Raw genomic sequence first — 72,089 nt, forward strand, 5'->3', positions numbered from 1 at the left:
ATTTGTTTGTTTCAAAGCTGCATTTCAGTTATAGTTACAGACCTACTATAGAACAGAAAGAAGGCAGATTTACAATTCCTGTTCTGAAATGATTGCAGTTAGGAAGAATTGTGTACTTTGTGTGTTCTTTCCTTCCTTTTTCCACATTGTTCATTAGACAATGTAGTATGTTAGTTATAAATCATATTTAGTTGGGTAATTGTTCATCAACCATTTGGTAACTACATATAAAATATTTTCTGTCATACAAACCAACAGCACTGTTATTTAGATCCAGCCTGTCAAGTTTCTTGCACGTCCATATTTGCATTTCAGACTCTCCCACCACTCAAGGAGTGGCAAGTCCACCCAAATTTTCTACAGCCTCGACTGTCAAAATATGCTGAACTCTTCTCTCTATTATAGTATTCTTGTCTAAACTTTTTGCATCAGATACTGTGAAAGGACATAAGAATAATAAAATGCTTATGGTGGCTTGTTGTCATTCTCCTTAGACAAGACTTAAAGGGGGAGATCAGGTCCAATAAGAAAGTAAAGGCAGACCTTCAGACTGATGGAAAATGTTGAGATCATAGAATCGTAGAATGGTTTGGTTTTGAAGGGCCCTTAAAGCTCATCTAGTTCTCACCCCCTGCCACAGGCAGGGACACCTTCCGCTAGAGCAGGTTGCTCCAAGCCCTGTCCAACCTGGCCTTGAACACTACCAGGGATGGGGCAGCCACAGCTTCTCTGGACACCCTGTGCCAGTGCCTCCCCACCTTCACAGGGAAGAATTTCTTCCTAATGTCTAATGTAAATCTCCCCCATGTCAGTTTAAAGCCATTCCCCCTTGTTCTGTCCCTGCAGGCCCTTGTTAGAAGCCCCTCTCCAGATTTGTCACCTTTCTAGGGACTGAAAGCTGCTCTAAGGTCTCCCTGGAGCCTTCTCTTCTCCAGGCTGAACAAGCCCACCTCTCTGGCACAGATCAAGCAGTTTGTGATCCGAATGCATAGCAGGCACAGTCTGTATTTTGTTTATTCCTTGGTTAGAATACTGTAGGCTCTGAGAACATAATGATAGTTTTCTATTTGCACAGGGGCTCTGGGGATGCAAGAAGTTGTGTTTTGTCCTAGCCATGCTTGTAGTCCCTGCAGGAACATCCTCTAGCATAGGAAGGTGGGGGTCTCTGTCTCCCACCCACACACCAACTGTCAGAGCTGGCAAGCTGAAGAAGAATCACTGTTGCAATTTTGCCTTTGCAGTTTTTGTCTTGATCTTGTATTTGGTATTTTTCCTTAATCCCCTCCACAGAAGTTGAATGATTATCAGTAAATTTCCACTATTAAAAAAACAAACAAAAATCTTCACGCTTAAGGAGTAAAGATTAAAGGCGTGTGTCAGCGACACTAGATAATGGTCCGTGGTGAAACACACAAAAATAGAAAAGTATTGTTTGGCACGGGCTGTGGGAACATAACCTTGAAAATAGGGAAGTTAACACTGCTGTTAGCAAAAGGGAGTCTCATACCAGTTGCAAGACACATGAGGTAATTGTCAGTGGTGGCTCCTTCCCAAAAGTCCCCTAAAAGTCCTTTTTGTGTAGCTGGCTATTCCTTACGATGTAGGCTGGCTCCCTGTGTCAGAATGAGTGTGCCCTTTTGCTAACATAAAAGCCCAAGCCTCATGCAATGCGGGGAGGCAGGTCCTCATACCACCCAGGTAAATGTTGCCTCTGCAGGGGCGCCTGCCAAAGTTGAGCCTGCCACCTCGCACTGCGATGATGTCTCTCAGAGCTGGTTTCGTGATCATCATTGCATGGTTTTTGGGGTTGGTAAGGTAAACACTCACCAAAAATATCTGTCACCGTTTCCTTTACCCTTTGCCGATTCTTACTCCCTATCTTTTCCTATAGTAATAAACTAGGTTTTTTTTAACCGTTGTGTCTTGCCTCGCTCTCAACCTGGAATCCTCAAACTCTGGAACAAGGCAGGACCTAAAGCTATTCAGAAAACAAATTAAAAATATGTTTTAAAAAAGAAACAGAAGAGTGAACCCCCCCACCCCCCCATTTTGGTGTTTATGATATTGATCACAGTAATTTGGGAGAACATCGTGTTAAGTGGTTGCATTTCCTAACACTAGAAAAGTGCAATGCTTTGTGGAAGGGAAAAGGTGTACTGCCCCAGGGTAGTGGTCGCAATGTTTTGTTTATTGTGGTTTTTAAACCAGCACTGTGTTTATGACGCATAAAGTCCTCTCTTTCGTGAGCTTCTAGTTTCAGAATCAAATGCATCTCACATGTTAAATCTCTAACATAGAACTTGGTGTGCTCTGTATCAGAAATAAAAGTCATCTTCAGAAACATTAAAAATCTTCATTTCAGTGAGCTATGTCTAAAAATGTGAATTAATTTTAGTCAAAGCTTTCGCATTTATGACTAACACCAGTTTGAGCAGTCATTTTAATCTGCTGTTCTTCTCATGCGCAGAGTGATTGTGGTGAAGTGATTTAGAAGGGAATTGCTAGAAGGAATTCAACTTTGCTAACATAGACAGATGGACAAGGGTTTAACATTAATAATTGGAGGTGCATGCAGATTTATGTGGAAGGGGGGAAATGCTTCATTTTTATTAGAAATGAAGTCAGCAAAAACCAAGCACAGGAGTTTATATGTAATAGTCTAGATACAGAAAATCAGCACGGAATTGTGCAACAGAATAGCTCCAACAGGAGCTTAAAATTAAGTCAATCCCCTGCTTAGATATGTGATTGTTGCTTGTGCAATTAGCCTTGCAGTAGTACTAAGATGAGCTGAGAAGGATTTACTGACTGAGGCCAAGTCTTATCAGAGAAGCCTTTTCGGGTGTAGATTAATGTGGAAATGACTTTTGCACGCCTCAGTAAGCTAGTGCATTAGGAGTAAAGACTGCTAAAATGCATTACAAAGGCCCTTTTGCCCTGTTCTCCAGGGAACAGTTTGCCCTTTCTGTGGCAGATGTTGCAGATTGCCCCTTCTGATTGCACTGGGAGTTAACAAATTGAGGATTTAACAAAAATCTACCTTTAAAAAAACCCTCACATTTTAAATTTTATTAGAGGAATGACAATGGAGCCTTGGAACAGTCAGTAAACACTGACTGATAATGTGATCTCAGAAATACTACCTGGAAGAGGAATGCAAGAAAGTTATACAGAAGGGAGTTTTATCTAAATGGGAGATTCATGCTTTTAACAGCCAGAAAGTTATCCTGGAGAATGACTGATAAAACAAGGACAGGCTAACAAATGGGAAAAGAGACACATCATTAAGAAGGGATGTCTGGACACAGTCCAGTGCTGTGATAAATAGTAGAGCATAATACATTTGGGGCTTATTTTGGTGTAATATTTCAGAAAGCACAGGTTGTGTTAATATTCCTATCTGATTTTTGGAAAACTGAAAAGATTGTGAGCAAGTTTTTGAAATCTCAAAGCAAATAAGTTTAAATACTTCTGAAGAAAATTACTTCAAAGAGAAAAGAAAGGTAATTTCTGTACCTTTGTGTTGAATAACCTGCACACTCACCATGGTGCTTCTGAAAAATACTTAATGTGTCAGGTTCAGAAAAGAGATTTGAATTGCAGGTTCTTCTGAGTTGGGCAGCACAGCCTAAGCTATTGCCTGTTTCTGGCATGCTGCTTGCTTGTTCACTTTGAAATACTGACATGTACATTAAACAACTGCCCAGTCCATGTGTGTCATAGGAAGTTTAAATTTGTACATCAGCGTACTTTTGTGACTGTAGCTGTTTCAGCCACATACTTGTGTAGGTTTAAGTGAAGAGTGAATGAGCTCATGGAAGAGAAATCTGAGAAGAAATCCTTGACACATTGATATCCAGATTAGGAGGACTCTGAAATGAAAGTGGCTGCTAGAGCTGGGGGAAAATGTATCATGTATCTTTGCCTTGTTCCTATACTGCATCCATGTACAGGCTAGGGCCCATACATATGGCACTCCTCACCATCTGTCTCTAGTCATCTCTGTGTGGACCCTGATAGAGGTACAGTAGTGGACTTGACAGACTTCTGGTGTGATCCCTCTGGGCATGTTATGTCCATGTATTGAAAGTGCAAAATTGAAACTTTGGCTATGATATTCCCAGCAAGAAGACAGATGAGTGTGGAAGAAGGTGCTGCTGCTTTGTTGTGACACCTGGAGCTACTGTGAACATCAGAGCTGTAACTAAGGGAAGAGAGTGTGGAGGTCCCTGTACACAGTGTGATGCAGGTATAACTAACTGAGTGGAGCTTATCTGAACCGTAATCTACAGGAGGATTCTGTTGAGTTTGAAATATGAAGGTGGGATAAAGGATGATGGAATCAGCAAAGACGCGTGAGGAAGGGGAAAATAAGACTTTTGTATCCTGAAATATTCACAGGGCGATGCATAGGACAGTCCCATGTATGCATGTATTGGGATATAACATTATCAGGAAAAGGTTTGGCTGTTCTACCACTGCAGCCTATTCTGTCTCCAGTTCTGATGAAACCATCTGAGGACATAAAAAAAAAAAAAAGTCATGTCAAGGATGATCTTCACTTGTGGAAGGAAAAATGAAAAAATATGGGAATTACAAGGTCATTAATTATATAGTAAAAATTCTTGCCTGACAACTTCGTAGTTCAAAATCACTAGAAGTGAGCTGCCATGCAGTTGTGTGCTCAGCCAAGGGAAAGAGCTGTTTTGAGTCATATTGCAATGACCTTACCTCATCTCTGTCCTCATGCTAAAAATCTTACTGCAGTAGATCACTAAGAGTACTGAAATGGCTTGCAAGTTGAAGAACAAGGAGAGTTTTTCAGGAAAGTAAAGAATATGCACAGGTAATACCTCAATGCAAGATCAGAATAAGTAACATATGAATCAACTCCTATTCATACTTCCACATGAAAGAAGGTGGATAAACTGACTTGCTGACTTTCATATGGGAGAAAAGAAATTTTGCTGCACAGCACTGTAACAGCAAAATACAATTCATAAATACAACAGTCACAGATATTACTGTGGGTATCCATTGTAATATTTTATTTGATATCATTATCATGATGGTGCCTACAGGGATGCTGGAGAGGAACTCATCAGGAACAGTAGCAATAGGACAAGGGTAATGGTTTAAACTTAAACAGGCAAAGTTCAGGTTAGGTATAAGGAAGAAGTTCTTTACTGTGAGGATGGTGAGGCACTGGAACAGGTTGCCCAAAGAAGACATAAATGCTTCATCTTTGGCAGTGTTCAAGGCTAGGTTAGACAGAGCCTTGGGTGATATGGTCTAATGTGAGGCATCCCTGCCCATGGCAGGGGGATTGGAACTAGATGATCTTAAGGTCCTTTCCAATCCAAATCATTCTGTGGTCATTTAATACTATTGCCTTTTTCATACCCTGCTAACAGAGGGTGAGAATTGGAATGAGACTGTCCTATTTTGTCCAGAGCTGTCAGGACAGATCAGTAAAGACATTCGGAAAACAGAGCAGAGCGAAGGATCTTTATGTGTTGTGTTCTCCAGGACACATCCAGCCTCTTGATCATCTCCTCTGGACTATGTTGCCTTTTCCCATAGACTGTACAGAAAATACATGATCTAGGGAGCTAGTATCTACAGCAGTCAGATAGAGTTATGTGAATCATTGTCTCCTCTCTCTGTGCAGTTATTTAGAAGAGAGGTCAGAAGGAACCTGTAAAAATCGGTCTCATTGAATATTCATAGACCACAGAGATAAGGGTCATTCATCTAAACCTGCAGTTTCGCAAGCATTTTAAGCTCAAGACAACACTGTCAACAGAAGAAACTGCACAAGGAGGTCCTTTTCACAATGGCAAAACTACTTGGTTCAGGCATTTCTGTCAGATGAAGGAAGGAAAAAGCCAAGGAGGAAAAAAACTGCATATCTGAAGTTGTAGTTACCTTCCCCAGCAGGGTTCATGACTCATTCGCACTTGCTAAATCACATCCTGTATCTCTGTTTCCTGACTTAATCCTGTAATTCTGGGTCCTGGGTGGAAGCTGCAGAAGTGTAGTAAATTCCTCGTTCAAGGTTGGAAAACTTTCCGCTTCCCAGAAGCAGAGACTCTAACCCTACCTCTTCCAGTGAAGAATATGGAATTCACTCTAGATTTCTGATATCTAATCCATTTAATCCACTCATTTGTCTGTAAGTTTGGTGCATGTATTTCTTCCATGCTTAAAAGCAAATTAAAGGTATCCAGCTAGCTAAATTTGGTTACTGAACAGCAGTGACTTTTTTCTTCTGATCAATGGGAATAGAGAAAATAATTAGCCAGGCAAAGGAATCATTCTCTGCTTAGCAAAACTGTTATCATAGGCAACTAAAAATGTTTATTATAAACACTGGTTTTCAAGTACTTACGGTTTTTATTTTTTATTAAAATATTTTATACCAAAGTACCTATAAATAAAATATTCTTTTTTTTTTTTTAAATAAAGAAAAACAGTATAACCATGTGACTTTAATTCTTACTCTAACACACGATCTAGTGGGTAGGTCATTTAAACTGAAACACAAGTTCAGGTTAGATATAAGGAAGAAGTTCTTTACTGTGAAGGTAGGGGAGGCACTGGAACAGGTTGCTCAAAGAAGTAAGTGCCCCATCCCTGGCAATGTTCAAGGCCAGGTGGGACAGAGCCTTGGGTGACATGGCCTAGTGAGAGACATCTCAGCCCATGGCAGGGAATTGGAAATGGGTGATCTTAAGGTCCTTTCCAACCCTAACTACTCTATGATTGGAAGACAAATTGATTGGCAGTAGATTTGTCATTTGCACTTTAAGAACCAATAGCCATGGGCCTTTAGCCTTTTTATGGTTTTGATAAAGCATGATAAAAACATGATATAAACCATGATAAAACAGTGGCAGCTCACTGAGTGAAATGTGTATCTTCTGGGCCACTTAAAAATTATTTAACTTAATTTCCATAGTTCTTTACATTTACTTATATTTTTTTATTATGTAAGGCTTGTAAAGCAGTTGCTGGTTGGCTGAGGAGTGCATAATGGTAGTAAGCTATTCCTGCTTTTCAGCTGTTTTGAAGAGCTGAGAAAGGCTTCTGGAAGTAAGGAGGAAAACCTAGCTTCCATTAGGATGGCTTTGACAAACAATAAAATTATGAAGGGATCAGGAACCTTTTTAAGGAACACAAACTGTCTGTGGGGGGAAGACCAAGAGAAAAAAAAAAAGTTAATGCTGGGAAACACGAAGGTGAATAGAAGCGCTTATAAGGGAAGAGATTTGTATATTTTTGCCCATATGCTTAAATTTGAGAATGCCTATAGACTCAAGGAGTTCAGTAAGATTATTCAAAGGTTTAAGATATCTCATTAAATTGCAGTTTTGATATAATTTTTGTGCTGTTACTGGAATGTACTTACATATAATTTATGGTATTATGAATAAAGCTTAATGGGAGACAATTTATAAAGAGGAGCTAATGGACTTTTTTCCCACAGAATTAGAAATCCTACTGTGTATCCGTTAACGCCCCCTCCAAACTGAATACCCTCTCATTACCATTAGATTATAAGTGTTCATAATGCACCTGTCTAACTAATATTTTCCAGCTTAATTCTAAAGAGAGTCCTCCTCCTTCAAATTTATCATCAGTCGGTTAATCATTAGTAGCTTGTACTAGAATCCTAATTTCATAGAGAATGACACCATCTATCTCAAGTAGGCTAAATCCCTTTATGCTTGAGCTTGTTTGCATGGTACATCTTTCAGGCAGTTCTCAAAGGGAGGACTGATACAGTAAACTGAGCTGGTTTGCTCATGAAATGTAATGAATTTCTTAAGCTTTCCTTACCTAGCTTAATCAGAATCTTTTAATCTTCAGTGTGGACACTGCTACTTGCTGAAATTAAGTATTATACAATATTAATTATTTACTGCAATTAATAAATGTGTATTTCATGCTTGGGTGCAGCTGTGATCAGAAGACTCATTTCAGTTGCTATATTCAAAACTAGTTCATATCCAAGATTAGTTGAATTCCATCAGAGATATTTTTTTCTAACTCAAATACAGATCTACATGCACACAACTTCAACTATAGCAGCTTATAGTTTAACTTTGCATGGATTTTGTGTGCTTGTTGATGGAAAATTGCATCTAGGCTACAAGTGGGGAAAGATCCATGGAAAACAGTTTCTATTCATATCGAAATGCTAGTACCATAAACATCAAACCATTTGTTTCTGATGTTCATATTCATTTTGGGCATTAAACCTTATCTTTCATTGTTCAAGGTTGTCTTCATTTTCCTTCTGTTCTTGTACCCTGCTTAAGTGATAATTCACCATCTGTAAAACAAGCGCTGAGATGTGGGACCCAGGGCAAATGTTGTATAAAATTGCCATCAAAACCATTTCCTAAGGCATATTACTAGTGATTTAGGGGTCATTTGTTTGCTAGATTTTGAGAATAAATGGTTGCTTCTTCATGAAACTCTTCCTACACACGCATTTCCAAAATGCCAGAACCACACCTGTCATAAAACACCCATGTATATGATGCAGCATTTCTGTCAAAAAATTTAACAACACTGGAAAATTCCCAGTGAGCAACTCCACAATAAAGCTGTTGCAAAAATGCTGTTACTGAGTGACTCTACTACACACATCTGGAAAAAAAATGTTTAAGCACAATAAATATTCTGCCTATTGCTCTATTTTCATATGTCTTATGATTCTAACTGTTTCAAGAAAAGTAATTGGGTACACAATGCTGTGGAAATACTGCAGCAGTATTTTAAGCACTCCCTCTGTTCTCTATGTAACTGTTGGTTAATTTGGGTGCTTAGGGTTAAAGAGGTTCACTATTTAATCAGATGAATCAACATTCAAATAAATTCTAGTTTTTAGTCAATGTAATGAATGCATAGATTAAATGTAAAATTAATTCAGCATCTGGATGGGATGAATTTAAATTTAATTTAGTATTTGATCAGATTTTAGTTTTCCATTGAATCATGTCCTGTGCATCCATGTTGAGGAGATTTTAATGATTAATAAGGCAGACAACCTTATAAATCAAGCTGATTTAAAAATGAAAATGATGAAAACATCAGTCACATTCATTTTTATTTTGTTTAAAAATGTGTGATTGCACTGTTTTGATCATATTCTGCTTACAGGCATTTTACTTTGTTAGTTTGTCAAGAAAAGCAGGTCATCTGCACTTCTTAAACATTTCTAATGCGCATCCTGATTCTCCACAGTGTTGAGGTCTTCACCATCTACCCAGGTACATGAAAACTGATGAAAACTACAGAAACAAGATTTTAATAGCATTATATTGTAGATTATATTGTAAAAGAGAACAAAAATTGCCAGTCATATGCTAGGTAAGCATTTTTTCCCATTGTACTCAGTCTCTTCTTGTATTTCACTGCCATTAAAAATAAACTCATATTTCAGTGGAGCAGAATCAAGCTTATTACAATTTTAATTGCTGAAAATGACATGTAGCACTCATCCTAGTCATTTTTAGTCAGTGAAGCCCATGCATACTGTGAATATGCAGTCCCTGGGCAGGCACAGTCGTAGAATCATATCATAGAATCATAGAATTGTTTGGGTTGGAAGGGACCTTAAAGCTCATCCAGTTCCAAATCCCATGGGCAGGGACACCTTCCACTGGAGCAGATTTCTCCAAGCCCCGGCCAACCTGGCCTTGAACACTGCCAGGGATGTGGCAGCCACAGCTTCTCTGAGCACCCTGTGCCAGGGCCTCAGCACCCTCACAAGGAAGAATTTCTTCCTAATGTCTCATTTCAGTCTCCCCTCTGTCAGGTTAAAGCCATTCCTCCTTGTCCTGTCCCTACAGGCCCTTGTCAAAAGCCCCTCACCAGGTCTGTCATCACCCCTTTAGTCACTGGAAGGTGCTCTAAGGTCTCCCTGGAGCCTTCTGTTCTGCAGTCTGGATAAACCCAGCTCTCAGCCTGTCTTCATAGGAGCATACTGCATCTGGTGCACTACCCCAAAAATTTCTGTTATACAAAACTACTTGATCACTACATTTTTGGGGTTTGCACTGCAAAAATATTTTTCTAAAGTACTTGAAAATGTCATGGGACTGATGGCTAGTCAGTACATTTTCATTTCTACCATGCTTTTATCCCTGTTTCCTTCTTGAAAACTACATATTCTCATGCAGGTAGCCAAAAAATACAACAAACCAATGACCTTAAAGCTTATTAAGGGGTTATTGCAGGATACGAACTCAAATCTGATAGAAACATGGGAATATGGAGAAGGACATATTCCCTATTTAGTCTTCTACCTACAGAATGTGTCTAACTTTTCCAAATCTTATTTTATAATTCACTGTTAAGGTCTTTTTACCAATTAGATAATAAGGTCTTCAGGACATTTTCCTGACCTCTCGGCCTCAAAGGCATCCTATGGAGGTAAATTCCATTGCCTAAAGTCACGCTCTGTGAAGAAGACTATTTCCTTTCATCCTGACTTGCCATTTTTCATTTCACTGAGTGACTTCTTGTGCCTTTGTTGAAAGAAGCGCTAGAGTTCCTCTCTTATCTCTTCACCAATTATGATTCTATATGCTTTTGTTATGAACGTTCTTACTCCTTACCTTCCTGGGACAAGTAATCCCAATCCTTTAAGACATTCTTTCAAATAGGAATTTTCCAAGGCTGATAATTATTGTTATTGCCAGACACTGACGCTTTTTCACAGATTCTTTTCATTCTTTTTTTTTTTTTTTAAGGGGGGTAGAATGAAGAGTACTGCACTGTATCTCAGCTTAAGGCAAACTTGTATAGTAAGTTTTCTATAAAGTTCTGGTGTGCTCACTTGGCCAAAACATTTTTTCCTAAGCTAGAGGGGAATAGGTTAGGAAACAGCTGGATGCAATTTTTCTACAGTTTATTTGAAGACATGAGCTGAAGCAGTGAAGATGTACGAGGGGATTTCTTTAACAGACTTTATATAAAATATTTTAACTAGTACAACACAGCCTTATCTGGATTTTGTATCACCAAAGGTACAATGGCTTATGGCAAAAGTTAGTCAACACTGGTTTATCCTGCCCTGGACCTGCTTCTTTCAACTTTTCATTTTCCAGAAACATGTTGCTTAACAAGTTGTGCTAGAAGAGATTTGCAAGGGTTGATGTCTTTGCTGGTAAAGGAACTGCTGAAAGAGGGAAAGCAAGTGGGTGCTTTCTTAAAGAAATTATTAGCTAGAATGTCAGATGCATGCAGTGTAAGTCCATTATCTGAACTATGCGGTTTGTACAGCTGCAGATAACTGTACCTGCTCTACAAATCTTGATTTCCCAACTTCTGCTTACTTTGCAGTGGATACCTAGCAGAAGTATCCATACTGGACACAGTTTAGGCTTTGCTGGTCAATTGCTATTGTTTTTTTTTTTTATGACTGTGACCTGTACATTATATAACTAGTGTATTTCTGCCAAAGCTTCATTGTGCAACACTGCTGGCATTGGCCATGTAAGGCCCTTGGAGCATCTCCCTCAGTGACCTGGACCTGATGCCCGATCTCTGTCCTGGGAGCCCCTTGCAGCAGCCATTTGTCCATGCGGGGCCAGAGGCCCCTCTTGCACTAGACTGATGGCTGGATCTGGCCTCTGCCCAACCCCAGACTGGTGCTCTGGGGCTGCCCCTGGCCTACCCTGCTTCCCAGGTCCTGCCATTCCACCCCTAGGACCTCCCAGGCCATGCAGTGTTTGGGTGCTGTCACACAAGCATCATCAGCACCAGAAAATTGCCACTAAGTTCGAACACTTGGATTTGATTACATAAAGAAGTTTTATTTAAAAACCAGAAGCGACTGCTGGGCTAACGTTACATTGTATGCAAGAGCTCACAACCTCGGGCAGCTGAAATTCTGACACTTTGAAAGACACCCTGGGAAATAAATGCTGATCTTGGGAAGTGAGTAAGTGAGTGGGAGAACTGCGAGCTGTGGCTGGCATCTGAGAAGTAAATCTTTCTCAAGTGGGAACATCACAGGAAAATCCCAGTGTTCCCCCCTTGATGATGACTAGTGGTGATTTTGACCCACAGGATGCATCTTGCAGGGTCTTAAAACAGTGTGAATTACAGGGGTAGTCTTGTCTTTCGTTGTGGCCAGTTTTCCTAATACTTCAGAGATACTTGTGGTACAAGTGATTTCAGTCAAAGATTTCTAATACCAGCTGAACGGGATCCCATCTTAGAGGTTCTTTTCTCAGTTGGATTGACAGGGTAGAATGGGGGAAAACTATATGACTTATATGAATCTTCTTTACAAGGTTTCTTCTGAGTAAAAAAAAAAGGGAAGTAATTTCATTCCTCTATATCACCAGAGGAAGGCATAAGCAATTTAATTATAAAATGAGAACGGCTCAGGAAACCTGTAGCTTTGAGTGGTAGTTTGCTGATAGATTTTAAAATTTATTTTTCATTTCTGTTGCTGCTAATTCTATGGAAACAGAATCAATCCTTTAACAAGCTAGCTTCTCTCTGTGGTTTGTGCAGTGATGGGACCCCCCTGCCTTGATAGGAGGGGAAAGCAGGAGCAGCTGTCTGTACTTCAGGGCTGCAAGGCAGTGACTATAACCTCGGTTGTAAATCAGAAAAATCCTGAGGGACTTTCAATTTGTGATGGCCTAGGACTTCAAAACTGCCCAGAAGCTCCCACAGGGCCTGCAGTCAAGCCATTTCTCTCACTTCTGGCATGCTCAAGAGATGCATATTATCTTGACATAGCCTGAACACCAAAACAGCTGTCCTTGGACCATGCATGCTTTTGCAGCTCTCAGGATTTTGCAGTAGCATTTTCACTTGAATTAATAATTCTTTGCCAGATCCTTTCAACTGAAATCTGGGAAGAATAGCCAACACACTGTAGAGAAAAACTACAGTTTTGTGTATCGTGGAAGTGAATCACTGACTGCATCACAAGCGGATTACCTCTAGAGAAAGGAAGAAATGCAGAAAGTAGCATCTTCTAGAGCCAGATTCTCACTTTTACTATAAATTATATCAGATCAGCTGGTGGCGATCACATGTTGGGAGCTCCAAGCAGTTTCTTATCTAAGCTTTACATCTAAACTATTTTCTTCATCTGGGGTGACATTTGGTCTCCTTGACAAGAGCTTGCTCAATGCCAGGGTCATCAGGGCACTATTAGGCTTTAATGGTCCTGACCAGCCTCAGCTGTGGCTCCCACCACACCCCTGCTCATGTGCCATGTGGCTCCATTTAAGCTGTGCCTGGGGATGTTGTTTGTTTCCTGGGTTATGTTAGAGTTGTTTTTCCTCTTATTCTCTTCTATGGTTGAGTTGCTGCTTAGTTTTCCGAGTTGACTTTGGACCTCGCTTTGCTGTATGATTCTTCAGTGTTTGGACCTGTTCTCACTCGTTCTGCTCAGGTACTGTGGCTTTGTAAGGGAACTGCCTTTCCCATCACATTGGGGCAGTGGTGGTTCACCTTGGCTTCTGGTTCATGTTCCTTGTCGAGTAGCCCATCTTATTGTTCCATTATTCTTAGGATAAAGCAGATTTAATATTAAATTAAGAAAAAAAAACAACCTCTTTGCCATGTTGTAATATAATCATGGCATGTGATAAAATAGGATTAAAAAAAGATTTTTGACCTTTTGTGGTTTTGACAGTCTGATATTCTCAGACAATTTGTTATGAAGGAAACAACATATGGGAGGAAAGAAATAAATGTGGTAAAATCTTTTATTGCAGCTAAATAAATCTACTAAAATGTTTATGATTGTTTGTGCATAGATTTTGGAGACAGCAAAATCTTACTGAGTAGCCTTTAAAGTCTCCTTTCTAAGCATGCTTGGAAATTTGCTGGTTTGGGACCAGCTGTATCGGATTGTAGACTAAGTGACTACTTGGTATTTTTGCAGTTTTCTAAAAATGTTCATAAACAGCATCCATCATATTACTCTTCAACATAAATGAAGAGTTCTTAAAGGTATTGGGGAAGACTGTAAAGCTTCCCATATAGAAGGGAGCCAGAAGTAGAAGAGGTTGTTTTTTGAAAGAGTAGGGTTTTTTTTTGTGAGAATAATCAGAAGGAATGATGAGATATTTGTTTGGAGAGGTAGCAGCTGGGAAAGTTCTCTATGCAACTGGCTAGTGTGAAATCACTTAAGTGGGTTTTTAATGATAAAAAAAATCCCACTATTCAACATGGTAGTCTTGTGCCTGTTTCTCTGAAGATCTTGAAGTCTAAACATGAGCTTTATCAGTCATTTTGGAGTTACCTCCTTCTTACATAAATCTTGGCTCATTGAGAAGGACATGAGTTTTGCTTCTGACTATCATAATATTTCTTCTGTGGGGTACTACCTTACAAAAATACTTTGTGCATTTATCATGCTTTTGGAGTTGTCTGCAATCTGGAAACAAAGGATATACTTCTTTAATCTAATTTATATACATTGTCTGTAGAAGTGGAGTGTGTTCTTACTGGCTTTTACTTATGTGGATAATCACAGAAACTAGACTGTTCTGGTACATGTCTTCTGATAAATAAGTGGAATGGAAAGCCCTTAAGGATGGGAGAGAAATTTAGTCTTTGAAAATGCCAAGCCTGTAACTCTCATTGAATAGGGTAAGAAGCTGATTTCTCTTTGTAATAAAAACTTTCTTATAGAAGAGAAATTACAGTAGTTAGCCATGTAGTACTATCTAATGGGCTCAGACACAGGAGGTGTGGATCCTATTTCTGTTTCCTTTCTGGTATGACTAAGTCCAAATCTCTCCCAATTCTGTTCTTAGATTTTTTTAAAGAGTAAATAATGACGCTAATCTCTACAGCATTGTTTTGAATCCAGTATCAGCAGCATATGCTTGGCAATTTTTTTTTTTATTCTTGGATCATCTGCAGTAAAAGTTGGTTGATCAAAACAAAAGTCTTACAGTTGTCAGTAAGGATGATAAGCCTCAGCTTGGGAGCTTCTGAAGAGAATGGAGCAGTAGTTTCTCTACTCATGGCTATTGGGCACAGCAATTCAAAAGCTATTGAATTTCCAGTTTAGCTTACTTGAGGAATATCTCTTTATAGGCAGTTAATTCTGAAATATGTGTCTATATGATTATTTGATTCGTTGGATTTGCTTACTGAAATGTGTCCATCTCCTTAAGTAGCTGGACTAGGCTGTCATGTTCATGAAACTCTATAGAGTTCTCCAGCCCTTTCCTGAAAGGAATTTTTCCCAGGTCAATGATCTCTCTATTCATATCTTGTCCATAGAAATATCTTGGCCTAATGAAAGAAGAAACATTTCCCCAGTGTGAAGCAGATGAGAATTATTTGGAATGTACGGGAAGACTCCTTTACAAGAAAGAGCACTAGGGGACTTGAGAATAGAGTTGCCAAGCATATGGTGCTTGTTTCTGTAGTTAGTGCTTTGCAAGTAGATAATCTCAGCAAAAGCAGATATCCAAGTATGTGGAACCATCCAGAAATATGAAATCTTTAAAGAGAAGAAAAATCCTCAGTCTTCAGCCTATTTCTGGGAGGGATTTTCATGCAAGAGCAGTTACCCTTGCGATTCATTTCGGCTAATAATGGCTGGGATTCCTTCCACAAGGTGGAGATGTGTAGCATGGTATGTTAATTCAGCATTTCTTCCTGTGCTTTAATCCAGTACTTATTGCATCTAAATCCAAATATATTGAACTACTTCTATCTTTAATTTTTGCTGTCATTGAAATTTTGAGGCTTTTGCAAACATTAGAACTTTTTTTTTTCTTCTTCCCCCCCTGAAACTTGTGAAGATGTTTTAGTTACCTATATTGTGCAACTCTTCATTGGTAATTATCACAGTATCACAGTATCACAGTATGTTAGAGATTGGAAGGGACCTCGAAAGATCATCTAGTCCAATCCCCCTGCCGGAGCAGGAACACCTAGATAATGTTACACAGGAATGCGTCCAGGCGGGTTTTGAATGTCTCCAGGGAAGGAGACTCCACAACCTCCCTGGGCAGCCTGTTCCAGTGTTCCGTCACCCTCACTGAGAAGAAGTTTCTTCTCAAGTTTAAGTGGAACCTCTTGTGTTCCAGTTTGTACCCATTACCCCTTGTCCTATCATTGTTTGCCACTGAGTAGAGCCTGGCTCCGTCCTCGTGACACTCCCCCTTTATATATTTATAGACACTGATAAGGTCACCCCTCAGTCTCCTCTTCTCCAAACTATAGAGACCCAGCTCCCTCAGTCTTTCCTCATAAGGGAGATGTTCCACTCCCTTAATCATCTTTGTTGCCCTGCGCTGGACTCTCTCCGGCAGCTCCCTGTCCTTCTTGAACTGAGGGGCCCAGAACTGGACACAATACTCCAGATGCGATCTCACCAGGGCAGAGTAGAGGGGAAGGAGGACCTCTCTCGACCTACTAACCACCGCCCTTCTAATACACCCCAGGATGCCATTGGCCTTCTTAGCCACAAGGGCACAGTGTTGGCTCATGGTCATCCTGTCGTCCACTAGGACCCCCAGGTCCCTCTCCCCTACACTGCTCTCTAACAGGTCGTTCCCCAACCTATACTGGAACCTGGGGTTGTTCCTGCCCAGATGCAGGACTCTACACTTTCCCTTGTTATATTTCATCAAGTTACTCCCTGCCCAACTCTCCAGCCTATCCAGGTCTCGCTGGATGGCAGCACAGCCTTCTGGCGTATCAGCCACTCCTCCCAGCTTAGTGTCATCAGCAAACTTGCTGATAGTACACTCAATTCCCTCATCTAAATCATTGATGAATATATTAAATAATACCGGTCCCAGTACTGACCCTTGAGGCACTCCACTAGTTACAGGCCTCCAACTAGACTCAGCCCCATAGACTACAACTCTCTGGCTTCTCTCCTTCAGCCAGTTCGCAGTCCACCTCACTACCTGATCATCCAGTCCACACTTCCTCATTTTAGCTGTGAGGATGCTGTGGGAGACTGTGTCAAATGCTTTGCTGAAGTCAAGGTAGACCACATCCACCGCTCTGCCATCATCCATCCACCGTGTTATTTCCTCATAAAAGGCTAAGAGATTGGTCAAACATGATTTCCCCCTGGTGAAGCCATGTTGACTGCCCCTCATAACCTTCTTATCCTTGATATGCCTTAAGATGGTACCAAGGATAAGGTGTTCCATCACTTTCCCAGGGATGGAGGTGAGGCTGACCGGTCTGTAGTTACCCGGGTCCTCCTTCTTGCCCTTTTTGAAGACTGGAGTGACATTTGCTTTCCTCCAGTCCTCAGGCACCTCTCCCGTTTCCCAAGACTTGGTAAAGATGATGGAGAGTGGTCTAGCAATGACTTCCGCCAGTTCCCTCAGCACCCGCGGGTGCATCCCATCTGGACCCATGGATTTATGGATGTCCAGATTGCTCAACTGGTCTCTAACCCATTCCTCATCGACTAAGGCAAACCGCTCCGTCGACCTGACTTCATCTAAGGTCTCAGGGGTACAGGGCTCTTCAGGACTGCCCGCAGCAGAGTAGACAGAGACAAAGAAGGCATTCAGTAACTCTGCCATCTCTTTATCTTCTGTCACCAGGGCACCCATCCCGTTCATCAGTGGGCCTACATTGCCTCTGGTGTTAGTTTTGTCTGCCATGTATTTAAAAAAGCTCTTTTTTGCTGTCCTTGACCCTTCTTGCCAGGTTTAATTCTAAGGAGGCCTTAGTCCTCCTAGCTGCCTTCCTACATCCTCTAGCAGCAGCCTTATATTCCTCCCAAGTGGCCAGCCCCTCCTTCCATGACCAGTAAACTCTCCTCTTCCACTTGAGCATACCCAGCAATTCCCTATTTAGCCACGCAGGTCTCTTGGCCCTCTTCCTTGACTTCCTACGTGTCGGGATGCTCCGATCTTGAGCACGGAAAAAGCAGTCCTTGAATGTCAACCAACTATCTTGGGCCCCTTTACCTTCAAGCAGCCCTGCCCATGGGATTTCCCCTAGCAATTGCTTGAAAAGGCCAAATTACTGATAACAGTGACACAAGGCTCACCTGAAATTGAGGCACTCCCAGTTACATTTCAGAGCAGTGTGCTAGAGCTTCTTGATTCTTTAGCCTGGTGAAAGACACATTTCTTTATGACAGATTGACTAGTTGCCCTAGCAAAATTTCATTGTGAGTCATGAAAGCTTGCCAAACCCACAACTAATATGAATAATTGACTTTAATAGAAAGTTAGACAATCCTAATATTAGCCATTTTATTATTCCTGTCTACACCAAATTCAGTAATACATCTGCATCTTCAGTTAAAAATTTTGCATATTAATGTTATGTCTGTATTTTTCATCATAGAATTGTAATACATTTTCCTGAGAAACTTCTCATTGGTTCATCCGTATGTGTGCACATACACATTCATACTGGTCTTGGAAATATGCTCGTAATTTTTTTAACTGAAGCAATTGTGAATGTGTCCACATCAAATTCCTGTGGTTGTCAACAAATATAGCAGTGTATTTGAAGTATCCATCAGTAATGCTTCTGGCTATAAACTATTAAATAGAAAGGTAATAAATGTTGTATGGGAGAACATGTCATTAAATGTCTGACTAGAATCTGCAATGTGCTTTTGCATGAATCCAAGTGCAGAAGATCTGATTAGAAGGTCTTGAACATAGAAAGAAAAAGTCCATTAAAGTCAAAAAATTCTATTCTAACTTTGGCAAACATCATAAAACAATGATTACAAGACAACGGACAGCTCTATAAATAAAAAATAATAAAAAGTAGTCAGTAAAAAGTGATTATGGAATACTTGATCATGGAACTTGGGTTTTCTTCATTATACTCTTTTTTTTGCCCAACTCTTTTTTTTGCCCAACTCTTTTTTTTTGCCCAACTCTTTTTTTTGCCCAACTCTTTTTTTTTTGCCCAACTCTTTTTTTTTTGCCCAACTCTTTTTTTTTTTTTCCCAACTCTTTTTTTTTTTTGCCCAACTCTTTTTTTTTTGCCCAACTCTTTTTTTTTTTTGCCCAACTCTTTTTTTTTTTTGCCCAACTCTTTTTTTTTTGCCCAACTCTTTTTTTTTTTTTTCCCAGCATGGTTTGGAGTTTTAACTCATATTAATAGACCTATAACTTAACCCGAGTCCTGCAGTGAGGCTGGTTTTTCTGGTTTTTCTTATACATATTGAAGAATGGACCAGGTAATACATGCAATCTGTATGTAATATATGCAATATAGAAGCAATACTCTTAACTATATATTATAGTATAAACATTATAGTGTAGTAAGGTGTGGTTTTAACTATATCAATACTGTATTTTATCTGTACCAGCAAAGTAGAGCATGTAATTTTCCATTTTATGTTTACATAAGTTCAACAGAATACTCTAATTAGGCAAGTATCACCACCAAATATCATAGAATATCTAGTACGGTTCTTCTAGATTTAATTTGTTCCTTTCCTACCGCATTTTGTGAGTTTTTGTTTGCCCTGTTTCATTCTTAGTAATCTGAACGCTAAATTGCACTGCTAATTTTAAAGTCTTAACCCCATTTCATGAGTCTGCCAAGTATGTCTATCGTTTTCCTGTTGACAGCTTATTTTAGGTAGCACTTGAGTAATTTATCTCTGTGAGTAATTGCTAATCAAATTTTTCATAGGTTTCATAGGCTGATGAAATTGCAAAAGAAAGTTTCAATTTTTTTTCTTTCTTTGTTTTCTTATTACCTACAAGTAGCAGCAAATACAGATGACAGGTGCTTCAATTCACTGATACAAGAAAAGTTTGAATAATTATTTCAAAGATTCATGTATATATTGGCAGGCACTTGTACATCAATTCTTACAGAGTTCGGCTTAGTGATACGTTCCTTTGGATCTTTTATGAAACAGAAGTAGATAGGAGTCAATTCAGAAACTTAATATAATCTGAGCCTATGTTTTGAGGCTTCGTTCTCATAAATCCACAAGTGGAACTTCAAACCTGAAATCTTTTTGCTAGGAAATTTCAACACTGCAGTTTACTATTTACAGCTATAACCCCAAATGGATGTTACTCCACATTACAGCTACTTCATACAGCAAGTTTATGGAAAGAAGCAGACTGCTAGTTTTTGTGAGTTTTAGTTTACCTTCTGCCCCATAATCAAGAATAATTTAAATATAATCAGGCTATATTCATAAACAAATGGTGGTGTATAATCTGAGTGTAATGATTAAAGTGGATACTGGGACAAGGGCTTCATAACCTAGTAATAAGAGAATCAGTGCTGTGCAGCGCAAGTTGCCTGTTTTGTTTTGGAGGATCAACTACACAAGCTCTGTCCACTAGAAATAATGCTCTGTTTTGGATGCAGGTGAAAAATTCATGTACTAATTTGTATGAAGCAGAGACCTCGGTCCCACCACTAAATATTTTGGTTTCCATCTTGGCCTACCTTACATTTTTCACATACACTTCTATTATGAAATCCTACAATGAATGGAAATGTTACCAATTAGGATACAAAGTGTTTGGCATTCTCCTCATGTGAGGAATGTAAAGGTATTTTAAGTCCAACATCTATTTCAGGTGTCTGTCTTTAATAAAGCCAAAAAACAGAGGGGTTTATGAACTTTTTAGAACTTCTGTGATTAAAAAAAGTATTTTATTCCACAAACTCTTTTGTTACAAAAAGTAGAAGGACAATTTTATTTTCATACAGCTTGCAGTGTTTCAGAACCTTTATCTGTGCCACATAAAAGTTAAACTCTTTCTGCAGAACTTCAGCAAAGGAGGCAGTATTTGTAGGGAGTGAATGAACCTCAGGTTCAGTTTCTTCTACGTCTGATTTAGACTAGGTTTTTAGTTACGCAGAAGAGGAGAATTTGATAACTATTTTTTCCACATTTTAAGCTTGAATCTGACATTATGGCTATAGGGAATCTATTAAGTCAAGATACATCTGCAACAATTCAAATAGGGCTTCATAAATAAGGTAAAGATAATTTAGTGTTTGGCAAACTCTGATATCAAATGGTATTTTGTGTGGGAACTTCAGTAGTATGTTGCTTATGTCTGTGATACCCTCTTTCCAAGACTTCTCATCAGTAGCGAACCACTTCTTACCATCTTGAGCTGAAAAGCTCACAGATTTTATGAATAGTTGAATGTAGATTGAACTCATTCAGGAGCTCATAAAAGTTAGATACAAGATGAAGTGATTGGCACTGTTTAACTGTGTCATAGAAAATATTTAATAGTCAAGACATAAATGAAAATGTCACTGAGATACCTTGTATCAGTCCCTGTGAAATCTGTGTAGAAGCTCTCCTGCCATTCCCCATTGGCAGCTGCATTTGAGAATTGGTCATTAGGTTATTTGTAATCTGGGTGTTTTATTTATGTTGTATCCTTCTGTATTTTTATTTGGATTATTAGGTGGTACTACATCAAATGTAGACGTTGGTGTATGTATATTTTTATGTATATATGTGTATGTATGTATATACATATATAAGAGCTTTAAAATAACTTTCTGTAAAATAATTCTGATTTCATTCTCTAATCCTCGGAGAAAGTATTATCTTTTGAGAATTAATCGGCCTGTAGTGATTATTGGATTACCTCTGTTGTGAACATTGGTCTGATGTTAACGCTCAGTTTGGTGTTTGGAGTTTCAGCAGTTTCACACTATTTCTTTAAAACCTCATAACATCAGATATCCTCAGGTACGTTTTTATGGCTGTTGGCAGTATTCCCCATTTGGTGTCTTAATATTTATCCACATCGTAAATTTTATACCTACCTTCAATTGAAAATACTTTATGAACTTGCAGAATGAGGGCATATCAGCATTTGTATCTTCTGTGTTGCTGTTGGCAGTTTTATTATTACCTCATTGCCATGTTATTCTGTACTTAAATTTCTTATTGTTCAAACCCCAAAAGAGACAGAATATTTTTCCTTGATATTTTTAGTTTTCTTTAGTAATTTGTACACTGCATTGCTCATAGCTTACATGAAGGAGTACATTTTTACCGCTAGCTAAGTGTGTGCTAATTTCTCAGTTCCAGTTTCTGTTCTCTGAGTTAGGGCAAAAGTCTAGGCAAAAATGCTGTTATTTTGGCTATGGAATCACGACTTCGTAGTTATATAAGAAGCTTCTTTATAAGAACTTACTACAAAGTTAAAAGCCCCTATCCAATGCAGGCAATAAGGTAAAAAATAAAAACCAAAGTAAGAAAACCGAGATAAATTGTTTCATTACTAATTTAATACCAGCAGAGCAAAATATTCTTTTGAATCCTTAAGTAGTGACATGCAATTACAGATATATGGATTGTATTGCATATAATTTATCCAGTGAATTTTGGCATTTTGTGTTGAATAAAATATTAACGAGTCAAGTTTGTTGTTTATAAATTAGCTGAATCAATGGGTGAAATATTTATATAAAATTATTCTACCACCAGGCTTGCCTCATAAACAGTTGAATAAATTATATATGAATGTATGTTTTACATCTTTCTAATGCTACTCACTGAAATTCTGCCTGTATTACTAACCAATAATGCAACACTAGCATAAATTCACATATTGGTATTTAAATTTGCTAAAGTGCTTTGAATTTCCATAAGCATGCTAAGTTAAGGCAGGGAGTGCTCTCCATTCTTTGTAATACACATTGATGATATAAAGATTTAGTAATACTTATCTACATCAGGATAGAAATTTCCCAAATGTGTAAAAAGCAGCAGTAGATCCTCTGAGTTAAGTGGATATGGAAACAGTAATTTTGCTCTTTGTTTTTTAACCAGAAATTCTAGTCTCTGTTGAAATTGCTATTAAAACTGACACATTCATGTGGGAATTTATAATTGTTTAACTTTTCTCTTTCAATTGAAATTATCTGCATTAGGTTCTCGTGATTTCTAAATTCTAGAAGTTATCTTTGTTGATCAGCGGTTTGATGGGTACCCAAGCATGCAGAGCCAACAAAAGCAGAATGGTACAGTGGAAAAGATTGTGGGGTAAATGGTCATTATAATGGTAAAATGATATAGTGACAGTGGAGGCACCAGTGAAAATCATTCATTGGTCATATAGGTAGATATGGTATCTACTCTGGCTTCTGGAGTTGCATTGCCTTTTTGCAAGTTGCTGGTAGAAGTTATTATTGTCTTGGTCTGCTTTTATGCCCATTTTTTGTTGCTACCAAGTGTTTAAAATACTTGCTGAAATACCTTATTTTCCCACTGCTTCTCTCAGTCCTCCCCCCCAGAAAAACCCGCACCCCTAAACAACCCCAAAAACCTAACAACCCACCCCGAAACTAACAAAAGCCAACTTGTGCGAAGGTGAAGATGCTGCTTCAGGTTTTGCTCTTACTACATATTAGTCTGGCAGAATGAATTGCAGCTTTCTATTTATAGCAAAATGGCGTATTTCCATACTATTGCTACACATGAGTTTGCTCGCTTGTGTGACTATAGAAGATAATTTAGACAATTCTTAGATCAAAATGTTGGCAACTTACTCATTGAGAAAGGATTGTCCTAAAAACAAAGGTCCAGATTTTTACAGATCCAAGTATGCTGACTCATCTAAATGCCTTTTAAGCCATGGATGATTAATACTAAACCTGTTGTACCCACATGTACTTGCCAAATGTCAGCCAATCCCAAGCATCCGTATCACAAACTATCTATGCCCACTGCCCACACTCAGTGGATGATAAAGACATTCACAGCTTTGTTTGGATTTGTACTTCTTAAGATCTTGCGTGTGATTAAGATGGATAGACTCCACAGAACCATAATTTGGAAAGCACTACAGAAGTTCTCCAGGATGCTGTTGATATGTACAGGACATTATTTTGCAGTTCCTCTGAAAGATCTGGAAAGATGTTCAGGCAGAAAAAATAGTGATATCTGTTAAAAGGAATTCAGCAAACTAATGTTTTCGGTTTACTTCTGTAATGCTAAGCGTAACAGTCCTCAGGAGTCTTGTCTGTCCATATAAAAAGGCTTTCATTTACCACGTCCTTTATGGTGGAGTCCTTGAGTTAAAGGCTAGCCTACTGCCCAATATCTGGGTGGATCTTTTCAGTTTTGCTGACAAACTGACAGACCAGTTATTTGCAGAGCCCCTGGAGGGACAAAAATACGCATATAGTTTAACTTTTATTTCTCTATCAGAAAAAGACTGCTTTGCTGGAAGCAGACACATCTTTTTCTCTTAAAAACTACATTTTTAAGTCATGAAACACCAGCCCAGTAATTTTTAGAGAGTTTCAGTAAAGCTCTGAATTTTATCAAGGGGTGCCTGATTCTGTGAGTAAGTGGCTGTTTTTTTCCGATCCAGTGAATGGTGTTGTATAGGTCAGTAGACTTTTACTTCTGTAAATCTGGTGTTTAGGCACGGCATCTGAAAAGTGCGTGGTTCTCAGTATATCTTAGTATGAAGCCATTAAAAATAAACTTATAGAGACAAAGAAGAAACTAAGCATGGAAAATGTTTATACAGAACAAAAAGTGCAGTAGGTGCTTGTGGCATTCAGTGGATAGAAAATGTCAATGTTGCTGTCCATACATCTCGTTATCTGAAGCCCATTAACTTAACACAAAAGGTCCCACGCACTCTGCATCCAGTTCTGAATCAGCTGCTTGCGGACTAGCAGTCATTTAATTTGTTCACTTACAGAAAAGGAAAGTTCGGTAAAAATGAAACCTTTTTGTGTTCCTGTTTTTACTTAAGCACACTGCATCTGACAGTTAAACAGTCTTTGTTTTAATGCTAGTTTAGGTGGTTGTAATCTCTGAACAAAACATCACCTGTTGCTTATTAATATAGAGTAGCAATTAGATCCTTTATGTAAATATGCTTTCTGTAAGCTGCCCAACGCCTTCCAAAAATTTGTGTGCATAACACTTTCAGATTTTCAGCCTCAGCTAAGCAACAAAACCCAGCGTTTATTTCTTTACAGCCCTCTCTTACAACTCCTAGCTATAGCAGAGTTCAAAATTTTTCCCTGTCTGACTGACAGGGTCTGGTTTAGTGGTAGGAGTCCCTGCTGGTAGCAGGGTGTTGGAACTATATGATCTTTAAGGTCCCTTCGAGCCCAAACCAGTCTGTGATTATTTTATTCTGTGGTTTAGGGTGCAGTTTTGTTTGGATTTATGCAGAACTGCACTGTCATTGGGAAGCTCCTTTAGCTTTGTGTGCTTTAGCTTTTGACACTTTTTGTGTGTGACACTCATTAGGAGACACAAAGAGTGCTTCCTAGGATTTCCAGGTATGTGTAGTTCCTTATATATTGTCTGTAGTCAACATTACCTTCTTTGTGGAGTTAAGCACTTCAAAAGACACTTCTTGGAAGGGAGCAAATTAAACCTATGACTCTTACTCATTCTTAAACAGAGTATAAAACAGTTGCTGTATTCTCTGAGTACAGGTGCTATGACCTGTATGACTCCTGTTTTATACCTGAAATAATGCAGGATTTTTGATTTCATTTATTGTTTTCTCAGTTCCGTGGTAGGCACTGGGGTCTGTTTATAGTGAAAATGTTATTAGTACGCTCTTTCAGGTAGGAGAGCAGACAACAGAATTCAACAGCTTGAGCCTGGTTTTGGAATAACAATGTGAACTGGGATCTACCTACTTTTAAAATATAGTGTATCATATGATTGTCATTTCTAGTGACTTGAAGAGAAATTTTGAAGGCTTTAGTGTCAGTGAAAAGACTATGACTTAGCGGTGAACCAAATATATCCACAAAACACTGGCAAATTATGGATTGGCAAATTATGTTGGTGTCCTGTAACCCAGCAATGTAGTGCTGTTGCTGCTGCTATCAAGCTCTGAACTTTGCCCTGAGTTTGCAAGGCCTCAGGACTGATGCCTTTCAGATTTGCTTTGCTTGAACTTCTGGTCAGATATCATCTGAATGGATGCAATGTTAAACCAGCCTCCTGTTGCTCTCTGAAGAATATCTAGATAGAGCTGGTGGATGAAGGTGTAGAGGGGAGACTTCATGATATCGAGCAGCAATTTACAGTATGCTATATGTCGATGGTATATATCACTTTCATAATAAGTAATTTTGATCCAATGTTAGATAAAATGTGTAGTTATTGTTTTCATGTGGAAAAATAAGTTTCCCTGACATGGGGAAAGCTATTACCTGCAATCTTGCATTGCAGCTGTCATGCAGGAGAATTTGAGGATTTGTATAATTGCTTTGTTTATATGTGCACAAAGTGCAATTAAAAGATATTTGCATTAGAAAACTGCTTGCATTCTCGGAGTCCTTCCCCCCCTCAATTTTGTGTACTTGACACAAGGAACCTTTCACTTTTCCAGGCACTTAAACTATCTAAAACCCTCAACCATCAGAGATGGAATGTATGTCTTTGAGACAAATCTAATTATACCAAACTGTTTTGGTCTTGGTGTTGCTTCTTTTATAAACAATTTGTGAAATCTTTATTCTGATAAACAGCAATTTTTTTGTCAAATGTTTGTACAGATGTAAGGGACCCCAGGCAAAATGTATTACAAATATAGCTGATAAAAAAAGAAAGCAAGTTTGGGAATCTTTTGAAATACAGCCAGGTTTAATTTTTGCATTTCTTTTCTAGTGAGCAGAAAAGACCAATAAAATATCGATTACGGCACCATCTTTTACAAATGAAATATATATTAGAAGACTGTCTCATGGCATGTTCAAATTACTCCTAGTGGTCATACATTAATGTTAAATTAATATTTTATCTTTAGTGGTTGTCAAATATTTGCATAAATAATGAATGCTTGACAAGCTAGGGGAATCAATATAGTGTCAAAGGAACTTGAATGCTTTCTAAGAGTCTTCTCATACTGTGTTCTGTAGGCTGTGGTTGTTCCTTTTATAAGTACTGAGGCTGACACTAAACATTCTGCTGCTTTTCTCTCTTCAGTGATCTGTGCTCAGAAAGAAATGAAAGACTTTGTGTTTCAGCAACATTTTCTGTTTGATTCTTCCCTCCAACAGCTGTATGTATGGCATCCAGCCCCTCTTTGCACAGCCATTTTTACTCTAATTCCTATTTGAATGGCCTTTATCATAGCCACTTTAGTGGCTTTGTGCTCAACAACAAAGAAAAGAAAGTATGAGTTAAAAATGTCCATTCTTAATGTACCCAGTTGTTTCTAGTTGTCTCAGGCTGATTCAAATCACGACTTTCATTCGTGCTACTTTCTGTAGTTCATGAGCACAGTCTGCCTCCACACAAGGTCTTCCTGAAGCTAGGATGTCCATCCTTGATGCGATCTTAGTACATTTCCTGCCCTCACAAAGATCTGTTGAGATGACTTTGCTGTGGTTACTGTTCTTATTTGAGCCTGGAAGGCTTAATCTATGTGCAGTTTTATGCTATCTTGTCTCCTTTTAGAGTGGAGAGGAATAGTTACAGCCCTTAGAGATGGATTTTTGGAGGGCAGTCGACTGAACAGAGACAGAAAATACTCGGAGCACTTCTTGACTACTATTGACTACAGATCTTAATGTGCTGTTTCCTTTGTTGAAACACAGTTAATTACTTGGCCCACACCAGGCAAACTGAAAGAGGCTGGACCAATGAAAAGATGTAGAGAAATGGGCTTATGAAAATGACAATAATTTAGGCTATCATAGATTTGCTTTACTTTCTTTGCAACATAAACATATTTCTAATGTACTTTGGTACATCTCATGCAGAATTGGGCAAAAGCTAGTTATTGATCAAGTTTAGTTTTCAGGTACCTGTTCAAATAAATGTTCTTTGACCTAGATAAAGAACCTATGTATCTAATAATAATAATAAAAGGAGCTGGGTATGTTTAAAAAGATTCAGAAATCATGTTGAAGAAGCATCATCTTATAGTCATGTCTATGTAATTCCAGGCCATAATGGGTATAACCAGTAATAAAAGTTATGTGTATGGTCTTTTCAAAAGCTGGTAATGAAGTAAGTTTTAAGATCAACCATGTGGAAGTATTGTGCCTTTTCTTGAAGTCCTTGGGAGACATAAATCAGACTATTAAAGAAGGTCTGACAGCATTAACTTTCCATAATCCTTGTCAGGCAGCTGCCATATTTGTGGAACAATGTATACGTAAATGCAGGGGTTTAAAACAGAAACTGATACTGAGGTTACTGGAGGAGGGTTGCTTTCACAATTAATTATAAATCCAAAACATGAATACAATGTTTATCACACAGGGGTGAAAATGAAACAGCCAAGCAAACCTTCGCGTGAATTCTCTGCCAGAGCGTGTTTTCCTTCAGTCTCATATTATCACATTTTTTCATCCTTAATAAAATTACTTTACACATAGACTTGTTTTCTTCACAGGGAGGAAATAAACCTTCTCAATCTTAAAACGGTGTCCTTAATCTATAATGGAAATAACTAATGAGTCACAAGTATAAAAATTTGTACCTTTAGTGCTAAAGATCTGAAAGAAAAGGGGACTGCAAAAAACCTTTTTTGTGGTAGCCATTAACGACTTGGTCCTTCTTGAGCTTCTGTGAGAGACTGTTTTCCAGTTTGGCTATGTTCCCAATTGAACTGTGTTATTTAATGAAAAAAATGGGTAGGGGTGAGCCCATTGAGAGAGTGGGTATGTACTCTTGTACAGCTGGGCTTCATTTGAGGCAGGACCCATGGTTACCTGTTTGTCTCCTGTTGGTTTCAGCATGCAAAAAAATGGAGAACTACCTACCACTATATAGACACAGCCTAAAAGACTGCAGAGAGCATCAAGGAGGCAGCAGGGCTGGCCTCCTGGGGAGAGGAAGAAGCTTCAGGTAGCCTGGAAGCAAGTGACTGCAAAGGGGTAAACCATTTTTTTTGTTTGTTTTTTTTTTTCCTAATCAGTTTGACTTTTCTCTTTTTTTAAAGCAGTTTCATGACAATTCAGTTAATGCATAGGCTTTGTTATCTTAGAAGCCTCAGGTTTTCTTTGGGAAGCTGTCTTGGCACTCCAGGCAGGTCTGCTTCAAAGCCGTTACTGACTTTGTCACAAAGAAGGGTACTGGGAAAAAGTCTTGCAAAAAAGGAAGGAATGCTTTTTGTGTCTTTATGATGTTTCTATAATTTTCCTTTTAGTGGGTCATTTTATGTAGTATTGAAGTCAATGAGCGATTGATTATGTGTTTGTAGAGTGCTCCTTGAGATTTTGCAGTTCTCTTCAGTAAGACCTGTGCTTTGTTTTTACGTAGGAAAAAAATACTGGCTATAGTATATATTAGCAGTTGGGCAGTTCATGAACCTCTCCTACGTTTTTACGTGATCTGATCACAAATCTTGTTGAACAATAGGACTTTAGATATGTTCTAATTTGTTGTTGGTACTACGAGTTTACACTTGCCTGTTAGTTATCTGTGTGTAGTGCTCTTCCATGTGTATTTCTCAACGAAGGGCCTTTATTTAAAAAACTCTATTTTCATGCCTGCTTGGTGGTATGATCTGTTTACAATGTGCCTTTCTCCATACTGGCTAAAGAGTGGTAAAGTTTGACTGTAAATATGTATGCTTAAATTTGAATTCCCAGAGACTGCATTAGTATCATGCAATCATTACTAATGCCTCTATTAGCAGGCATCATTACTGATTCATATTTTATTGTCTAATAATGGGAAATATGTATTTCCCATCTTCAGCAGTGCTAACAGTGAGATTGTTCTTGCAGCTGTCTCCTGGTTGTCTTGCTCCAATATATTAGACATACAATTCCTGGCAACTCGCTTCTCGTAAGTTGTCTGAATTTCTACAGATTTGAGAGAGTAATTCATTACTAGCGCAATCCTAAAAATAACTTTCTTCTTTTGTTTTTGTTTTTAATGGGGGGCGGGAGGAGGAGAATCTCCCTTTAGAATACATGCCCTGAAAAATCCTAATTTTCCTTATAGCAAACCTAATTTTCTTTATAGCAAGAAATACTTGCCTCCAGCCCCCAGTTTTCAACACCTTTAGGTTAATTCTCAGTATCTTTCAGCTTAAAATGACATGGAAATTTAGATAAACTGTACTTTTCACATTTTAAAAGCCACACTGTGAGGTGTCAACGTTTAAAAGTGAAAGTGTTACTTCCAGAGCAAAACTGTGAAGTCTTGAGAAGAAAAATAGAGAGAGCAAAAAAAAATGAAATAGCTGAAGATGGTTCTTTTCAAGTTCACAAATAATAGTATGTGACATGGTTTTTTGCAACAGAAGAGCATGGATACACATGATCCAGACAGTTCTTTCTTTCTAAGGGCGTTATTTTGGTATTTCTTAATGATGCTACAGTCAAATGCTGAAGAAAAAAATTCTTTTTTTCCCTAGGCTGCTTTCTCTTTAGACCATTTCTTGCCAGCTCATAAACTGTCTGAACACACAAAACATCTCCAGTTCAAACTGAAAAGAGGCTTGAAAATTACACTTTAAAACTTTCTTCTTCTTTCCCCTTTATCCTTATGAATGAATTTGACATTATTTTTGTTGTAAGAAAGGAAAAAATTTATATGCAGTCCAGACATTTGGAATGAACAGTTTTTAATGGCCTCATTTGGCACAATAAGAAGAAAGTTTGCCTTCTCTCATGAGCACCTTAAAGGGGATCATTGTGGTTCTAGAGAGGTAATCTCTGTTAGATTAAGCCAGATGGCAAATGACAATGAAGTGTTAACAATCCTATCCTTTCCCTTTTTCTGTCTTCTTTTTTATTGCAGAATGTCTATTCATTGCAGTGTAAAATTATACTTTTTACATGTAAGTTCACTTGAGAGCTGTACTTGTCCTGGAGTTGGATGTTTCTCCATATGGAGTAAGAGAAATGTGTCATTTTTAAGCCCATTACCTTGTTGGTGGGGTTGAGCAGCAGTTATTTTGTTCAGTTATGATCATTTTCCTATGATCAATGACTCTGAACCTATATCTTAGTGATTTTGCTCAATCAGATGTCTCTGTGTGGAGCTGGGTCATTCCTTCTGTACACTGGTCCACTGTCCCTAGAGGCTCAGAGATAAAGAGCAAAATGAGGATTTAAGGCTTCTGTGTTCAGATGCCTGGCTATTTAAATAACACTGTGGAGAATGAGTGCTATATGTAGGTATAGCTAGATCCTTAACGTCCCGAGGGAATGGATGGGAATATTTATAGGTGCAAAATTATTCAGAATAATCGGAATTTAGATGTCCTCAAGGAATCTGTGGGGGAGAATCTTAAATATGAGCCAGGCATACTCATGACAGGTAGAGTTCTTGTTTTAAAAATATAAATTAGTACACAGTGGGGAAAAATACACACAGAATTCTATATGAAGTGACTCAGGAAAACAGTGTGAGGATGAATGCAATTAAAACCTCTGTTTCTGAAAACCAGACAAAATGCTGGATTAAGAACTAAACCAAAAATTAGTCTACAGGAAAAAACCAGATCTAATCCTGTTTGCTCCCTTGTTTTTAAAAGGGATCTTTTAGATCAGACATCGTTGCACATTATGGAAACAGAAGGAACTCAAGTCTGTGTTCACGTGCTGGCTGCCTGTGTTCTCACTGAGATTGCAGTGGCACACTACATGTTCTGCAATTTACATGACCCAAGTGTTGTGAGGGGTGGTGTAGGCTCTATAGGGAGATGTAGTGGGGGGTGTGCGCTGGCCCAAGTGCATGGACCCCTGCTGCTTAATAGCTTCAAGCCTTGATGAGAGGTGCTGCATAGGATCAGAGAGGATTGATGGGTAACTCCTCAATAACAAAGTGAGGTGGTTGAAGAACTAGAAGACAAATGAATAGAATTAAAGTGCCTTCAATGTCTTAAGAATCAAAATTTTAGAAAATACAGATGAGGGGAAAATACATATAAGAAAAAAGGACTGAATAAGACCCGAGACTCTGGTTCATACTCCAAACAGTGTTTTAATGGGCTGTGTACATGAAGGACAGCCTTTGGGAAAATCAGGTCTAGGTCTTGAATTTGTACTATCAGAAAACTTTGAGTCCAGTCTTTTAGCTCTTCTTTATAGAAGGATGCTGACATTCTCTGTATGACTTCTATCCATCCAAGGCACACGATTACTTTAATAAGATACCAGATCGATTCATGAAAAATTATCTTGTATTTAACTCAAAAGATGGCCCTCAGATTAGAGTTGGAAATGGGAAATACAGAATTTCTAGAATAAAATACCTTTTTTATCTATTGTTAGGTTTCAGCTGGAAACTCAGTTGAGAAATGCTTCGCATTTAAGACCTGCAGTGGAAATCCAAACTGGAAATGCAGTAGCGACATGTTGTTGCATCCTATTTTTGTTTGGTTTTACACTTTATTAGTTACATTGACCTTAAAGCTCATCCAGTTCCACCCCCATGCCATGGGCAGGGACACCTTCCACTAGACCAGGTTGTTCCAAGCCCCATCAAACCTGGCCTTGAACACTGCAGGGATGGGGCATCCACAACTTCTCTGGGCACCCTGTGCCAATGAGCAATCAATCATGTACTTTGAGGACAGAAATAGAAAACATGTATGTGTTATTTGTTAAGAGGGGAACACTCCTTGATTTTCTTTCCTCCTTCCTTTTATTCAGGAAAGGTGCAAATGGCGATCCATATAACATAGTTCAGTAGTGGGATTTTTGTGTTGTGTTGTTTGGTTTTTTTTTCTTTCCAAGCTGCAATTGTTTTCTTTCTATGTTGTTATGCTCTAGCATAATGGTTGTCTTCACTATTTCCATTTTGCACACAGCAAAATTATTAATTCTTCTGAGAATGCTGCTGCTTGTGCAAAAAATGGTATAACTGTGAAGATTTAGCATTTATAATAGTTGAAAAGGTTGTCAACATCTTTATCAGCAAGCCACTGTTTTGAATGTAGTTGTTATGCAGATGCTCGGTACTTAATGAAAGTGCTTACCATTTGCTGATGGATACACGGTGAACTGTCATGGTTTGGACCCTAATGAACAGGGAAAGCCTACAGTGCTATCTATGTGGTGCATGAACGTGGAATAAAAATTTTCACTGCTGTCATCATGCTTATATTTCCCTTGCATGGGCTCCTATTCTCCGTGTTGCTGGTGCATTGTGGCACCACTAGGCACTACAAGATAGCACCACTGGGACATGTTCTTACACCTGCTTTTTCTTTTTCTGTATGCACTGTTTTCACCCTACTCTGCCCTCCTATTTCTGTGATAGTTTCTGTTCTCAATCTTTCTGGCTTAAGCTAAAAGTACTAAAAAAACATATAGTCCATACCACATTGCATGTCCTTGTTTCAACTCTGTTAAACTTCATTGGGATTTGTTATCCTTTTCCTATCCCAAAGGTGCTCAAGTTAATTGGGTCTCTTCATGTACTTAAGCAAGCTTTCAAACAAAAAAGTCTCTCCTACTCAGAGGGACTTAGCTGCTACTGGAATCAGAAATTCATAATTAAATTCAGAAGTTTATTTATGGAAAATATTTCTGATATTTCAAGGAAGTCTTTTGTAGTGAACATGTTAACAATGTCTATCTTAAGCTGGTTGAAGGTAAACATCTCTTGTATATGTTCTTATGAACAGCCCACTGTGCAGTGACTTTTTCTTTTAAGATCAACACCTGCATTTTTCAATGCAATATCCAACATATTCCATTAATTTTAACATGGAGAGCAGGGAAGAAAATGGAAGGGTGTGTTTTCCCAGCCAAAGCCTTTGTGCCTTGACAGTTAGGTTGTGTGCTTGCTTTATTTCTTGGCATATGGAACAGGGAAATCTTAAATCTTATAATCGAGATAATAGGAAGCCTTTCAAATTAGCTCTCATGTAGTTTTCAAATGGCACTTTCTTAATGCTTGCATCTGTCACCTTCCATTGATTTTGCAGGTGGATATCCAGTTTCAATGCACACCAGAAAAGTAATTAATCTCATGTACTGTGGCTATTGCATTCTATTCATACTCCTGTTTTCCTGTTAATAATCTTTGTACCCATTCATAAAGCAGAAGTTAGGAATCCCTCCAACAACAACTGTCAATTCTTCCTCTGCTACCACTATTTAGATAGAAGTAGCCAGTGATTATGATCAACTGCTACAGTCTAAGCTCATGGAGACTTCTTTACTTTGGTGAGCCTTTTCTCACAAAAATAGTGTATTTGAGATCTTTTAGTTGCAAATTTAGTTCTCAAACTGGTATTTAGTTTCATTTTATTTAGCCACTTCTTAAACTGGTTTATACTTTAAAACCAAGAATCATCCTTGTGCATCAACAGATTATAGGTCAACACAATGTAGTATGCTAAAAACGTGTCAAAATAAGATGCTTGGTTTTAATATTGCTCTGAAGCAGTAGTGTATATTAATGCTAATTAGTAAGTGTAACATCTAAAATTACAAAATATTTCTTCATAGTTTTTCATGCTAACTAGCTAGAAAATCTCATATATTTCTAACATTACTAACATATGCACTGTTAAGAGATGGAGAAGCAAATGTGTATCTAGAACTTCCATTATTTTCCTTTAGAAACCAGGAATAGTTCCTATTTTCTTACGCAATTCTCATTACATGCCCATTTGTAATACTATGCAGTGGTACTAACAGGTTAATGTCTAGATTAAATTGCCTGTAATAAACACAGGTAATACCTTTCAAACTACATCTAAGCTGCACCTATTTAATCACATATTTAAGATGTATGTTAACTCTATTAATGCAGCCAATAGGTACTGCCTGTAAGAATGATTAGGAAAGTATTTATAATGTAAGTTTATAAGACAATATGTTTCTAGTTAACGGACTTATTTTTTCCTATTAAAATCCCCAACTTCATGTTGTGTGGAGAAACTGCTGAGGGAAAATTTGAATTCTGATCAGATGCTTGAGGCGAGGACCAGCAGTAAAAGCTCTTTGTTTAGAGAAATGGTGGGAAACTAAAGTCTAATTGCAGCTCCATCACTTGATGAGTGGATGTGCTCTTTTCACTGAGAACATATTTTCTTTCTTTCCACTTCTCTAGAGTATGTTTGGGAATCATATTCGGAGTATGTACTTTGGTAGGATACAAGTAGTAATATTTTGCTGCACTGTGACATGAGAAGAGAAATATAATAAAGATAATTATAATAGGAACAGCGGGAAATAAAATACAGTGTCAGCGCAAGAAAATACTCTGGGTTGCTTGTGAAGGATGGTGGCTATACAGCATGAGTTGTTTAGTAATTTCAGGTGACTGTACCTACCCAGCTTTCTGACTTTAGCACTGGCAGCTGGACAACTGAGCTTTGCATTTGTCGCTGAATAAATTGGATTTGGGAACCACTGAAAACAAATATGCATCAAATAGTCAAAAATCATATTCTGGAGCATTGTAACCTCTGAAAAATTCTCAGATCCAATGGATCTCTGTTTCACTTTGAAAGATAATAATTCCAGTAGTCTAGAAAATGGAGTTCCTTGAGGTGAAGTAGTGTTTATGATGTTGACCACATATATTTATAATGTAAATATAGATATTATATTACCTTATGAATATAATTTCATATATATATTTACTGTCCCCAGAAGGTAAAATGTGGTTTAGTTTTAGTAATATCCAGACATTCTCCTAATATGTTAAAACCAGGAGGATTTTATTATGATCATGGACTGCTGAACTTCAGTGCAATTGTTTACGCGAGTTCTAATAGCAAGCTGCATCTACTTTTGTGTTGTGCAGTTCTAAGACTTCCAAAGGGAGTTTATGACATTTTTTTGTTACTTCTTCCCAGACTGTTTATTAGTTTACTGACATTTTATCCATTGTACATTTCAAAGGAAAACACAGTTCAGTATATTTCTGTGAAATCAAAGATCAAACAGGCTTGAGAAATAGTTATGACTGAACACTATAAAACAACTTTAAAGAGGCATTGTGCTGTTATGGCGATTAAAGTTCCAAATGCAAAAAAAGGAGCTGAAAGCTGGACTTACAAACCCTGCACAAGCTTAAAGTGTATGTCCATGGTATAAAAAATAGTGACAGTTCGAAACAACTGCCAAATTCTTTTTCTTTCTTCCAAAGTAATAATCCATAGCTGTATTCAAAGCTATCTCATATTATTTTGGTGAGCAATAGACATTTCAACCTTTTTATTCCTATTAGTTTTGCAAAGCCAATGAGGCAAAGATGGAGGGATTCTGAGTGCACATCACCATCACCGAGATTATCGTTAGCCCTGGCCTGGTTTTCACTCTCTTTATGCTAGTAAGAAGAGACTCTAGTACTATAAAGTCATAAAGCTGCACTGGTGGAGTACTGATAGAATGCATAGGGCCAAATTCTGTATTTGCTTGTATGCTTGCACTGTCAATCTGTCCCTCGAAGGCTAAAATAATAAGGGAAAGGAGCAGAGCTATTATTGACTCATGTGGGGCCTGGTACTTGGCTGCATCCCTGTGTCCCAAAATGTCCCAAAACCATGGAGACCCACAACTCTTTTTATCTAAAATACGGTGAATGGCCTTCATTTAAAAAATAGTGGGTACAGCTCTTTCAAAAATAGTACCACCAACTGAATCTCTCCTTTTGGAAGAGGGGCACCTGACAGTATGTTGCTGTGCATACAAATATAATAAGGAGAAAGCATCACCATTGTCTTGAAATTGCTGCAACCTCAGGCTTCCTAATTGCAGGCATTGTAGTGGGGGGCTTAAAGTAAAGTTTTCAGTCTATTTCTTAAATCAAATGTAATATGCAAATATGCACATATATTGCAAATGTGTTTTTGTAATCAGCAAAGCCCAGAATTGATTTATATTATCCAGCAAGTCACTGGTATAAAACCGACAGAACAAGCAGCAGTAAAATGGAATTGTATGCAGGAGGAAGAAAAGGCAATGTTTATTGATTTATTTAAACTAAACTGGCAGAACAGTAACTTGCTGTTTTGAAAACACTTTCAACAGAAAGGCTCCAAAAACCTTTTACATATAAGCTAAACGACAAAATGGTGCAAGTTTGGCTTTATCTTCTGGCAGAGGAATTAATGAGGAAACTTAGCCAGGCTTTGCAGAGGAATGAGGATGCATTTTGTTTTACTTTCTCTATTGACAGCATAAGAGGCTTCTGAGCTTATTCACTAGTGCACTTCCTTTCGTAGGGAACAGTAGGACTCTTTTCTGTGATGAGGGCAATTAATGCAGCCAGAACCTCTTACTATTCAGGAAAAAAACAGAGATGATAATTCACATGAACTTGTGCACCTGCACAATTAACCTGTTCTAAAAAAAAAAAAAAGCATGGTTAGAGTAGACGACTCTGGAAATACCAAAGGGGATGGAGGTGACAGAAGAGAAGAGATACTTAAATCTTTTAAATTGTCTTTATCTACTACAGATGGGAAGAAAGGAGATGCCTGCAGAAAGCTGAGAGAATCAGTGAAAGGACCTTAGAAGATAAAGTCAGCATTGCAAATGCTAAAAGTTGCCTGGTTTGGGCTTTGTTTGTTTTTTTGTTCCCTTTATGAGCAAAAATACTCATTGCAGTTAATTTTAAAGCGAAGATATAGAGAACGCAGTCAGCTTTTACTAAATGGGTTTAAATATAATTCATCAAGTTGAGAATTTGGAAAATGTGTATCATTTAGCAGAAAGTCTGACAAAATAATTGAATGAGAATAGATACGAAGTATATACTGCGAGATGGAGGTTCAACAGTTCATCTAGTTCTGGTTAATGGATTTATTTTTTCTATTGCAAGTCACCGTAGTTCCTTGAGCTGAGTTGTTTGTGCTTAATTTCTTGGGTCTGAGAATGGTTAATGTATCCATTTGCTTTGTGAAGCTGCTTGAGAGTAGGCAGGTGTCTAAGATGCGGACAGATAACATTTTCCACTTGATCAGTCTGTAGCAAAGCAAATTCTGGTGGGCTGCCTGCTGTTGCATGTGAAAAGATGGAGATCCTTCCAACCCTTAGGATTCTGTGATTCTGTGATTCAATAATGTTTTCAGATTTTCACAAACTGCAGGTGAACATCTGGTTTGTGTGAAGGGGAAAAGTTTGGATGGGTATGAGCCAGCAGTTTGACTTCCCCTCTGGAACAAGAAGCAAAGCAGAGGAAAAACTGCATCTTAGCTCCTTTATTTCTTGCCTTTTAATGGTGTGATACACACATGCTCTATATCCCTACTAGGGGAGGTATGCCAGACCAGAACAAAGCAACTACTTAAAAATTGCATTTGCGTGAATGGTCATTTCCAAACTGTTTATGCACTCACCATCAATCTTTAGATACTTACGGAGTTATCATATCCTAGACCTTATTTCTAGGAAGTTTTAATAAATAATGTGAATATAAATTTTCAAAGTTGGGAATCAGTTTTCACTGGATTGAGGTTTGGGTCATCCTCATTGTCATTTTGTTTTTTTACAAGGCAGAAAATGAAACAGTTAATGTAAAGCAAATTTACAACAAATTCCTTCTAATACCCTCCTTTTAATAAAAAACTTGAAGGAAAATGAAGTTATTTAGTGAACTTTACTCCTAGGTCCTAGTGACTTCCTCTTGCTTTAAGGAAAGCACTTCAGTATTTTTGAGCTTTATACAATTTAGAATCTGGCTGAAATATATATGCCACCTGGTATTTAATTTTAACACCTTCCAACATTTCATATGCTTAGTAGTATTTGGTTATTTTCCTGTGGCTAGTAGGAAGTAGCTATGTAATTCACCAACAAATTATGGATTTTTTTCTTTTTTGGTTAATAATTTACAAAATATTTTAGCTTTATTCAAAATTAAGATTATTTTCTTTTTCAAATCTGCTGCAGGGGTGATCCTGTACCTGACTTTCACTTTCTACTTTATATTCAAGGCTCTCTCAGAAACCTTTTGCTTTCATCGTAATTTTGAAAAGAAAAAGCTTTTCATCTTTGGTTCGTATATCCAAGGTCACAGCTGGAACAAGCGCCATCAAGTGAAGAATTGTTATGCTGGCAAACAGTAACTGAAATAGGTGGTGGAACACAATAAGCAATATACCACTTAAAGTGGAATTTAAATTTAAATGAAGCTGTATTACATTTCTGGCTCATTGTTCCCTAAAGGAAAGAAAATCAGTGAGTAAATACTAATGAAGCATTTCTAGCAGGTAGTTTTCTTGTGTTTTCTTTTTGGGTTGCAGTGACTTTTCCTTGAGTGGCTCAGCTGCCCATGGAAGAAAGAATAGAAACAAAAGTAAGCAACAGTTATATATTAGCATAGTAGTAAAGCTTGAAAAGCATGTGTTTTTTATAGACTGCTTTCGTGTTTGATGTGATTTGTTAATGGATTAATAGATGTTGGTGGAAAATGGTTTTATTCCTTTGTAATCACCAACAGCATAGTATGGTCATGTAAACAAACGTAAAGCCCAGGAGCATAAAAGGAGAGGTCTGGGAGGAACCATCAGGGGCAGCAAACCCATGGTGGGAGTAGTCCATATATAAAATAATCATTACACAGATAGTCTGTGCTGGTATACAGCTGGAAGAAGCTCTTAATAATAGAACAGGACATCAGGACTGAGGGGAGGAAACAAAACTGTTTAAAACAGGAAGTGTAGCACTGTTTTTTCCATGGGGAAAAAACCAAAACTCCTTGCATGCTTATCAAAATTGTAGGATCACAGAATGGTTAGAGTTGGAAGGGACCTTAAAGATCATGCAGTTCTGACGGTGCATTACATACTGTCTGTAATTCTGGCAGCTAATTGGCATGTGAATAAACAGTGTGATGGGTATGAAGAATTATGCTCAAGCCAGGGTTACCAATAACTCTTCCAGATCCCACTAATCACTTTTGATTTTCAGTGAAATTTTGCATTTGGATTGTCATTTTTGTTATAGTTCAGGAGCCATACCCATTCCACACCCCTGGCTGCAATGAAATAAGCTTCAGCTTGGTGTCAACATAGATCTCTGCCTTTGGCAGATTGATGAAATTGAGACGTGTTTAGAGCATAGAGCAGGGGACTAGATATGAAGAAAGGAGAAGGTGTCCCTCCTTAATGAGAAGGACTGCAGGATTTTAGCTGAATTGTTTTTATTCAGTGTATGCTTGTCTTGGGAAGGATGAATTTGTCAGACTTCAGATGATTTGAGAGAGGTAAGCTGAGAAAAAGGACACACACATATCAGCAGAATTGCTATCCCCAACACATAAATAAACCTTTAGAAAAAGAAGACTTTTAAATGGAAAAACAGGTTTCTCCACACATAAATACACCTTTAGAAAAATAAGATTTTTTAAATGGAAACCCAGGTCTCTTCCTGTTCAGGAAGTAACTAACTAGGAAAAGCGCTGGTTTATAGTTTTATTTCAGCACAACAGACTAACAGCAGCCAACATGCTAAGGTAATCTGTGTGGAAAGAAACTGTGTATGCATCCTTTTTTTGTGAGATGTCAATTATGGGCACTGAAAAATTATCAGTTTCTGAATAGGGTCAGTTGGAAGGGAATCTATAATTCTACAGGCAGTCCAGTGGTTTTGAAATGCTAGCTTTGGAGGTTTTTTCCTGATGAATTCTTCAGTCTGAATATTGGCTTTTTCTTTCTCCAGGAAAGTATTTTTCTAAATAGCAGTATAGATGAATACCTTTATTTCTAAGCCACTAAGCAAAATTCTACTATGAAAATTGAGGGTATAGCAATTAAAGTGAGCAAGCTTGTGGGGAAAATTGCTAACAAAACCAAATAATTTTGTCACTGAAATCTGCAAATACAAGTATTGGAATTACATTAAGAACAGAGAAAGGGGAAGATCTAAATCACACTTACTTCTGGCTTTTCCTAAGAAGTTAATACATTTAGAGCAATTGCTTTATATCATTTGTGAGAAAAGAAAAGGTTTAAGTTAATCCACATCTCAAAATGCTTGAAGAAACACAGTACACAGGATCTGCAAATAACCTGAAGGAACATTGATTTTTGACTTTTGCAGTATCAATATTCAGTCCAAAAGATTAACTTTTATGTAGCAAGAAATCTGTGCTTAGGTGGATACTTGTAGTTCTCAGGAAATGATGGTAGTGAGGAAAAAGCTTTTGCTTCCTATTTAATTTAAGTAGCTCCTAGTCCTGTATTAACCCTGGATGTTGTTTGGATTTACCATTTCAAGCTTTCTAAAAGTCATTTGAAATACTTAGGTTTACCTTTCAGAAGTAAATAAATACATAAAGAATATATACAGCATAAATATTGTTGGATGTGGAAATACCAAGGTTTCTGGCTAAATAAGGATGGCAGATGGAAACTTCTAAAGTCCTGTTGCACACTCCTGTGGCCGTGAGTGCAGCTGGAGAAGACTGTCTGAATTACTGAATGCTGTGGTAGCCTCTGGCTTCCTTCGGAAGTGTGAAGAGCTGTGGTAGCGGTACACATTGTTTCCAGAACAAGGTCTATATAGTTGGAGGTAGTTACGGCACCATCAATAGGGGTTTAAATACAAAGAAATTGGAGATGTGTGTCTGAAAGCTCTTTTATTTATCGCAATGCCATTGCACACTTAATGCTCTGAGAAGGATTTTATTACTATCTAAAAGCAGTTGTACATTAAATCTTCAAATTAGCTTCCGTTCTGCTTGAATATAAGTGTCTTCTGCACTTGGGCAAGAGTTCAACAAGGCAGATGAAGAGAGCTTTGAAGCTTTAGATGATACAATGATGGATTGTTCCAAACTTGCATTTCTAGTAAACAAATTTACAGTTCACAGATTCACCTTAGAGCCCTGATGAGAATTCCACGTGAATGCTTACAATTTTTCTTTTTTACAGTGTTATATCTTCCAGAATTCACTGTAGTACTTATGTCCTAGCTTCTTTCATTTAAGCTTGCAAGCCAAAGTTAGGCAAGTTTTGTGTTAAATAGCAGTTGCCTCCCTCCATGTGAAGCAGAACAGTGCCCTTGTAGTGCTCAGCTGGAGGTGTTTCAAAGCCTATTTGTACTGGTAGATATCAGCTGGCCAGAGCATATTCAGAATATAGCTTTTAGTTAATTGTCTTCTAAGAGGAAGGAGGAATGAAAAAAAACCCTGAGATGATTCTCATGGTGGGGAAAAATACAGCTAGAAAGTACAACTAAAAAATTGTTTGGGGAAAAGAAGTAAATTACCTTTCCCAGCTCTGCAAAAGCCATTTCTGAAGTGGTTTGCCATATATATCTTAAAAATACTATTCTTGCCCTCCCTCCAGTATATCTGTAAAATATCTAAACTGCAAATACCTGAAAAGCCATCTCCATGCTTTCTGAGACTAATTGTGTTTCCATTCTCTTGTCTGTTATGGTCTTAGGTTAGGTTATATCTCATGTGGTACCTGTCAGAACTCGTAGGAGTTGGTGATTATAGTGGGTTGTGGGAAATATGTCCATGGGAGCTAAGCCCACTGCAGACAGTGGAAATACTGAGAAGCAGATAAATAGATCCCATGAGATGCTATAATTGTCTGATATTTCTGTTGGGAAAATCCTTAATGAATTAAAAACAAATCCATGGAAAGTCAGTAATTTCTGTTCAAAAATTTGGTTTAGTTGGAACCTGATGTTTTTACTGTAGAGTTATTTAGCAGGCTGATTGGAAGTGTCTGATCTCGAATCTCTTTTGTCTTGGGAGATGTTACAAGATGTATGTGCCAAGACATGATCCAGCAATTATCTGGATCTGCTCTTGTCAGGAAAGCATATCCAGTTGCTGAGACCCAGCCATGGCATTAATTTCTCTCCTTGTGGTTTCACAGAGCCTTTTCAACTGACAAGGCAGCAGTAGAGGTGAAGTGTACATGAAGGAGAATTCACTGAAAGAGAATGTATTTGAATTATTGGTTCACCTGCATAGGTGAACATTTCTGAGTATTTGCAGTGTATGTGATGTGAGTGGATGGAATGGGATTTTGGATTGGAAACAAAATAACCAAGAGATTTGCACCAACCTGCTTGTTAAGTTGCCTCATAGTGAGAAATAAAAGCTATCTTTGCCATGTGTTTACCTGTGTCCCAGGTGTAACTGTTTCTCCAAAGGTCTCAGTCACTGAAAATAGGTTGTATGAGAAGCAAAAAATTAAAATAACCAAAACTGAGAAGTCATGTCTTTAAACAGATGTGTGGCCCTGTAAGAGGTTCTGAGATAAGAGCTTTAAGGTTTCAGAGAGGATATACTGGAGGGATCAGATAATGACCATAGTGTTAGAGAAGCTTAAGGTTTTAGCATTAGAGTAGACACAGAGACCACAGATAAAGGATTTTAATTTTGAAGCATCATAATAGAATTGAGTAATGTCAGAAAGTGCCTTAAAAATCAAGACAGTATTACAAACTATGAAACTGAAAATGGATTAGACTGCCCTTTTGGTCTGTAATTGTACAATCCTTTACGAATTGTGTGTGCTAGTAGTAGTACTTAATTTTTAAACCAGTTAGATGTAGTCTGTTGCAAGTTTAACTCCATCCATGTGCGAGTTATTTTGTATCACATTGTAAGTGTTTATTTTTCTTGTATTTTTTTTTTTTTTACCTTCTGCAAAACCAAGCAGGTAATTCATGGTAAATTTATATCTTGGTTACCTATTTCTCAGGGCTGTGAAAATGTCCTCCTGAAACTAGAGGCTCTGCAAGTACATGTAAAGAATGTTCTGTAACAGTAAAAATCGGTTCTTCATCCTTTCAACCCAAACTATTCTATGATTCATTATGTGTTACATATCAGTTAGTGACAGCACACATAGTGGGAAGATGTCTGAGTTGCTTCTTGTGTGAATTAGCTGAACAGACGTGTACCAGTTATCCCAGATGAGGGAAAACCACCGCTATTTCCATATAGTTTCTGTGCAATGCTTTTGCTTTTATCCTTATAGCTTATGTTTGGGTGGGAGAAATCTATTACTTTTAAATAAGGAAATAGCCATAATTCATGTTTGTTCCCTCCTCAATTTTAACAGTTGAAAACAGGCTGCCTGTAAAACACACTTTGAAATAACTTTTCCTTTTTTTTGTTTTAAATGCATTATCTGGAAAGCCCTACTGGGATTAGTTGTCTCTAGCTACTAGATTCACACTTTTTTCTTTATTTCTTCTTCTTTTTTTTTAAGAATAGGGTAAATTTGACCAAACAGTCCGAATAATTTAACAGCACATGATCATTAGAATTTAGAGACAAACCAGAGGATGGATGTGCTGTATAACGACAAATACTGACATCATGTCTCAGCAGTCTAGGTGGTAGCTTATTGATGTTACTGTACATATGAGACCATGGCTTGATTTCCCAGATCACCAGTTAAGTTGAGAATTGAAACACATGGTAATTAGCAGCCGGTTTTTAGATCTCAGTGTACTGAGCAAGCAAGTTAGAATAGCTGTCTCCTGGGGAGATGGATAAGCAAGTGGAGGAAATTGGGGAGATGTCTCTGGATTGCATCTCAGGGAGGAACTATCAAGTGTGATTCGCAGTACCCTTGGCTGAATTTCTACAATCTATGGCAGTAGGGAACACTTGCTTTGAATACCATAAACTTAAAAATTCCTACACTTGTGTCCTGACAAATATGATTTCATGCAGCTGTAAACTTCTTTTATTTGGGCTACTTTATCACATCAAGACAGATCAGCATTATCTCATGTGCTGACTACAATAGTATACCAGGATCCCTACCATCAAATATTCATGGGAATGCTTGAAAGCTGCTGCCAGGCAAAGTCCAACACAGTGTTTCAATTCTTTGTTTTTCAGAGCTTCAGGGGCTTTGGTAAACCTGGAGCTTGCATGCCCAGGTTACACTTCACCAACTGTGAATATTTGAAGTGCCATTTGGGATCCTGGCCTTATTGAAGCTATTGGAAGCTTGGCCACTGATCCAGTGAGGGCCAGGAGTTTGCCCACTGTATAACAATAAAAATTCTGGTGTGTTTTATTTGTTTTGTTTTTGTTGGGTTTCTTTTGTTTGGTTGTTTTTTTTTCTTTTTTTCTTTTTCCCCTTGGAAGCTAAAACTATCTGGTCCTTCTAGTAAGCCAGGACCAATCGTAGGATTATCTAGGTTGGAAAAGTCCTTTAAGATTGAGTCCACCCATTACCCCAGAAATATGACCCTGCATAGATCTTTTAAACCCTAACTCATTACTACAAAGTGTGCGTACACGTGATGTGCAAGAGGTATCTTCAAGCCAGTCCTAAATGTTAGGTTGTCCCTCCACTGAATGTGTATGCTGGATCCTCTGAGGGTCTAATGGGAGGGTAATAATGTAGTGAAATCCTGTGCATTGGTTTTCTACTAGGATCTGGGGAGATTTGATTGTTGTTAGTTTTGGGTTCCCCTCCCTTCCACTCCTCGAAGTTGTATGTTGGTAAATCATTTGAAAGCAACTGTGGCGTGTAGGGGGAAATGTGTATTTTTGAAATGCTTTAACTTGGTATTCCCAGTTTCTGAAACTTCTTGCCCTCCCTTCATGCCTATGCTGTCTACTTCTGAAGCTCTGCATATCTGGAAGTTTAGCCAATTATATTTTGATGCATAAACACTTGCCTGATTGTTCTGCATCCTTGTTTGCCTGTGTGATGGATTAAATATATGGCAGCTGTCCCCAGAAGCCATCCTGAAAATAAGATGTTGATTCTCATGAGTTTATCCGAGTGAATAAAACTGAAAATGTCTCAGGTACACAAGCTGTTTTTTTTTTTTGTTTTTTTTTCTAAGCTTGCAAGTAAAGTGAGATGAAGATGCAGTAACATCAGTCACGTAGGGGCAACTTCTTTAAGTACCTGAGCCCATTAGAAAAATGTGGAAGTGTGGACATGCATTGTGTACTGATAGCAGGATGTCACCATGGACACCAACACAGAAAAGTCAGATATGATGAAGGGGAGAGAAAAGGGAAAGAGAAGATGTAGTATCCATGACAACAGGTGGAAAAGAATAAGACTCTAAAAAGTTGAAATCCCTGTGCTTGTCTGTATTATTAAAATGAAATTTTCAAAGTTAGATACACATACAATATTATTTCTGTGCAGCTGGATTTTGTGCGAGTTGTCAGTGTCAGGCAGGTACTAAGGATGTTCAAATGGTTCATGGATCTTTTCTGTTGTATTTGTATATCCCTGGAGTGCTTCGTGTGAAACCATTCCACAGCTCGGTGAACAGTGGAGATCAGATCCAGTTGTCTTTCTGTGTACATACATAAACCTGTCCTTAGTCTGAATGTCTGCATTAGCTAATGATGTGACATAGCATATTGCAGACGTGTGTGGCAGCCTGTAATTTGATAGAGCTCAGTATGACCTGAAGTAAAACGGTGTGGTCTGGGAAGATGAGTTGGATGGATTAAGAAATATTTTTTTTCTTCTGACTTGACAGGAGCTCTCTTTTTAAAACTTGAGTATGCAGTTTGAGGCAAGTGCAGTGGACAGAAAAAGGGTGACAGGATTAGTGCTTGTGCTGTCTGATGCCCAGAGGATACTATATATTTCTCTGTGAAATAGTTTGGGCTACTCTACATGCATCCAAATGAAACTGTTTTGCATTTGCTATGTCATATTTTATTTGACCTATTGGAGCTCTAGCATGTAGTCCATGTGATATTGTAGTGCCTTCTTGCAGGGGAATGAGCTTTGGGACTTGATGTTACAGTGAATATATCATTGTAGAATTTCTTTCCTAAAACCTAACGGCAGAAAACATTCTTGTGCAAGTAGAAACAATGAGATACTAATTTTTAGAGTTCAGGAATATGAAGCAAAGCTTCTGAAAACATTGGTGAATGCTGTTCTCATATATTCAGCATAGAACTTGAGGGCATTATTATTAGAATAGAATGCCTAATTGTGTCCCTGCATTAGTGAGATCCAAAGCCCATTCACATCAGTGGAGAGAATCCACTGTCTTTGGAATTTGGTTAAAGGAATAAATTTGGTTTGCAGAATAAAATGCACATTTGCGAAAGAGAGATTGTTGGTGGGTGGAATCCAAATAGTTTACTTGAGAATAGTTTCAAATGAGATTGTTGCATAAGTTCAACTGTAGAAATAGTTTAACCCTACTTCTCCTTTTATTTATACGTATTTATTACCTGAATGGTAAAATTTTAGAAGAAATTATAGAAAAAATAGAATAAAATTTCAGAAGAAAAACAGAGGAGGTAACAAGAGATTCAGGGCAAATAAGCAGTTTAAAAAAAATGTGATTACAAAACTGTATTTCTTCCCTAATAGTTCTTCAATGCAGTGAGTCTTTTAGAGTCACAGAAAAGAGCAGTTTTCTTAAGTAGTATTTTAAGTTAACAAGGTTGTAATCATAAACCTTGGTCCACTTGTACTACACAAGTGAAAGAGGCTCATATCAGGTGTTTACTTTGATGGAGGATTTCAGAAAAATAGCCAGGAATCACAGGAAGTGGGTTTAGTAATTCAAGAGTTGCTGTTAGGACCGTATATATATTGCTCATATATGATAAAGCTTTTCTGTGTTCCTTGAATAGCCAGCATTATGAGATCAGGGGAGATGTTGAAGTAAGATACTAAAGTAAATGTAGAAAGCTGCTGAAATGGGAGATTTATAGGAAGGATATGAAATGGAAGAAAGATGAAAAGCAAGAATAACAGCAATGTTAGTGGAATTCATTCCTGAAACAAGGAAGAAAGTAACTTTTTAGAAGTTGCAGTAATCATAAGCTACCACCTTCACAAGAAGATTGGAAAGATCATTGTGAAGTCTTGGATATGATCTCCTTCATTTTGAGTTAAGATAAAGAATGGGAGATAAGTACTAGTCTCATAATTAACAAAACCACATGAGAAAGAGTTTGCTTCTTTGGCAAAATACCTCAAGAGACCCTTTTATAATTGATTTAAAGGGATAACCATTTTACCATTCACAGTAATGGATGTGCAGGTCATATGCTAAACATTAATAGAATTACTGTGAATAAACTGAGAAACAAAACTTGAAAACTGAGATCTAAAGTTAGACTTCGTATTATAATTTTAATTATTGTTTTAATAAATGCAAATGTTTTGCTTCTCAAAAATACTTTGTGTAGAGTTTGGATTATTTGGTAGTAAAGCACCAGGAAAGAATTTGGATACTATGTATTCAAGTCCTAATCCTGGCACAGATTTATCTATGATGAAGTCCACTGGGGTCCATGAAATCTTGGTCAGTTAAATTTATTTCTACAGCAAATCCTTGGGGCCAGGATTTCACCCATATTCATAAAATATGCATGTTTGTATGCATAGCCAAATCTAGGATAATCCACCACTTCTAAGGAGTATTGCTTTGAGAAAATAAACCCATTTACTACCAACACAGTCAAATAATTCCAAGGAAAATCATTGTCAAGGAGAGGCAGTTAATTGAAGGGGGAAGGAGGGGATAATGGGAAATAACCAGGGACCAGCAGGGAAAGCAGTGTTTACTCTTATGCAGTTTAAAGCAGTTCACTCTTACGTTCTTTCTTTCTTCTCCTACATTCATGCACATCAACATGCTGGTTTAAAATTTTATTAGGTTTTTGTTTATATAATGAGTTACAGGCATATATGGAGGTTGCTTAAATTTTATTTATTTAAAGATGACATTTTTACTTACATGTTTTTAAATCTCAGCTCAATACCTCAGTGTAGGTATATTCCATGTGCAGTATTAATGTCTGAGTGTGTTTCAGTTCTTTTAGTACCGTTATCATGCTAAGCACAAACATTGATGTTTCTGATTGTTAGGGACAGCCAAATAGATCTAAGGAACTTTCCCTCCATATTTTAGGCAATTATAAAAAAATACTATGTAATTCTAATTAGAAAATGCAGTTGCAGAGTAGACATAGTGTAATTTTATTTGGGATCTTTGTATAATGCCGTCTTTTCACTTTTTATGTCTATTTGTAACTGAAAAGGAAACAAATGGTTTAGTGTCCTCCCACCTCTTCATTTAAGGTGAATGCAGTAAAAGTGGCAAGTGGCTGGGAGGGTGTCAGCCAACCTGAAAATATGTCAGAAAGGGCCTGTATGAGTTTGCATGAGTTTACTTCGCTTATGCCTCCGATCTGGCTAACTCTGCATAGTGAATATGAATTTATAGCATCGTTTTGAACAACGACTGTTGCTCATTGTACTTTATGGATTGAAAAGTGAAGATAGCAAATTAGCAGCATATATATAGACTGGATGTGTTTAATAACACTGTTTATGGTATCTTTGCTTGATTTCTTTATAGCCTTGATGATTGTACAGAGAATTGTTACGCAAAGCCTTGATACTCTGAGAAGTTATAACTCCCAGAGTGTTCAAAGCTGTTCTGTGTAACAGGAGCTTGAAACATCTGTGACTGTGAGCTTGAAAAACAAGTGGGAACTTGAACAGTTATTGGTGTAAGCAGATAGAAAAGACATCTTTCTGGATCTACTTTAGTTTGCACTTTCTGAGATGAGAGGCTTTTTTTGACCATACACAGACTGAATCTGTAAATAAATGATACAAATGCTGTGTTTCCCCTTGTTTACTACATTTCATACTAGGGCAAGCTCTGGTCACAATGTTAAAATTGAATACAGAAGTCTTTAAGATTCTTATGTTTCATCCTATGATGGATCTGTAACCCAGTCCAGTTTTGTGTGTGTGCAGTTACTGTAAAAAGTTTAAGGAAGGAAAATAATATGGGAGATGGAGTTTGGCTGAAATACTTTTCATAGCACCAAAGTTAAAAGTCCACAGGAGGTCATGGTCTTTTACATGAAAGAGATAATTCAGGTAGTTTAATGATATCTAACACCGTGGAGGTGTGTTGAAAGGTACCTCCTTGTGCTGAATAAGGTGTTAGCACAATTTTCATTTTATCATGTTGCAATTTGGGATGTAGGGTGTGTATTTTGTACACACAATTTTGTGTGGATCATTTGAATGGCATTGAGGCAGGATCAGACTTCCTGCCTGAATAGGTGTATGAATATGTGTATTTCCCATTGTGAATATTGTGTTTGTTTAAACAGTGGTTTGTTTTAAATCAGTATATTCAAGTAGATTTAAGATACTGCTTAGCACAATTTTCAGACTATTTCTTATGTATTTTATAGTCTCTTGCTTGCAGTGTGTTCATGTGATCTTGCCAAAATACTAATGAAAGACCCTTTAGACTTAGCTTTATTACTGTCTACCAAATGCCTACACTTCATCTGGGCCAACATCTGACAGTGTGTTTTGAAAGGTCCTATAGAAGAGGAGCATTTTATGAACACTTTTTGGATGGAGGTATTTTTGGTACAAGAAAATGAATATCCAGAACAAGGAGCTAAGCAGAGTAGAGACAGAGGAGAATTGTGCAGGAGCAAGAAATAGAAGGAATCTTTCTTTCCAGGAGCAGACATTTCCCTGTGTTTTGAATGCAGATGAGATTAATGGGGCTGTATTTGTGGTCACGCTCCCGCATTACTGATTAGACCAGGATAGTTCCCAGAGGAGAGTGATTTTGGATAGCTAAGACGGACTGCAGCCAGAGCTTAAAGCTTTGTTCTGAGAAGCGATGGAGAATTTAGTGCTTTCTCTTCAGTTTTTATTCCGTTTTGGACCCTAAGATCTGAAATGCATTGTAACACCTTTTGAATATGGAAGGAATAACTCAGCTTGATGAAACAATACAATTCTGTGCTTAAAAATAGCTTTCCACATTTCATATTTTAATTAGTGATTTAAAAGCAGACTGATATCAGATAAGCATGGAAGAGTAATTAATACACAAGGGGAAGCAGACATAGAACACAGGAAATAATTTTAGTCATCATTTCAGTTTGGAAAGCTTTCCTGTTATTTAGATGAGACATTTCTTCTTTGGTTTTATAAATGAAACTTTTATCTTTCCTCTCTGTATCATATTCAGTAGTTTGCTAAAAGTTGTTCATACAGTGGGACAATTTCAGTGGCTGTAATTCAGAATGGCTCCAATAACTTCTGTACTGCAAACCCAGTTCACACTATTGATTAATTTTAATTCTGCAAATAATCCCAGTTTATATGTTTAAGAATACAATTTTGAAAGGCAAAATAGCATGGATACAGATACAGTGTAAGTGTATTTTATACCTTTGTGAACTGTGCAATTCCTTATATTGCAAATATTAAGCTCATATGGGACAAGAAATGTAGTGGCAGAACCACACAAGTGCACTCCTAAGGATATGGTCAGAGATGTATTCTGGCTGCAGCTGAGCAGCTCACTAGATCACTGCCTTGGGTGGTTTGTTGCTGTCTCCTATGTACCCTTTGGCTTTGTAAGGTGGAAATATCATCCTTTGGATCTGACAGCTTAACTGTGCATCTGCTTCCATCTCATCCCATCTGTGGTTTGTTTGGTTTTTTTTGTTTTTTTTTTTGTTTTGTTTTTGTTGTTGTTTTTTAAACTCGGACCACTTGACAGAACTGGAGCAGACAGAGAATGTGTATCTATGTGATATCTGATCTGTAGCAGTAGCTTTTTGAGGGGAGCCCCAAGCAGCTCCTTTAACCCAGTATTTGTACCCTAATTGTGCTTTGTTTGACTGAGTTCATGAAGGAAAAGGTGAACTGTATGGGTGTAATGTGTATTTTGCAAGGTGTAAAGCTATGAAACCATATGTATTGCAGAGTATAAGATGTAAGAATCAACCTCTAGACAAGTATTTCTGCATACAATAGTAACTCTTAATTTGTGTTCTTCCTGGGTAGTACAAAATGGATCATAAGGGATCAGTGATTTAAAAAATAGATTAAAAAAAAGAAAAAACGGAAAGCTGTTGAAGCAAAATGTATATTTGTATTCTCATCTGCTGGTTCAGAAAGACAGATATAGACTGGATGCTCCTGTAAATGGGAAATGAAGCTTAGGAAGCAAGTATTCTTGGGAAGGCTATAAGACGTGCAGCGTGAATGAATCTTTTCAGCTATTTTCTATGAATCCCATGGTGGGAACTGAAGCTGCTATCCCTCCTTAGGATTGTTGATGTGTAGGACAATGTTCAGAAATTTACAAGTGATGTAGATCATCAAAACCCCAGACCTTTAGATTTTTTTTTTTCTTGTTTTATGTTTGTTTGTTTGTTGTGGTTGGGAAGGTGGTTTTCAGTGCAACTTGAATCTGCTCTGAAACAGAAAGGTTATACTTCATATTATCAAATATAATTTCTGTTGTCCAGCAAGTATCTGCTCCAGTGTGAAGGATTCTTGGTCAAATCCTCTATCTTGAGTACAAATGATTTCTAAATTGATAGGATTCTTTCTTAAGTAATCTGTTCTATTTAGTCTACATGGTTAAATAATACTTCCCTCTGAGCATACCTGGCGAGATGCTGGATCTAGACTAAATCCATAGGAAAGCCTTTTTCATGTCATCTCTCCTATTAAAGCAGAGGATCCCTGACTGCCATAACCTCTTGGCTAGCTGATTCGCTATAGACGTACATACACTCCTGCAGTTTGATTAGTTGAATTTTCTTCCAGGAATCTGTGGTTCTTCTGTTTAATCTCCTACCTGTGCCCAGTACAGAGTAAGAATTAGTCCTGCTTCTCTATGGACAATTTTTTCAGTTTTATATGGCAATTACAAACACTTTTACAAGATGGGTTTTTAAAAGTGCTTCCATCTTTGTTAGAACTTTTGCTTTTCTAGAGATTGGTGAGAAAATGAAAAATAGGAAAATGACATTTTAGTGTGAGCTTTAAAAATAAAGCCCTTAGCTAACACTTGTTGAAGTCACTGGAAAATTATCAACTAGATTTCCAACAAATCTGGAATAGTCATCATCAATTCTGCTGTACCTCTTCAGTATACTTTCAGTTTTGCTCATGGTTGGTTGTAAGGGTGGTCACAGTTTACTGAGGTAGATAAGCTAAAGGTGTTGTATAAAGTTCATGTGTGTATTGGAAACTAAATGATCATCGGCATTGAGGGACTTAAGCTCACCACCTCAGTGACTTGTAAGTTGAGTACTGCTCAATCTGTGAAGAGGGGCAAAACTCCTGAAGTCTGTACTGCATGTCCATTCATCACTATCCAATTATTTGCAATTGCTAATAGAACTGTTACTAGTCAAGCTTTGAAATACCATCATTTATTAAAAATATATTTGTTTCTAATAGAAACGGTACAATAGTGGTTTTACTGAATGTAGCCAGTAACAACTAATTACCTGAATTATGTCTTAAAAAGTAAGATTTGATTAATGCAGTAGAGCATGAGCAGGATTTTTGGTTTTATTACCTGAACCCATTAATGCCTCTACAATTTCCTTTCTAATCAGAACACAGCATGGCTTCTGCTGAAAATAAATGATGCCATGCATTGAAGAGCTACATTTTCACTGTCAGACGTTACAAATGACTCTCCTGCACATTTATAGTTCTTAATGGAAAAAATAATATGCCATGTATTGACGCTTTCTTAAGAATATGAATGCTGCAAAACTCTGGTTTTCACAGGAAAGACTGGGGTACAGTGTGGTAGATTTTGTAAAGCTTCAGCATTTTCTTACCCTTCCCCCCTATAAATTGATTATGAAAAAAGGTTTTCCTCTGTCAAAACACACAGTTGCTCATGATAGCCACATTGATTGTTTCCTGTCTATGTAGAAAATATCATGTCACCACCTGTATTTATTTGTTCATATTTTTATAAATACAGTGCAATATACTAACAATTTGGCAATGAAACTGCCTTACCTTGCCGGGTATACTGGGATTTTGGCTCATATAACAATACTGAGAGTAGAGCAAAGCTCTCTGGGTTTTAAAGTACACTGCCAACTAAATCCTGTTTTTCATTCCATAGAAGAAAGTATATCACAAAAGAAAAAATACCTGTCTTAACATTGAAATAACAATGTAATTAATTCTACTAAATTATTTGAAATATGCTAATACCAGCAATAAAGTGTTTTAATGAGGAAAACTGAAGAATTTTGATTTTGATCCCTTTTTCAAGTCTAACATTGCACACCTGTGTAATGAGAAAATTATTTCAGGATTCCAGGGCAGGAACGCACAATGGACTTGGGAATGTGTGCTGTATATTATGTGTATGTAGAGATACCAGTATGAGCAAATTACTTCTGCAAATTACTGTGCCTTAAGCAGGATTTTGTAAGAGATGACCTGATGAGGTTCTTTCCAGTCTTAATCATCCTATGGCCCTTGATAAATTTGGGTTCATCTGAGATTGAGATGTCCGAATGAGGACGCGTCATGTTACCTCAGTTGAGAGCTCCGTCAGCTCACTTGGATTTTTGTTCTGTTAAAAGCTTTCTGTGTGTGTTGCAACCTTTGCAAATGCCTTTATCATTTTCATTTAACCATAGAATAGTTTGGGTTGGAAAGGACATTAAAGATCATCCAGTTCTGACATCCTGCCACAGGCGGGGACACCTTCCACTAGACCAGGTTGCTCCAAGCCTTGTCCAACGCAGCCACAGCTTCTCTGGGTAGTGCCTCACCACCCTCACAAGGGAAGAATTTCTTCTTTATATCGAACTTCTGCCATGCAGAAGACCCAAAGTCTGTAGTTGAATAGAATGGAAATAACAGGGATTTCTTGCCTTATCGTACAGTGACAATAATAGTAGCAGCATTACGGTTGGTTTGGCTACATCTTACGTCATGGCAGTTGTTAGATTTTTCATACACACATTAGTATGTAGACATTCAGTCTACTTAAGCTTCACTGGCAAATAACCTGCTTAAAAACATTTATATTGTTTGACACTTTCTAAGAAAAACTTCAGACCATTCTAAGAGAGCAGTTCTCTCTCCAATGAATTTAAAATCAAATTTGCCTCCAAGTAATGCAAGGATGTACCAGGAATTCTTTTCCTTGTTTGTTGTTGCTTTGTGTTCACTGCTCATATGAAGAGGTTTAGCTTCAATGAGAAGAAATTGAGAAGAAATGATACTTAGTTTCACATATAGGATATAAGTGAAGAGTTCTGAACTGTTTGTGTTATTTTTCAATCTTCAGTGAACCAAATCAAAATCAAGCCAGAAATTTTAACAAATAATTCTAGTTTATGACTGCTGATTCTTGAAAGCAGAATACTGATGAACTTGCATAGGTAAAACAAAATTATCTCAAGTAAGGAAGTGTAGGTGACCAACATAGAAAATCTGTGCTACGAGTCTTATTTTCACTGCTTTAGAGATAATTAAAAAATAAAACAATAAAACAGCCCAACCAAAGAATAAAACCACCAAACCCAATCAACCAAGTATTCCTTGTTGGTTAATACTGTCAGGTAGCATATTGATTTGTTAGTTAGTTGTTACAAGAATGCTATCCCAGTCGCTAGAATCTGCTACCAGCTCAGGTCTTTCTCAAAGGATTGTAAATCAATGCAGCTCTTCACGTGAAGGAACTTGCCAGGATGAGTTAATGAGAAGAGATGTAGAGCTGATTTATTGGAATGCAGAGTAGGCTTCACAGCTGAAGTCACAGGGTTGTTGCCAGACACAGAACTCCTGCTTAGCACACTTCACCTACTAAAATGTTCATTTTTCACCTCTTATTTAGGTAACCTCCATAGATTAAGGTTTACTCAGCATATCCGTACCCTGAAAAAAGTGGAGAATTAAAATTCTAGGATGACTGTTAAGTAAAATATCCATCTCCCAGCTAAAGGGAAGTTAAAGTACAAACACTTCATTTTCACTCTCCGTAATGCCTTTCTCATGAGAAAAAAGTGAAAAATATCTTCACAGTGAAAAAATTTGACTTTTGAAATCTGATAAGCTACATAATCATCTCAAATGTTAATATATTGCGTCATGCTCACCCATTTCATATCTTTATGCATTGCTTTCTATAACACTTCATCAAATCCTTTCAGTGTGCTGTATCCCGGGTTTGCTATATGCATTAGGCCATACATAGTATTCTTTTGACATTCCAATAGAAAACATAAGCAAATTATGCTTGGATGTGTCATAAATATCGAAAAATCAATCACGTAAGTGAACTGACAGCAAATGTTTCTAAAAGTAGATTAAACAGTCCATGCGTGTTGTTTTCTTTTGGAGATTTTTTTTTTTTTTGCACATTGTGGGTTTAGGAATGTCTTTGGGAATTGCAGACTGCTACACTTCACCAGAAATGGATGTGAAATAGAGTCAGAGGTTTATTCAAGTTAAGTATTGTGTAATAGTGGGTTGAAAACAGTACAAGATGATCAGACCTACACTGCTTATTGAAAGCATAATTATGCCTACTGCTTTCCTACAAAGTTGGCAAAAAAGAAATAAAAGACATCTGACAAAATACATTTTAAAACTTTTATTTTCATGAATCTTTCAGAGTGGGTTTAGATAGCATTGTTGCACTGTAGTCAACACGGCTGTGTCTATTTCATTCCAGATAACAATGTGACCCAAGTGACCTTAGGGAAAATAAAAATCACAGGAAATAATGTCTTGTCATAAACTATATACACTGGCTAAGCAATAGGATACAAAAATATTACCTGATATTATTCATAGAGAGAAGAAATATGTTACAATTGATAACACTTTTATTTAGTTTGAACCAGGTCATTTCATCATCAAGAAAACATGGAACACCTTTAGCCGTGTATTTCTGCATTTTGTCTCTTTCTGTGCGTAGATCGCAGGGGTGGTTGACTGGTGTGTTATTAATGACTTGTAGAAAAAAATAGAATCATCGAATCATGGAATAGTTAGGGTTGGAAAGGACCTTAAGATCATCTAGTTCCAACCCCCCCTACCATGGGCAGGGACACACTAAGCCATGACACCCAAGGCTCTGCCCAACCTGGCCTTGAACACCACCAGGGATGGAGCATTCACAACTTCCTTGGGCAACCCGTTCCAGTGCCTCACCACCCTTACAGTAAAGAACTTCTTCCTTACATCCAATCTGAACTTCCCCTGTTTGAGTTTGAACCCGTTACCCCTTGTCCTGTCACTACAGTCTCCAATGAAGAGTCCCTCCCCAGCACCCCTATAGGCCCCCTTCAGATACTAGAAGGCTGCTATGAGGTCTCCACGCAGCCTTCTCTTCTCCAGGCCGAACAGCCCCAACTTTCTCAGCCTGTCTTCATACAGGAGGTGCTCCAGTCCCTTGATCATCCTCATGGCCTCCTCTGGACTTGTTCCAGCAGTTCCTTGTCCTTTTTATGTTGAGGACACCAGAACTGCACACAGTACTCCAAGTGAGGTCTCATGAGAGCAGAATAGAGGGGCAGGATCACCTCTTTCGACTGTGTATATGTTGGGAAGTTAAGATACGCTGAGTTAAGTACAGGTCAGAACTGTGTAAACTGATATTAGCATAAAATGATTTGCAGTTACTGTCAGAGGTGATCTCTGAGAATGCCTTTTGAAGCATTTGACTAACAAGTTAGCATATGTATATTTTGAGAATACTAGAATATAGAATAAAGCTTTATTTTACAAGTATGCAGTGATTGAAGTGACAATGATGTTATATTGTTATATATAAAATATATACATAATGTATGTTACATTATTAATAACACTTTATTATATATATATAGTAAGAGTTAATGCTGTCTCCCTTTCACTTACTGAAGATGTGTAGATGTCTGCTTGAGACTTTTATATTTTGCCATTCTAATGTACTTTTAAAAATTGATTAGTGAAAGTATTTGCAGTAGTCAATTGTCAGCTTGTCTCCAGCGTAACATATATGGTTTTATATTGCTGATTTCCATGTTTTAGCATACTTCTCGTAATCTTATTCTACCATTTGAATCTTCCTAGGTCAATAGCATGATTTGGGAAACCAAACCTAAAAAAAGCTCGGGAGAAGAAATACAGTAATTCTAATGTAGCTTTTCTGCTTCAGCTTCATGCAGATACGAAGCTGGATGCCATAGAAAATTACTATACTGTCAAGCAGCAAATGTGGCAGTTAGAGAAGAAATTGGATAGTGTATTTACTAATGTTTGCTGATTACACTAAAGCTGGTCTGCAAATAAAAATTACAGGAGATGTGAGAATCTGTAATTGGTATTTAAATGTACTGGAGGAGTCCTGGCAGTCTGTAACAGGTTGGCTTTTTTAACAGCAGCTGAAATTGAACATGAGTAACAATGTTAATGTATAGGTAGACAGTAACCTAAACTCATGTACTTAGGAACTTTGAACTCATACAGACTTCTAATGAGACGGCTGACTATTTTGTTTCCCATTATAGTGCAGCAAATGAAGAAGAAAAACAGTGTATTTACAGTAGCTATATAAAAAAGGATAAAAGAATTAATCTGTCTTGTTCTCAGAGGACATGTCAGTACTTGGGGTACTGTCTTGCCTTTTGTCCTCCTGTCCTCTTGTCAGGTAGGAATGAAGATAAAGCCTGATTAATAATGAGAAGACGTGAAAAGAATTATTCTGAGTTATTCAAGAAAAATATTACTGGCAGTTTTCCAAAAGTATCTGTTTTAAGGATAACAACCTAAATTGATTAATCAAACAATTCAAATTTAATTTAGAGTTAGGATTAAAGAACCTGTTACTTGCAGGAAACCCAGCAGCTTTACAAATGCCTCAGGACTTTTCTGGACCATGCTCAAACAGTGAATGTGTAAATTCAGGAGCTGATGTGACATAAATTGAGATAAAAACCAGATCTTCTCCCAAGCCTCTTTCTAAGGTCTAATGAAATGCTATTATAATAGTATTCTCTGAAATTCTTTTGCTTGAGACTTTAATGATACAATAAAAAATGGTTATTGCTCTTATACAAGCTACCTGTTAATCACAAGGAGAAAGGCTCCAGTTATACTAAATTGTATAGCATTCTTTTTCTCAAGTATAGATTTCCTTGAGATGCTAAATATTGAAAAATTTAAAATTTGAAGTATCAGCTGCTAAGTAGCACATCCTGAATCAGTTGGGAAAATACACATTCGCATAGCTATTGATTCAGTTTCTCTACAAACTCAGTCAATTTCTTGTATGACCAATAATGGATTGATCTCTTTTTGTATGGTCAAAGAGTGATCTTTCTATAGCTAATGAGCATGTACAGACAGCAAAGCTAGTGAGTTCTACCAGTGAGAGAAATTTGATTGTTCCTGGGATATTGGCACAGGTGTTCTAATGACCATAGAATTGCTGCTCAGGCAGCAGACATTACAGATCGCTCCTTCCTGCTCAGTTGTCTTCCTCAAAAGATAAAGGCTTCTATGAAGTAGTGTCCTGTAGCCACTGAAGAGTTTGTTCCTTCACTTGTGTTGCTGAGGGCCTCTCAGCAGTATAAGAAGCATTTTCCCTTTCCTTCTCCTTTGACGGTACGAGAAACTGAAAAACCTTCACATGCCACAAATCTCTTGGCTAATATCGTTACGTATTGTGAAAGTGAATTAAGATAATTTCTTACTGGTTTGAATCATGAAGAATGTGTTTAGAAAGATACAGAGTAGATCTTCCTCTCAATATATAGGTAGGGACTCTGAAGGGACATCCACATTGTCTGAGGTGTTGCGTCTCTTGCAGATAGTGGTGCGTTTTATCCAAATCTTTTTTTTGTTATTTTTTTTATCTCATTGTTCCCTAGAGACACAAAGGAGACTACCTAGAGTAAACCAGTAGGGAATGATTAAGGCAAATTATTTTCTAACTCTATCTGTACTACTTCTTTCCTTGGACATTGGTGTTTCAACGTGACAGTGTCACACCTCTGAGGATGACAGGCAGTTCCTTGGGTTTTGCCATGGAGAAAAGAATTATTGACATAGTCTGGGTGTACTCTTCATGACTCATTTTAGCTGCATTTCTGAGAGAAAGATCATAAAATGAAAATGACAGGCTGTTTTTCCAAGAATTTTAATCTATCACAAATGTCTACATCCGAGGGTGTTAACATTGCTACCAAAACCACATCTAATCAAAAACCAGACGAGAGAACATGCAGTTTTCTTCCTTTTCTGTCTTTTGCAGCATTATGACCATTATTATACTGAAACTGTAAAACCTCACGGACCAAAGATGTGATTAGGCATGTAAATCTTAAATTCCAGACAGTTGTGTCCTTTTTCCAATGAGTAGGCTCTGGGATTTAAGAGGAAATGGTTAAATACCAGGGAGCTTAAGATTGTGCCTTTTACCTCAGGAGTAATTGGTTGAAGGGAAAGGAAAGATGTAAACAGAATGCAAGGAGAAGTCTGAGGGTAAAAAGCTTAGACTGTGGAAAATATACGTAAGGGATCTGATGATACGCTAGACAAAACACTAGGAAATCGTTATCATTTGGGTATATAACCTCAAGTAAAATAAAAGGATACTTAAAGGCACTTAAAATACCTTGAAGGACACACTTTGAATTGTGATAGTTCTTTCTTTGCAAGCTCTGTTTTGCTGATACGTTATTGCACATGTCCTCTGGGCCATTCTTCCTGTGTTCGTGTGAAATTCTGCCATGTGTGATTATCTTCAAGGGCATATTTACAAGTTCTTAGGCAAGATAAATTGTATCTTTAACATTATGAAAAGTTAAAACAGTAAACATGAGAAAAGGAACACAACTTGAATGGAAAGTAGTACCAATTTATCATGTTCAATAAAAATAACGTTCTTCTCTTGAGACTGGACTCTAATTAAGGTAGGGATTATGCAAAATCATATTCTTGCAGAGGGTTTTAATGTAAACAGATGTTGAAAGACAGAAAACCCCTTGTAATTTCTTGGAAGTTGAGGCTTCAGGTGCTCACTACCTGCTGATGGAGACTGGGTTGTTGCACTTTATCAACACCCACTAATTCCCACTGCAATACTTAGGATCAGGCATTCAACCTTTTGTAAATGGGTGGTTGAAAATTCTGAGTTCCACTCATTTTGCTCCACATCCCAAAAGGATATGGTGACACATGTAAAAAAAATCTTACTTTGTCATTCAGAGGCCACACTTCTTTTGTTTCTATTTTTTTTTGAAGAATTTTTAAAAAATCAAACTTAAGCCACACAAACTACTCTGGAAGTGTTTTAATTGAGAATTTTTATTACAGGCCCCGCAGAACAGGGATAATTAAGCCAGTGCCTAAAGCAGTGAGATAAATCTAGCTCTGTTGCTCTGAAAACCACTGTCCATGTGGAGCAGATCTAATTCAGCAATGCAAATACCTTTAGAAGAATAGTGATAATTAAAAAAAGCTCCATATCCTCAAATCTGCTTAATTCAATACCTGAGTATCTAGGGTATGTGTTAAATTAACAGCAGATCACTTTAATTAAAATCTCATAAACTCGTGAGCTTTGAAAGCTGCAGTTTTCAAAGTGGGTTTGCTTATTAGTTAGGACCTTCAAGTACCTCACTGTTCCTTACTTATTGAATATGAACTCCATTTAACCCTACGCATATGAGATTATTTCCTTATTCATAGAGATGATTTAAAATCCATTACAGTTAATATTAATCTACAGATTTGATAAAGATGTTGAAGGTCTATTTTGATCCTTTGTAATGTAGTGTCACATAAAATCTGAAGAGATTTATGCCAGTTATTTGATTTGGACTAGATGAAAATAAAATAACTAGTGACTGTGTATAATGAAAATGTCTTTAGGCTGTTCCAGTATTTAAGTATAAGTGGTCTGAACCATTTAAGCTTAGTGACCTTCTTAGGCTGTGGCCATGGATTAGACAAGGATTTGGGACAAGATGTACCTGGGGAAGAAAAACCTCATCTGCTCCTCTGTTGTAATAGCTAGCTTAGCAAATGTACCATGTGCTAATGTCTCTGTGTAAATGGATGTGTTATTTTTTTCTATTTGATGCTGCTGAGTGGTCCTTAGTGTGTTGTGGGGAAAAAAAAAGAAATTATTTAAAGCATTTTATATGTATTATTTTAAAATTGTTAATGAATGTATGACTTTAAATGGTTAAGGAATCTTGTCTGCTGTTGCAAAAGCATATTGCAGGCAAAACCACAGGTAGTTTTATATTTAGACGCCACAGTTTGATTGCAGTTATGTAGACTGTTACACCTTATCTTCAAGACCCTATCATTTCAAACCTTTTTCAGGATGCTCAAAATCTATTCTTCCTGTTGTATTCTATATATGAAATGAGGGAGAACTGTCTTCTTAGTACTCTACTTTTTTAAATAGTCAGTTTTGGGTCAACAGGAGAGAAGGAATCCCAAAATATTTCTTTTAAGCCCCTCTGTCTAAGCATGAATTCAAGGACTGAGTTCTGCATATGGGCTCAGAAAATATTAGCATAGCCCTTACTGACCAAAGGATCATTCACACTGGTGCTCGAGTTGTTCTGTTTTATCACAGCTGAATGTCTTCTACCCACTTTTAACCTTTACTATGGGAGAGGTGCGAGAAAATAATTCTGGAAGACCAGTTCCTAGTCCTTTGTACAGTTACTTGCTCTGTGCTGACAGTTGAGTACAGTGAGAAATTCTTTGTAACATCTTGTAAAGCAATGCCTGCAATTCTTGTTTTCTCAGAATTGGATATGAAAATGAGAGAAAAGCCAACTAAAAATATCTCGAATCCAACTTTCTATTTTTTATATATGTACTGGTAATTCTAAAGCATTTCTTGAAAGAAAATATTTTCCCTGCTTGCTTAAAGCTTAAACTCTGTTAAGTGCTAATTTTGCTAATTAATGCTACCTGCTCTTATGAAAACAGTTTGCCATGCATTCAGCATGGGGAACTGCTGGCTATAAAAGCAGTGGATTAAGAGAGGCAAATGCATTTATACATATACTTGTGTGAGGTATCTCAACTGCTTAATTTCCATTCAGTCAGGTCACTCATTTTTGCCTGGAAAACTAATGCTGCCCCAGATCCCAAACAATTCTCTTTGGAAAGAGAATTTGGAAAGTATTATCTTTTCTGAAGACCACTCTGCTCTCATTTGCAGTGTCTTGAAGAATAGCACTGGGACCTGTGCTGAATCTAAGGTCTGGAGCTGTTAGCTCTGTGTGGAAAGCACTTGAAATCATGTTGGTCACCATTAGCCCTGATGGCTCTGTGTGACAGTTTCTAAGCAGCTATCTTTAAGAAAGTTCATTGATAAACTCTCAGCCCTGTAGAAGACATTTAAGTGTTTTTTCCCCCACCTAGAAGTCTGCTTTCAAAACAAAACCAGCGAGAACAGTTATTTGATATTTGATTAAGAAATGAAATTGTTTTACATTTATTCATCCACTTTCTTGTGAGAGATGAGTGTGCTGCTGTTGATGTTATGGGCTTCAACAGTTGGCTCTGGCTAAATGCATATTGAACAAATAATCACACAGCAGATAAGGAGGGTGTCACTGCTGTGGTATCTTTTAGGTGGTTAGGATAAGTGTATAATTTGCCAGTAGAGAAATTTAAATTTGCATAATTTGTGAGAGCTTGCAAGCCTTCTTGAGATACAAGCTGCAAACTAGTCTTTTGCTGAAGAGTTAGGGTAAATTTTATTGCAGTCGGTTCAAACCCCAGTGAAATCAATAGGGCTCCAGCTGAACTCAAGCTGGATCCTGTTGCCAAATCCTCTTAGTTGTACTATTTACCTGAGCTCAGTTGGTACACCGTGTTCCTCCACTATTGTAGGTAGGAAATGTTCTAACTAAATTATATCCTGACTACTCCTAAACTCTGTGTATATATATATATATGGAAGTTCACAGCCAATTGTATACTCTCACCAGAGGGATAAAGCAGCAAAGAGTTTTCAATGCGTTTGAACAAAACTAGCTTGCTTATCTACTCTTTAGAGGAAGATATATAAGCAATTGAATGTAAGTCTTGAAAAAAGAAATCAAATTGCACTGCTTACTTTCAGAATATTTTCCTTTTGAAGCATGAATGGAAGTTTTCATAGTGAGAAGTCTGGTGACAAATAATAGCACCAGTATCTCCCTAAGGCTTTGTTTCTTAGCTTGAAATGCATATCACACCTGTCCTGAAACTGAGCTCTTCTCACATACTTACATCAATTGCGCTGTTAGTAATGTGTAAAACTATTCAACTCATATATTGTGAAGAAAATGGTATTGTGTTGTGCACTTAAAATTATTTGTTGGCTTCTCTTATTTATTTCATGTTCCTCATTTTCTTGTGTAGACTTTATGAGTGTAAAATTCTATTCCTGCACAAATATCTTTTCAAATATGAGTAAATTTAGTGTTTGCAAGCCTTTTCTTGTCTACAAGAAGCATAATTTTCTATCTGCATAATCTCATTCTGCTCTTGAATTCACCAGTTTAAACTCTGAGTAACTCTGAAATCGGCAGAGTAGTACAAAGTCTGTTTTGGCAGTCTTCCTATGTCTATAAATCAATCCTGAATGCAATAGTTGCAATTTGCAACAACAGACAGTTCAGCAAATCACAGTGTATTGTATATACTTGTGTGGCCATTTTAAATAAATTGTTATTATGAAATATGGCAAATTGTTAGCTTTGAAGATTAAAAGATTAAAAACACTTTACAAAACAGCAACAACAAGAACACATCTCATTGAGACAGTTTTTGTACAATGTTCTTTTACAGTGACTAGTTGCCTTTATTCTTTTTTGCTAAAATAATGAAAGCCTCATAAGTGCTAATCCTGAGAAGGTTGTTCCAGCTCAGTCATCCTCCTTTGTTAATTCCACTGTTTCATCCAAGACAGGATCCTTTCTTTTAAACTTCAAGTGAGCAGATTTTGTTTCATTTATTTAACAGGAGCTAGGGCTGTGTCCAAAACTTGGGTCTTTATCTGCTGGGAGGATATTCCTGCTCATCTGAGGTGAAATAATTTGCCATCTCTGTGTTTGTGCCTGAATATGTGACTTATGAGTATAAGCAGTTCAATGATAGTACGTACGCTCTTTTTCACTGAAGTAATAAAAGTAAGGATGATCAAAGACCTATTCTGGCTTTTTGACTTTTTAAGTAGCTTTCTTTCATTAAAACATACATTTGCAAGAGTAACTTGTTTGTTACACAGCAAATACCTTGGCTCCTTATGCACCAAAAGCATTGGTAACAAGAACTGGGGATTGTCTTCTGGTGCTTATATAAATAAAGATTTTACTATGAGAGGGTATCTTCTATGAGCCTGACTGCATTATGCAATAGGTTGTGAAATTACTTTGGTTCAGGTCATCCCTGTGGCCAGTATATGAAATGCAGAACTACAAAGCTTTTGTGAGAAAGGATCTGATTGGCTCATAAACTGTTGCAAAGCCATCAGCAAAGTCTTTTTTGGGGATGCTGTACTCACTTCTTCCTGCAAATAAGAAAAAAAAACCCAAAGAAACAGGTATACAAATTCATCATTAAAAGTCAAAGCTGCTGCTGAGTATTGCTGCTTTGTGGCTGTCTGAAGCAACAACCTGCTCCCAGGCTGTTTGCCACCTAAGTAAAGTTCAGGTAAACCAGAATGAAGGTGAGCCTGAAACAGATGGTAGTTTAGACCCCATTCTGACTCAAAACTAATGCTAAACCTCAAAATTTTTGTTTATTACTACATTTCAGTTGATTTTTCCCAAGTCAGAAGAAACTGGTGGTTTTCTGCAGTTCTACATTATTGATTACTAAAATATTTTCAATCTGTAGTACTCCATACTTTCTGTAACATACTTCAATCTCCTTGAAACTTGACACAGAATCATAGAATAGTTTGGGTTGTAAAGGACCTTCAGAGGCTACCTAGTCCAACCCCCCTGCAACAAGCAGGGTCATCTTCAGGAAGCTTTAGCATACTTCAGTCTGATTTTTGCTAGTTCTAAAATCAAAAATGGATACTCGGGCAGCATAGATACAGAAATAGAAGCAAGGCAAAGGAGAAGAATTTATGCTCCCAAAGAATTTCAGTTTCATGAAACTCAGTCCAGAGGAGCTTAGGAGTACAAGTACATTTGGAAATACTGCAGACAGCCATGAACTGGCAGAGTTTTGACTATGTATATGTGGGAGGGCATGTTTCAAGAGTTCAGTGATGGAAGGAGAATCGAGATGTGCCTGGGCATAATTAGCTGATTAGGAATATTGTCATGATGTGCATGGGTACAAATACAGCCTGCAAAGTCTGCTTCTGGAGAAACGCCAGAAATAGATACAGGCAGTGGAAGTGGGGTTTGTTTGCCTTTTTTATTTTTTAATTTTTTTTTAAAAAGCAAAAGCATGGGGCTAAAGTTGTTAAGCTAAATGAAGGCAAGAAAAACATGGAGAAGAAAGAATTATTTAAAAGACATCTTTGCATCCATTTGTGCCAATTTTTAAATGGATGCTTTGCAAAGTAAAATAAATGTGTTTATTTTGGATTGTTTTCATTTTCATTCAGTCACATTTCTTAAAGATAACCAACTTTGCTGTCCTTGTCATCTTGCTCTCAAAGGTGTAATAGCCAATTTAGTCAAGTTTTCACTGAGGTATTCTGCCCAGAAGTTTAAAAAAAACCCGCAACAAAAGAACCAAACCCCCAAAAAACCCCAAAACCAAAAAATCCCCACAATCCACTTTGTTTCAAAGCCAAGCATGCTAAAATGATCTTTGTTGTTTGATGTTTCAGTACAAAAATTCAATTGAATCAATTGATGCATATCTTAATATCTTTAATTATTTTCAGAGCAAAGAAACAACAGCAACAAAAAAAGGACAAAAAATGTATAAATTATTATTTTTAGAAAATGATTTTTTTTCATGCAGTTTTTATATAGTTATGTGTTGGATAATTATTGGTGGTCTGTTCTTGTTGATAGGACTGACCAGCTAACCACCTCAGCAGGTGGAAGCTGATACCTGTCTAAAACTGTGAGGGAATCAGTCCTGTTCAGCTTTGGTTTATTCTGGGGTTGAAATTAAGTTTATCCAAGGTTCTTGGTCTATAAATGAAAAGAGGAAAGTATTTCTCTCTATCCTTCACCAAAGGATATAAAAATATAGAAATACTGAAAAATGTAATTATTTCCCTGTGGACTACTTCTTGAGAAATCTTACCTTTCATGCATTATATTAGTTTTTGATAAGCAGTTTCCATTCCAAGAGCCATTCCACCAGTTAAAAAAAACATTTTGTAATATCTGATTCTTTCTTCCTTGTCTTAAAGGTTAGTCTTTTCATATGCAGACAAGCAGCTTGATATGAACCAGACATCAATCTGCAGGAAAGACTTGTTCTATATTGATTGTGGATAGTATGTACAATTTGAACTTTCTTCTGACAGTGAGGTTCATGGTTTAATTACATATTGGTGTGGAAGTTCTTTTTTTTATAGTACACAGGAGCATTAAAAATAGCTATAAAAAAATTATAAACACACTTGGAATTCTTCCTGATTTTTTTTTTTTTTTTTTTTTTTGAGCACCATAGCACATTAACATGAAATAATGAAGAATTTCAAGCTAATGTAAGTCTCTGGGAGAAACAAACAAGACTTATTTTGAATATGTAATAGAAATCAATGTCAATGTTCTGTTTCAATTAAAGTATATATATTTTCCTTGAAAAACAATAATATCCTATCTACAAAGGACACTTAGTGCAGAAACATACCTTGTCAGTGCGCCTCCCTCTTTAAGATCCTTCACAAAAATTCTGAGAGCTAAGAAAAGAAAAACCAAACCCCACCTTTATTACAGTTGCACCCTTTTTTGCTCTCATGATCAAGTTCTATCCCCATTACTCAAGCAAATTTAGTGCTCTTGTACTGAGTCTTTAAGTTGATGAAGGTTTTGTCTGAGAAAATGGTAGCGGTCTGTTGTTGTTAATGTAACTTATAAGAGGTCACATGCTTACTAGAGCTGCTTTTCTGCCTGCAAAATTGGGGGCATCATCAACTTTCTCACTGGAAGGAGGTTTGAAGTAGCAGTGTTACGAAATCATTTTTGTTGCATTAATGACGAGTTGAGATAGCATAAGGGTTTGATATTTCCCAGGTTAAAGGGCTTTTTAATTCATTGTGCGCTAACAAAAAATAAATTATCTTCATAGATGTACTTTTAAAATTGCACAATGTGAAATATATATTCTAATCTCAGAACTGACTTCATCCATTGCATCCATGAACTCTAAGGAAATTGAGGTAGCTGCAGGCATTCAGTTCTTCAATTTCACTGCTAGAGGAAGATCACTGGTATAACTGTCAGTAATTCTCTTAGTTTTACTTTATGGGATAGAGCAGTGAAACTTTGAGACAATGTCAGGTCCATACAGAAGGTTCCAGATCTTCCCTGTGCTTCTGCCTAGGAGATAGGAAGCCAAAAATTCCAGGCTTCTCTTATGACACTTCTGATACTTCTGAAGCAAAATATTGGTACATTTCAGTTCCGTTATTTTTTATTTACTTTTTCTTCACATATTTGGGTCTTATTAGCTACTTAAAATTTTCAGGAATTTTGGATGTATCAACACCTAATTTCTTAGCCAGGGACATCCTTTATTTTTTTTCAGTTTGTGTTATATTTAACTGTGATATAAACAAAATGGAAAGCAAATTACTTGCATCTGTGTCTCTGAAATATACGGTCTATATGTTAATTTGTATGTGAATTGAAGAATTCCCATGCAATTACACTGCTCTCTCTATTGCTAAAGGGATTGTTAAACTGATCTATAATTCCTGGTTTCCAAAGGCTCCATGGTTGCCTGTTACAGACTTGTTTACAAATATTCCAGAAATTCACTGGAAGTGCAGCTATAACACACCTGTGCTTGTCTTCCTTGTTATGTGTGTATGTGCTTGCAAGTCAATAGGTCAAAGGCTTCAGTATCCTGCTTATACAGCCACCATAAACAAGTATCCAGGACATTATGTAGTTACCAGGCAAAATCATCTAGTGATTAATGCCACTCCAGTATTTCGGAAGCAGAAAGTTGAAGAGAAAAAATTGTTCTTGCTAAATTATCCATATTTGGTTTTTGTTGTGTTACTTGTATAAAAATGGGCCTGTTTCAGAAGCAAGAGGGATGTTTTCATAATGGAATGAGAGCAAATTTTGTTCGTTTGTTCCTGGAATTCAAGTAAGCCATCTATATAACTTCCTATAGCTTTGTTTTCTTTTTTCTTCACTGAAATCAAGACAGCCACCTAAACTAATGTTTCCAACACATGAAATGTTCTCTTGTGGAAAGAAGTGAGTGGGTAGTGGTTCATAGGAGTTTGGTAAATATTTTGCTTTCTCTCATGTGATGAACTTTCAGGTTCCTCTTAAGCCACAAATAGAAATTATTTGAAAGGAACAAAGAACTTATACTGATAGCAGTCTGTCTCTAGAGTGAAAAATCCTTTGAACAATACCATAGACTCATGTTTGGGGGGTTCATCTCTGATTAATCATTTCCCCTTATTTTGTGGGCCAGCAGGGATTCTACCTGCTGGCCCTTCAGGCTGTTTTTCTGGCATCTAACAGCAGTGTAGTATTCTTACTTATATCAAAACACAACGCATAAAGAGACAGGACTTCTTGGAGTACATCTGTGATTGTACTGATAAAATATGAAATGGAATATCTGCAGATTTAATTTCTCAGGTATAGAGATGGGTAACTGAAGAACTTCTACATCTTCCCGACTTAAGTCTTTGTGCTTTGTACTCACAGAGATATTTTTAATGATACGTTTGTGCAGCTAAATAATTGATAAGAAGGCTGTTTGTTCAAAAGTAAGTGACATTTTTCAATAATATAAAAAATAAAGGGGGCTGAATTTGTATCTTGTGTAAACTGATATAGGTCCTTTGAACTCAGTGGAAATATGCTCATACCTCGGGGGATCCATCTCATTCAGAGAGTTATTATACTCAAGGAAAAGTGAAAGTCCCAAGAGACTTCACAAGAGTGATATTTCATTTTCATCTCAAGATTATTGTAGTAGGTCGTCAGCTTTGACCATATGATAAAGCTTCTTGTGGGATGTTACTCTCCTTGCATAGAGCCTAAAGCAAACACAGCCTGCTTTTTCAAAAGTGGATATCCAGTTTGACAAGAAAATGGAATCACTCTAATAAAACTAGGGGAGAAGGGAAAAACCTATTACTTGCAAGGCTGAAGATTGAAAACTACTGTGACTCTTCTTGCTGCTTTGATTTTTAAAGAAAGCTTGATTATTTTGCCTAGTTTTGGTTTTCCTTCTATGTGGAGAAAAATACGTAAGAAACACATGATGAAGATTTTCTGTGGTTAAAATGTGCTTTATGTTTTTTGGTGTTGAGTATTTGTTAGAGGCTTTTTTTTTCCCCCTGTTCTCCATAATGTGGAACATATTGGAGCTTGTCTTTTCACTGAATTTTTGATTTTTCTGTTGAGTGATTCTTTTTGTGATTCTTCCACAGGCTTTGTGTCTGACTTCCTCAGCCGCAGTTTGTCACCTTGTAACACTGAATTAATTTGTTCCGTATTTTAGAGGTCTTCTGAGGATAAATCTAGACATAAAGTGGCAAGATATTAAGGTGATGACTATCACCTTTTAGAGAAAGATCTATAAATAAGAGACCTGTGGAAGACTGTTGCATTGTAGCACAATCCTTTTTTGCATAAAAATGAATTTTGTTCTTTCTTGTTACACTCTAACAGATCACTGATTTTTTATTATCTTGTCAAATGAAAGAAAAGCTCTAATTACCAAGCGCTGTAATGATTCGTGATCCAGTCTAGCTTCCAGTACTGCTAACAAAACCTTTTCATTGTTATCAGAAGCTGTGATTGGGTACCCTTGGTTACCTTTTGCAAAAAATTGGCATCTAAACAAGGTAGTTACTTCTCTAGTAAGAGCTGTGTTTCTCCTCAAATACTGAAACATATTGCATACATTTGTGTAATATTTCAGACAAAAGCACAGTGTCAAGAGCTTTTGGCTACAGGTGGGGAGCCTTTCATTGTCCAGTGGAACACAGCTCCCTGCCGCCACAGAAAAAAAGACTTGTTTCGGGAGTAGGCAGGGATGAAGCTTGTTAGAAACCTATGGGAGACTTGAGAAGGGAATGTGGCTCCTTAGGACTTCTCAGCCATGCAAGCTGATGAACTCCAGTGCCTATGGGTGCCTGGCTATGAGCTTTTGGTTATTTCTTGGATCAGTGTCTAGTACCATATTTATTTAGAATGTAAACTATCAACAAATAACAAATAAATTCAACCTTGTACCCTTTAAACTTTAGCTTTCAGAATAATTTGCCCCATTTTCCAGCATAGTAATCAAGTTGTGTGGATGGGTATGATGGAAGTTTTATTTATAAATCTTGTAATATATCAAGCAGTATCTCAGCATTTTTCTGAGGCTTGTTGTAAACACACTCTGGCTTTAATCCTGCTTGATCAACTTCTGATGAAGTTAATGGTAACATTTTCAATTGTTTTACTGCAAATTTTATCAGGCTGCTAGCATATAAAAGGGAAAAAAAAAGAAAAGATTAAAATATTTCTAAAGTATCCTAGAAAATAAAAGGGTATACATATAAAGAAATCTGGTTTTGAAAGAAAATAGACTGAAGAGAGGTACGTTACCTGGAAGAGGTTAATGCTGCATTTTAAACTTTGTAATTTTTCTGAGGAGAAAGGTATTTTCTTGTCCTGTAAATATACACTGCTTTTATACAACTGCTTTTACAGCATTTTCATGTGAGAAAAGCACACATTATAGGCAAGCTGAAAAGAGGATCAAGAAAAGGAATTAAAAGTAATAGTGGAAACTTCCTGAAATAATTCAAGTATAAATTTTGTTGCAGATGTATGACATTTATGAAGAACATCCAAGCTATGCGTAGTAGGAACTATTTTGACTTCCCCACTTAAGAAATGAAATCTAACTTAGACAAAAAACTGGGAGATTAATTTGTATTCATCCATTCATCAAACTTAATCAATTCAGAGACAGGCATCAGAAGAAAAGGGACAGGTCATTCAGAAAGGAGAGGCAATTATTCATGAGTCTGTGTGTCTGCGTATGCTTAGAACAGCAGAAATGTCTGTTTCAAATAGTAGTTATGTAACTGAAAATTACTATTAAATATTCTCAACTGCATATTGCAGTATTTGCTGTTGGGGATCTTAATATAACTTGGAGAGTTCTGCTTTTAAAAATTAATCATTGAGTATGCTGGTTGCTCTGATATAATGTATTTTTTTCTATTTAAAGGAGGAAATAATATCCTTTCACATGCTTCAAGGCATCTTTCTGGTATTCTCAAGGCTTAAATGCTAGCTGTAAGGG

The sequence above is a fragment of the Pezoporus flaviventris genome, unplaced genomic scaffold (genome assembly GCF_033815535.1).
Source record: "Pezoporus flaviventris isolate CSIRO_AGI_PZ_B2104156 unplaced genomic scaffold, CSIRO_AGI_Pfla_v1 ptg000083l, whole genome shotgun sequence".
NCBI classification, from domain to species: Eukaryota; Metazoa; Chordata; class Aves; order Psittaciformes; family Psittacidae; genus Pezoporus; species Pezoporus flaviventris.